The sequence below is a fragment of the Passer domesticus genome, chromosome 1 (assembly GCF_036417665.1).
Source record: "Passer domesticus isolate bPasDom1 chromosome 1, bPasDom1.hap1, whole genome shotgun sequence".
NCBI classification, from domain to species: domain Eukaryota; kingdom Metazoa; phylum Chordata; class Aves; order Passeriformes; family Passeridae; genus Passer; species Passer domesticus.
The window spans coordinates 121,730,379-121,802,467 of NC_087474.1; the positions used below are offsets into that span (position 1 = coordinate 121,730,379).

Genomic DNA, 72,089 nt, shown 5'->3' on the forward strand with positions numbered 1-72,089 from the left:
TTCTTGCAAAGGCATTGTGAACTAAATCCCTCTAGAGGGAGCAACACAGGGATGCCCATCAAGTTTGTTGTCAAAGACAGTATAGATAAACAAACTTTGCTTGTATGTGGGGTAGTTATAAAACCATATACATTGAGTTTTTGAACACACCCAAAGAAAGCTAGATAAGCCTGAAATGCCAAGGAGAGAGTGCCTAGCAAGTGCATGAAACCAAAAGAACCAAATCTACATTCCACAGCAGAAACAGTAATTTTCACAGAGTAAGCAAATGTCCTGTATGCTGTCATTAACTGTCACAAATGGTAGTGAAGACAAAAGCTTAATGAAATTCAAAATAGTCTAAGAGATACTGAAAAATATCAGAGTTACAATAGTAAGAAAGGGAGTGAAAAATACCAAAGAAGTCTGAGGGGCCCGTGCTTCTGTGCACAAGAGTGTTCTACCATCTGCCACAAGGAATGGTCCCTCTGGTTCTGAATTAATATTACTGAAGTAGTGTTGCTCTACCCTACTGTTCCTATGAAAATGTTGAGAATGCCCCAGCAGTTCCCTTCTCACAGACCAGTTTTATTTCTGAGCCTTAAAAAGGATATTTATTACTCATCTGCTTCACTCAGATGCCACCTTTAGGTAGATTGGCTGGTGGTTTACAGCGAGCATTTAGGCACAACACTTCCTGTGTTCCCTGCCAATGAGAAAGTCAGAGCCACACTTAAATACACATTTATAGACCTGAGACATTACAGCATGGCTTTAATTTTAAAATTAAGGGTCATTATATGAGGACTCTCTTAACTCACCCTTCTTTAACACCTACTGAAGTAAAAAAAAAAGTGTGAAGTTCTGGCTTATCTTCAGGTAAGTCTGATGCTTTGGACACTCCCTGTAAGCCAGTCCTGCTAAACCCTGCATTGCACTGCCTACCACATTTTTAAAGGTTTGTTACCATATGATGCACAGTATATATGGAAATAATAGCAAATACATAAATGCAACTTTTGAAGCCTGATTTAAACCTACATAGCTCAAATCACCGCTTAAGTTTTTCTTAACAGTGGCCTGAAAGAAAGAAAGAAAAAAAAGTCTCTCAATCCTGAGCAAAAAAAATCTAAGGAAAACAGAAGGAAAAAGATATTGCAGGAATTGAATTATTTAGTTTGAATTTTATTAATTTTTTTCTGTTTTGCCTAGAAAGACCCAGAAAAAGAAAGATATACTGTCACGTTTTGTATTTTTTCCTTTTTTTAGCTGTGATATCTCCGAAAACCATGTGGCACAGCATCCCATCTCCACTTCTCTGTGTTAGTCACCGATAGATCAGCTTCAGAACAGTTTTAAAAGCACTCCCACAAACACCTGAGACCTAATAATCTCAAGAAATGTTTAAAAGTATTTCATGTTATACCTCTTTTGCTGATCATTGATTCCAGAAAAGAAATATTTCTCATTTTACTTTTGGAAGTTTTGTTTTTGTCATTCCAGTTTAGTCACTTGGGGGAAAAAAAAAATCAAACCACTTCATTGAATTCTGTAGTATTTCAAGCTTTCTTAAAACTTTCTAACTACATTTTGTCAGTGATTTGGCTGTTTCTACAAAAGGCTCTTTTTCTCTTTTATTTTAATTTTCTTTGAAATATCATTCCCCACATGAAGCTAAGCCCTTGGCCACCTGTCCTACTTTTCATCATGGTAGGCAGTGTGTTCTGGATAGTGCTCTTACTGCAAGTTCACTCCACAGATCCAAGTCAAAAGGTTTGTTTTACAGATTCCTGTTTTCTGTCTGCATCACACCTCAGAGTCCTTCTCTGTTTCTGCTCCAGGTAATTTCTTGGTTTTCCCCTTGAACCACTCTTGGTCATCTTCTTATTCCATTAAAATACATTTAATGGATTTGTGTCATACTGATACAGTTTTGTGTCATACTGATCTGCAGTGCAATTTGCAGTTGAAGAGCTAATATAGTGAAGCACAAAATGAAATACCTGAGAAAAAATTACTAAAATAAAATGTATGGTTTATGTAAATTTTCACCTGTAAAGAAAAAGGAAATTAGCTAAGCAAGCAAACAACAATTACAGGTTACTGCAGTACTATAATTTTCTTTTATTTGATTTTATTTAAACACCTCATTGTATACAGCCTAGCTATTTACACTTTCACATTTTAGTGAATATTAAGTATCAATATTGGATTAAAGGTTTCATCAAAAAATCTATAAATTTAAAGAGATACTTCAGGCTCTCTTCTATTTGGAAGAGCATTTAGGTGGGGTAATTTTCCTTCTGGTGACTTTTTTGTAAATACTCAGGAGAGATTTATGGTGTATGCAGCTTTCAGGCTCCAGATTAGAACAGGTCTTTTGAGGAATTTAAAAGATTTTTAATAGGTCAATTTTGGCACAGCACAAATTTAATCCACAAAATCTATGCCCTTACACTGAAAAAAACCAAGGGAGATATGATTCAAGGTCTGTGGATATTTTGGTGGATAACAGCAAGCTTTACTAACCTCTGTTTATTTAATGGACATTCTAGATGTTACAGCAATTAGCTTGCTAAAAGTCCATGGATCAATTTGATATATCTGTAATTAATAAAATATTACACATACAGAGACAAAAAAGAAAATTTTTAAAGTTTATTCAAAGAATTTCTCAAGCAGAATGAAGTAGATGACAAATGTGGACATGGTGTTTAAATATGATCCAGTCCTATCTAGCTGACCAGAGTTTGAAGAATCTTTCTGTGTCATGAAACAAGCTACTCTGAAGACTACCTGAATCTACCAGCAATGGGCTAAAAAGACTAAGCAAAATCACTGATGTGAATTGAAAGTACAGACAGTATTTTAGAGGCTGTAGTTCTAATTTCTCCAATAGGTTAGAAATTATGGTTGATTTCTTTCTAGTTTCCAGAAATTTAATGCTTCTTGGTGAGGTATTTGATGTTTTGTTTACAAAATTTTTCCCTTCTCAAGAAATCCTGCTGTTTTGTTCTAGTATGTTCATTAAAAACCAATAGCACATAAGGCATAATACAATTAATTTAATTTTCACTAATGATAGCCTTTCATATTAACCAGTACCCATCCTTTTATGCAGTCCTGCTGTGCTCTGAAATATGTTATGTATGTGTTTAAGAAATAGACTAATAAAACAGGAAATTTAGTTTCCATAAATATCTTGTATAATCAAAATTTCCAATAAAACTTATGCTGTATTACAGTGGCACTTATTTGATTTATGTATGAGTAATTGAAAGAATCAAATTTCTAAAAAGACCTATTGTGGAAGTCTATCATTGAAATAATAACAACAGAGAAAGAAGTTTTCTGTGGTTCAGAATGCAGCATTTGAGAGCAAGAGAGGCTTGGGATCTTAACCTGTGTCTAAATAACAGCCTTTTGGCTGCTTTTGAGTAAAGTTTATTCTTGATTTTACTCTTCTTCTTGTGGAAGAAAACCAAGATTTGGAACATAGCTTTTTCATTAAACCAGAATTCTGCTTTTCTGAAAATGCTGTTTGAAAGTGGTTTTGGAAGTTGTTTTCCAAATTGAAAAATCTTTTCAAAATTCATTTTCAAATTATCAAGTTACAAATGGTATCAAATATACCTAAACCAAACCAAAATTTATCCAAAATCAATTATTTTCTTTTCCTTCCTCCCTCCTCCCAAATTGTGTTGAAACTTCTTTCCAGCTGGAATCAAAATATTTCATAAAATCGTGGCAATGAATGGTTTGGGTTGGAAGGGACTTGAATGATCATCCAGTTCCACCTCCCCTGCTATGGGCAGTGATGCCACTAGACCAGGTTGCTTAAAGCACCATCCAAACTGTCCTCGAACACTTCCAGGGCTGGGGCATCCACAACTTCCCTGAGGAACCTGTGCCAGTGTTTCACCACCTTCACAGTAAAGAATTTCTTCCTATCATCTAATCTAAATCTCTCCTCTTTGCAGTTAAAATCATTCCATCCTTGCACTATTTCCATTCTTTCTACTTGACCGTTGTTCTACAGTTTCCATTCTTTTCATCCTATAGCAGTGGCAAAGTAGAAGAAAATATATATTCCATTTATATTATCTACACTTCTACTTTGAGTAAAGAAGAATACTTGACAAGAGGAATATTTTATGTATTTTCTCCCACACACACTGAGATTTCAGGACAATCATATCAATCAGCTCACCTCTAGCCCATTGCCTGATAGGACAGTGCATAACAAAAGGCACCATTCACTGTTACTGAGCTATCACAGTCTGCACCCAGGGCTTTGAACAAATCTCACCCTGATCCTTCACTTGCTTTGACCTCAGTGTGATTGTCACCTATCACCTCGGTCTGCAGGAGTCTGCAGGTGATCACATGCTCTTCCCTAACAAAGGCTCCTAACTTTGTCTAGAAAACAGCAGGAAAGGACTCACACTTCTGAATCTTTCTGTTTCAGATCTGATACAGTAACAGGAAGACTCCATTCCTTCTTTCAGTACTTCAGTCCCTTTACTTCTAAGAGAGACAGATAAAATTTTTACTCGTTGATTCTTTTTCTTATTCTGCACACATATATGTGATTCAATATATCCTTCAGCAACTCAGAAATTACAATAATTCTCTCTGTCCTATCCCTGAGGAAATACCCTTGCAGTGAGACAAGAAGTGGGAACATATGCTTCTACCTTGCTTCTCTGTCCACGGCTCAGCAGCTTCATTTCCTTCACCTTCACCAGTGGCCAGTCTAATTGAGCAGGTGTTTAAATGGTGCAGTGAGAGGTGGGATCATGAATCACTCAGGCAACCTGCAGTTTACCCAGGGCAGCAGGGAGGTCAGCTGGGTGCTCAGCCACAAATTCCCCAGGGCCCTTAGGAAACATCAAAATATTGTCTCTGAGCAAATCATGTGCAAATCAGCTGGAGTGGCAAGCTGGACTGTGGCAATTAAAAGCTCATTTTAATTACTTATGAATTCATTTTATCTGCTATTTTCAATTTCCTTGTAAAGGACAGAAAAAACCAACTTTTCAGATAATTATGTTGCCATCTACCTGACTGTATTTCAGCAACCAGCTCAAATTAAAAATGCACTAAAAGTGAGAGGGAGTGACTTAACCCTGAATCCAAAATAACCCCAGAAACCTCCATCCAGCTGCTCTCTCACCCTGGGGAATCTCTGATTCCATAAAAATAAGCTGGAAGTGGAGGAGGGGATCTACCTCCTAAGTTCAGCAAATACGTGCAGAATTACCCACCAATAACATTGCTGAATAAATAACCACCATATTTAAACAAGTTGGAGAGCCACAAAGGGATCTTTTCTCTCTAAGAGGGGTTCTTTCTAGAATAGCCTGCCGCAAGCTGTAACATATTTGTTGGAGCACTAATCCAAAATATGTCTATTTATGTCTTCCGCTTGATTACTGCTATGCCTCCTGGATTCCCAGCACTCACACAAACCAAGTAGTTACATGATATTTTGTTTCTCTGAAAACACATCACTACTCTTTCTCCAGCTGTGAAGCTTTGAAGAAAGAAATTGAACATTCCTTATAACCTCTGGGTTTAGGGATCCATCATCCTGTAGCACTGAGCATCCTACCCTGGCTGGCCTGGATTTGAAATGGGGGCTAGACTGTTGTCTCCAGAACTGCCTTCCAACCTCAGCCATTTGAGGCTTGCAAAATAGAGAAGACCTGGATTTGTGCTTCTGGTTTGAAGATTATCTCTATGTTTTGCAGTAGGAAGATATAGTTTTAACTTCTACACCAAGACTCACCTGCCATGCCATGGTATAAGAAATCATAAGGAGGCTTGTTCATAAATATACCTCCAGATCACCAAACTTCTTATGGTCAAGGTTAAAGTGAATCAAATTTTTTTTTTTTTTTTTTTTTTTTTTTTTTTTTTTTTTTAGCAATCTCACCTGTCTTGTCTTCATAGAGTTAGCCTGAAAATAGATACCTTTCATCTAACCATTTGGTTTGGCTCTTTAAATGACCTCCTGTTATTTAGTCTACAATCAAGGTATTACATTAATTTTATTTCAGATGCATCCACTTTTTCAAGATGCCAACTGATAAGTTTAAGATTAAGATTTGCAACACCATGCAGAGGATAAATTTAGTGTGGGCTGCACTCGGCTCTATATTCATGACTCATTTTCCACCTAACTGGGTCTCAGTGTGAATAGAAGATTTTCTCCTGCGCATCCCTTTGCAAGGACACAGTGAACATTAACTTGTGCTTTTGGGTTGCCTCTCGTGTGCGAGGCAGAGAGAGAGGGGAAAAAAAGAGAGTTTTCCAACTCTTATTCTGAAGATGACAACCAAAAACAAAAGCAGTATTTCAGTATATTCATTAAAACATATATTTCTAACACAAGGGCTAACATTGTGATACTGATTAAATAAAATTCAAATATTTCCTTACTATGTCCACGAGCCTTGGCATTTTGTTACATACATTTTTCTTCTTTATTGCCATTTTCTTTCTATTTCCTCCTTTACTCCTTGCTGCTGTCTTCCAAGTGTCACATCTTCTCTTTGTGTACAGGTGTACACAGAGTGGGAAGGAAAAAAATTTTCCAAAGGATTTCAAACTTTTCCATTTTCCTTGACAGTTATTACAAGTAAAATGGAAATCTTGAGGTCAACAATTCAGTTTCCCACTTCCCTCATGTTATCTTCTAGATTGTTTCCACAAAACTTTGGGAAACTTTCCTTCTCTGTTGGTCAATTCCTTCATATCATAAAGGTTTCTTCAGAGTTAGTGATCTTGCTCCTCCACCTTCTGGTCACCTCAAGAAAGCTCCTGTGGTCCAACAAAGAAATAATTGTTGACATTTTATTAATTTAATTATATTCTTATTATTTATTCATAATCTATTTTAATCTACTAAACCTATTTTTTTTTCCTAGAATTTGGTCTCAAAGAAAAAAATACCTTTAAAAATAAAAATGGCAGTCCTCTAAAGGTTATTGAGGGGTGGCAAATTCTTACAATATATAACATATTTTCTTAAGACAAAACAAAGTTTACAGCTTTTAACTAAATTAATTACCTCTTAAGATATGTACCTCTAAATGTGGCTGACATCTAACTTGTTCTAATTTTATTATTTAACCTGGTTTAAAATTTGAGAAATGTTCATCCCTATGTCCAGTTTCATTCCTTAATGGATTTTGTTTACCAGTGTCATGGGAAGTGTATATTGTCTCAAATGATCAATATTTCCAAGTACTCCTACACCTGCCCTTTAATGAGATATGATTTATCTCCTGTTTATTTAGACTCTCAATATTTATGCATAGTCTTCTTTCTTATTGAGTCATTCATATTCATGGTGGTGCAGCGTCTTCTTTCTAGGATGTACCACCTTGATGCATTTATTGATTTCTCCTAGATTATTTGATTAGTAAATAACTTATTTCCTCACCTTATCCTTTCTTAATTTTCTGTCTCCCCTGATAAGTGTTTAATTATAGCTAATATTTCCATTTCCTTGCAATCCATTAAATTGTGGTCTTCATTTCCTCTTTCTTATTCTGTGTTCATTTGCTCCCCTAATTTAAATTTTTGACCCCTCTAAACTATGATATCTATTTTAGTCTTTGAACTTGCCACCTCTCCCCTCCAGAAAAAAACTTCACCTTCTGAATACCTGTTGTGCCTGCTAACTTTTTTCACCATGGTATTTGCTAATATGGTTGAGGGGCATAAAATTATTCTTCTCCAAATTTTGAATGTGAATTAGCTGTTAAGCATAGAAACCTTTTCCTAGAACATAAAAGTTAGTGCCAGGATCTACTAATGTAAACCATGATTGCTTTCAGTACCCAGCTTTCAGTACCTCTTCCAGGTGTCTTCAGTCTAAAGGAGCAGGAAGCTATCTACAAACGTACTGTAAACCCTTGGATACCTGGTGGCTTCTCCCATCATCACTGTAAAGTCTTTTCACATGAAAGTAGTCCCACCACAGACAAGCTGCATTACAAACACAGGATGTTTTAGCTCCTCTAAACAAGAACATGCCCCTGTTCTCCCTTAAGACCCTTAGAAGTTTTATTATGTATTTATCTACATGCTTTAGTGTTTGCAAATAACATAGGATAAGTGAATATAAGTAATTCATTTCCATGTCTAGAATTAGACAACAACGTTACAAAGGTTTAATGAATAAGTTCACAGAAATAAAACAAGCTGCAGGCTTTCATGAGTATTAGTGTCAGATCTCTCCTTTCTTGTCACCTAGCAGTTATCTCCCTTGTCATCTAACCACAAGCTCAGCTGTGTGTCTGCTTTTACATAAACCGTAGGACTGACACACTAGAAGGGTTCTGCAATCCAAGGACACAGGTAAATTCTAAACCTAAATCTCTCCTTGCATTTTTTTTCAGACATGTCCCTTTTCATAGGATCAAGAATTCTGAGAGGAGAAATCAGTCAAGACTTTGAATTTAGCTTTTTCCTCGAGAAAACTTCCTCACATACTTATAAATTAAAAAAAATTATTGTCTGAGTGAAGCCATCCATAACCAGATATAAGCAGTTCATCAGTTTTCTAAGAGAAAAATCTTTTCCTCCTGGCAGAAAGAGATTGAGGTCTCAAGACAAAAGCAGGAGATTGTCCACCAACCTATTTATACATTGTAAGTCTATGTTACATGCACACACACACACACACATATATATATATATAGAGAGAGAGAGAGAAAGAAAGAAATTATGTAATAAAGTGCATTTTTTGATTACTGAATTCCTGACCCTGGTTTTAAGCCTACTATAGGAGATGCCTCACATTTTCTTACAAGCCAGTATCTATTCTGTTTCACTTTATTTTCTATGACCAGAGAAACAACACTTATTATCCTCTCATTGTACAATGGGGTGCTGCAGAAGGAGGGTTTCTCTAACCACATTCCTTGCTAGTTAAATCACAGAATATTCAAGATGGAAGGGATCTGCAAGGATCATTATGTCCTATTCCTAAGAGATAGGCCCATACAGGGATGAAACACATGATCCTGGGGTTATTTCTGTGCTCTAACCAACTGAGTTAATCTCATGGTGTATTTATTCATGCCTGCCTGTTTCTGTACATTTCCAGGGCCTAAAACCTCTATTGTGTACTGAGAAATCTGCCTTCTTTCTGGTACCAAATACAAGTAATACATAACCAGTGAGGAAGGAAAATATTTCTCAGCCTTCTCTAAGAGAATCAGCCACTGTAAATATTGGTGGTGCCAAGAAATCCTGCCAACCAGAGATGAGTGAAATGATTTATATGTAAAGTTGGTCGCTATAGCCCATGACTACAGGAGAATTTTCTGCTACTGTAGCTGTCATCCCAAACGGGAATTTCATTTATTACTATTATTTATTATTATATTTTCTTTATTTTGTAACTTTCTAATTGCAATAAGAAAACTAAAAGTAGTTACAAGCAATTAACATTTATTTTACTTGATTCTAAAAGCTTGGTCTCACTTGCCAGTTTAATCTGCATATAAACTGATGGCCTGGCAAAATTGGCCTTTGAAAAAAAGCATATGGTACAGTTAATCACTGTGAAATCATCAGAACTTTGCAAATCATTGGAAAGGCATCCAAGCAAGCTGTTCAGTAACATTAAATTTTAGCAGCTATATGCGAGGACCAACGTCATGTTCTAATATTTTATATCACCTAAAGATAAAAATCATCTGTCACTGATATTGAAAAAAAAGTTTTTCTGTATTTATCTGTGGTTGAATTACTGTCAAGTTGTTTTATCTGTTATGAATAAAAAATCAGCTTGTACAGAATTGTTTCTGCATATTTATTCACAAATAAGTGTGAATCTTTATATATAAAATGCTTGCTATGAAATTATTGCTTACTGAATTTCTCAGGGTATTTCTGTGGCAATTAATTTTTCTCTTGATATTTATGGTAAAGATAAAGTATATATGTAAGGCCTTTTTCACACAAACATGTCTATGTATATGTAAAAACTTAAGCTGTTGCCAGGTCTATACTAATAATAGTGTCATGCAAAACCTTCTTCTAAGATTTATTTTTCTTAGGGTAGTGGCAGATTTCTTATCCCAACCTCTTGTTCTTTTTATCACCATCTAAAAGAGGAATGTTGGATGCTTCCAATTTAAGTATTAATCATCAAAACAGAAGGTGCAGGTATTACCAGTCTATTTTTTAAGGTGGAGTGAATTGTATTTTGCAGCTTCTTTAGGACTGAACAACACATGTTTGAACAATTCAGAGTCCAGGCCCACAAATTCAGCTTTTTCAGAGTCTTTCTCAATCTTCACTGCATCACCTCACAGGGGTGATATGAAATCCATGCACAATTTACATTTTCTCACTTCTGACAAATCAGATGATTAATTACAGTTTGGAAACACAGCTACAGAGTTAATTCTCTTTTTAATGACTTCTCTGCTGGAAAATAGAATTGGACTTTAATAAAGGGGGAAAAAACAGTGCGGGTAAGTTTTGGCCATTTTAGTAAACAGCATCCGAAAGCCAAAAACTTACATTGGCTATTACCGGGTAATTTGCTTTCCTAGTGGTCAGTCTAGAGGCAATGGACACAAACTGAAACTTGGGAGGTTCTTTCTGAACAACAAAAACCAATTTTTGACTGCGAGGATGACCAAGGAGAGTCACAGGTTGTTCAGGGAGATTTTGGAGAGTCCATCCCTGGAGAGAATCAAAAGCTGACTGGACACAGTCCTAGTTCTAGGTCACCCTGCTTTTGAGTCAAAGATTGGACCAGATGCTCTCTAGAGGTCCCTTCTAACCTTAATCATTCTGTGATTGTGGGAACCATTAAAGAATTAAATACAATTTTGTCTAGCCTGTGGTCATTCTCCCATTTCTCAGTTCTGCACAAAATGTTTCTCCTCAAAGTCCTGAACTCCCCTTGGTTTGTTTTCTAAAGGAAACTGGGAAATTTGTACCTGTCACACAACCATACTTATGTTTTGAAAGTTACATGTTTCCCTACACCTGCAACTCAAAATACAAAACCTTTAAGCAGAAAGGAAGCTATTGACCAAACCTACAGCCTGGCTAACAAGATTTTTAGAGAAAATAATTATTCACATATTCTGAAAAGTCACTATTCAGCTCACTATGTCAGAAAACATTCCTAGAAAACATTTCAGTTCTTTGTCCAGTTCAGTGTAATAACTGAAAATTGCTTCCATTACTCAGTGAACTTTATTATAGAGTTTGATAGACCTTACCATTAAGTGTTTTTTCTAGCATTCAGCCTAGATTTCCCTTTGCTCCATTACTTTCCATCAGTTTTAATTATAAGCATTTATAGCCACCAACTGTTTTTCTTCCTTCCTGGTGCATGCAGTCATTTAATAACTATATAATGATTTGGGCTCATTTGCATAATGCTCAGTAAGATTTTGCTCCATCAGTAATCCCACTGACTTCAACAGGCTGTAATTATTGAACCAAATCTTCCATCATAATATTCACTCTTAATACCAAAATATTCAGGAACTGCATTTAAATCATAGGAGCTAATTCAGAGTGGATCATTTTGGGATCAAGTCTGCAGGAGTTTTATCTTGTAGTTGAATGAAGGTGAACTAAGCAGGGAAGATGAGGAGAATAAGGTGGACACTGTGCAGAAGAGAGGGCTGAAGTGCCACATTTATCAGCTTCTAAGCAAACAGCATGAGGTTTGGAAGTCCCTGATGAACTGCTGCTGCTTACAGCAGTTTTCCACTTTGGAGTCCTGAAGCAGATTTAAGTTTTGTGTCAAAAGCTGCTACTGATGCTCTATTAGCCTGGTCTGGAAATAATGGTTGCTATCCAACAGTTAGGTTTTATGACTTTGACATTCACAATAGCTGGGGAAAAAATACTTTAGGCAATGTAAGTAATGTAATTTAATTGACAGTCCAAATGCTTTAAATCTAAACAATTAAAGATTCAACATCAGTTTAATCAGGCCCCAGACCTGCGTTGTGCATATCTGTAATTATATTCTGAACTTAATGGATAGTTTTTATATCAGGTGCTACCTAAAACTCACAAAATCTTTGTACTTTGGAGTTGATATGCCTAACTGAAGTGAAAAACTATAGTATGAAGTGTTATAAAAGACAACAATAACCATTTTATTTGTTGAAATATTCACATTGAGAATGATAAAGGAAATCCCTCCAACAGTGCAGAATGTTAAATCACTTAGAAAGAAAAAAAAATTTAAAAATTAATTTTTTTTAAAAGGCTCCCTTTATACCCTATAGATAACGTTATGAAAAAACTATACTAGGATTTGCCAGACACAGAGAGAAACCAGAAATTTAAGAACACATTTAAAAAGCATCACTAAAAGGCAACTCAATAAATTATTTTTTGTCTGTTTCCTGAGAAGAGCCTCACAGGGTAATAAATCTCATCTCTCCAGAAAGCAGTGAGCCTATAGGCTGAAATCACCTACAAGATGATATTAATTATTTTATGCCAGAAAAATGGCACTTCCATCTAATGAGACAGTATTGAGAAATTTATAAAATCAAAACTTCATCATTAGTCACTTTAATGAATGCTGAAATGTTTTTCTGAGCTGTCGCCAAAATCAAATTGCATTTCCAGACAAACCATTTCTAGCAAGTCAGCATCTAAGGAGCAGCCATACTACCAAGGCAGTAGAGCAAAATAGTAATTTTAGTCATAGAGGGTAATTATCCCTCACAAGAAGGGGTCCCAATAATGCTTACTCATTATTCAAGGAAGTGAAAAATTAGATGAGTATGACCTGAAATGTGTACATACGACAGAGTTTTCCACTTGAAAGACACTCCTCTGATGAAGAAATCCCATCCATCTTGTAAGTTTTAGGGAAAGAAGCTTGAGAATTCTTTACTTGCCTTTAAAATCCAGAGAAGCTGGAGGTCTTACAGACTGCTAAGAGAATTCTGTTCTATATGAAATTTTACAAAAATCCTGCAAATAAAAGAAAAAATTTCTCTAAGTTTCCTTCAAAACCCAGTCCTGAAATTCAGTTCTCACATTGACAGCAGTTGTAATAGATGTCATCTCACCACCTCCTAAAAAAAAAAGAAATCCAAGTGATCAATATTTGAAACCAAGTGAATTCAAACCTTGATCCACCTTTCAAAGTTTGTGATCAATATGGAATCACTCTAGTGTCCCACAGCTGCAATAGGCATTTGACAACTTCACAACAGTCTTAGAAGAAAAAAAAAATTAAATATGAAACTGAGAGGTCAGAAAAGAGGTGATTGAAGCAAAAAAATAGATCTATTTTTTGCCTGCAAACCGGAATTTTTATTATCACGCAGTCAGAGACAGCCTGGCACAGGCATTCCAGTCAAAACTTCAAATCATGTATATCTTTATCCTATTACATTCTTACTTTTACATCTCATTCTACTTTCAGTAAATAACCTCCTATTCTTTAATCAAGCTTCTTAATTCCTCTGGAAATCAATGTCTAGCAAAATGATTTTGCATTTTTAAACAGACACATGGAAAAATATTAAATCTTCCTTCTGGCACTTTATTCAACAAATATTAAAGGATATCACAGCTTTCTTCGTGCCTTCTCTAGTCTTCTCAGTAAAAGCAAGCTGTGCTAGACTGACAAATTAAAGATAGTGCCTTTATAAGTGATCTACTGTAGCAAGTATAAAAATACCATTAGAATAAAATATTTGAACACATTCCTTCATCTAAGAATGACAAACTGCAATATCTCTCCATCTGTCCTGTAGACATCTATATCTCCCACACAGATTTGTCTGAAAATTATTTCCTTCAAGATGAAGCTGACTACACTACGCATTGCTTAAACTCAAACCTTTTAACTTGATTCTGTGCTTCAAAGTATAAAATAAATGTCCTTCATATATTAAATGTTGTACTCAGATATTGAGAGAGAGGTTCATCTATGAGCAGATGAGTCTTCCCATTAGAATTTCTGAACATTTGTTTTCCATCAAGCAGGCCTCTTAACCACCTCTCAGTTTTCAGATTACAGAATTATGCCACTTTTCACAAGTAATTTATTTTATCAATATTTACCTGTGACACCATTCAAGCTTTCCAGTATTTATTTATTTTTTCTGGAAACAGAGACAGAATGTTTACTAGTTCAAAATCTTTGACATAGTTTACTAATCAAAATAAACATATGCTAAAAAAAAAAATGAAAGAGTAATATTTATCTTTGGGGTAAAAATGAATGTAAGACTTCTCTCATTTAAGCTTGTTTCAAAGGGTTATGCGCATTTTCAGAGTTCCCAAAAGGTATAATGACTCAATAGTAATAACAGGAGTCCATGAGAAAACCACGTCTTTCTGATGGAAAATGTTTGTTTTATTTGTTTTCTGGAGGAGAATAAATATTTTAAATGAAAGATGGATTTCCTAAAGAAAGAGAAGTAAGAAAACGTGGAAAAAATGTAAAATTTGTAGGAAACCAGCAAAAGTATGGATTGGTAATGGCTGGTAAACAAAGGTGAATTTTTTGGTGGGATGAAGGAGAACACTGGAAAGAAAAATATTTGCCCGCAGAGACTTCCCTACTAGAATTCCTGAAGGGTGGGAATTGGGAAATGGATCTGACTATTTTCATCTGTTTGTTGTTGTTTTTTTTGGGTTTTTTTTGTACGAGGCATGTGCCATGTTATTTTGATATCAGTTAAATTTGCTGATAAACCTATGCTAGGAGCACTGTCGGTAGAAATGTAAAATTCTGTAGGAAAAATTAAGGGCACTGGATACTTAATTCGATTTTTGTTACTGCTATAAATGGACACAAGTTTGAGGTAACTGAGAATGACCTGGATATAGCAGGCAATTTCCAACCACAAGTCAGTATTATGATCAAGCTGTGAAAAAAGACAGATGTTTTTCCCAGCTGCTTTCAAAGAGTCAGAAACTCATGAAGTTCAACATGTTATGTGCATTCAAATTGTTATATACAGTGAGATCACATAAATTCAAATTATTGAATTAATTGAAATTTTAAAATACAATGACACCTATTAAAAACCACAAAAACTCTCATCATTTTTGTGGCCAAATTATGAGAAATAAAAACTGTCAAATGTAGAGTGAGGAACTAATATATTGAAAATACTATTTGTAATACATACTTCCAGCAAAACTTTGGAACACTTCTGAGGAAAAAATTCCAGTTCAGGCCACCACTGAGTAGGATTAAGATGGAAAAGAAAATAGAATCACAAGCAAAGCAAAGCTAGATTTTTCTGAGGGAATTTTTTACTTATTGGCAGGGTAGTGGGGTGGCAGTCACAAAATTCTTTTATGTTGAGTGTCTTTTTTAACCAGTTCTTCTTCTCACACTCCTAGGAGAAGCTCTCAAAACCTCACTTCATACAGATTGGACAATATTTTGTGTATTCCAGATTTTTCTTTCCGTTTCTCCTTCTTCCAAACTCTGTCCCTTCAAATGTGTTTGATTAGCCTTCCAAAGTACCATTATCCCTACTTCACCTGGAAATAATCCTTCTCCTGGATATGTTCGTACTCTGAGGCTCAGACCATGACTGATTGCCTGAACAGCTGGATTACACAACAGGAAAATGAAAAGCTCACATTTTATTCTGCACTGTGTACCTCCTCTTACGTGGGGGAAGAAAAAAATAGAGGGGCAAAATCAATAATGAATAGTTTTGCAGTTTGTTCAGATGCAGAAAATTGCTCTCCCAGGAACAGAATTCAGAAACCATTTTTAATCAACATAATAAAGCTTGGCCTCATTAATCCGCCTCTATGAATTCAATGCTATTGGTATACTGGCATTGTTGCTGTGGCACCTGCAGCTTACAAGGCTGGATTATAAGGCCAGCTATTTAAAAACATGACAGGTCACAGGATCTGTACTTTTTTCCTCAATATATTCCTATATTTTTATTTTTTTAAAATTTGTTTATGCTAATTATCCCTGGGCTAAAGCATTGAAACAAATTATTTTTGCTATTCTACAGTGGTTCCCCAAATAGTAGATGAGCTGCAGTCCTGCTTGTTTTTACCATGGAGCCTTCTCTGGTTTATTGAATTTCAATCTGTAAGGAAACTGCATAAAAGTTATTACCCTCTATCAAAAAAAAAAGATTATTCAAAGCAAATTATGCTGGTTTTGCTGTCAATTATCTTAATTCAAGGCTTTCATCAATGCTTATTATAGTTTAGATACAATATTCTTCCTGTGGGCTCTCCAGTGGCCTTTTTGGAAGCTAAAGAACTTTGTAAAGACTCCAGGGATGTACTTTGCTTCAAAGTTACAGTCAAAACTAAAGAAAGCTAATTAGCAACCTCTTGCTATCTGTTAGGTCTTTACAAATTCCCACTTGAGCCACAAGAGATGGCCAAGTCTATTTGCCATTATCATTTTGTCTGAGTGTGTCTGCAGTTCTCACAGTCTTCAAATTAGCAGATTAGTGCATTGTATTTATCAAGTACTATATTTATTATTAAAAAAAAAACACACAAAACCAACCAAAAAAACTTTGTGAGAACTCGTGAGAACCCTATCTTTTCTAGCATACTTTGTACATATATAGAGTATAATATATATATGCTTTATGCATATTTTCCATTTTCAGTTGTGTTGCTGATTCTGTCTTCACACTATAATTTTTCCATAAAGAAAATGCAGTGAAGATTCTCAATTGTTACTGAAAGAAGGGTGAGTTATAGGTTTGAATAGGGTTGTGGGAGTAAGAATCAGTATTTAAGGTCTGCTTTTTAAATTCTGGGTTTGGTTTTGTGCTGCCATACATGTAAGCAAATTTTGACTGTGATTAAATCAACCCAGAGGAAAATAGAAAGCAAACCAGACTTTGTGAATTTCAGAGCAGGCAGACGTAATCATCTGATATCCCACAGAACTCTGACCCAGTTATTAGGTACAAGAATTAACTTTGTACTTGTGCACCAGAATTTTCCAGACACTGCATTAATGAAAAAGTTGAACCTTATATTGTGGTTTTTTTAAAAAAAAGATAACAGGACAATTTACCACTGTTTACTCCTCTATGTGGGAACTAGAATGCACCAAAAACTTAAAGTGTTTCTAAATATGTCATATAAATACATAAAGACACCTAAAAGGAGCATACCATTTTCTACAAAGCTTCTTAATAATTTATTTTTTTCTTCTAAACTTGCTGCAGAACTGTGAGAGAACTGCAGAGGTTGACCACCTCTTTAAAGAAAAATGAGGATTTCACTAGAACTCCCCATTTGAAACAGGGATAACAAAATCAAACCTTCAATTTGTATCAAGTTGCTCAGGGCCATGTCCAACCAAATTTGAGCATCCCAATGGATGAAGGTTGTACAGTCTGTCTGGTTACCTGCTCCAGTGATTTACCTCTCTCATTGCCAAAATATTGATCTTGCACACATCAGAAATTTTCATTGCTGAAAATGGTGACTGAAATTCCTGATGTCCCAGCTTCAAAAATCCTTCAGGACACTCTGCTCTACTGCTGCTAAACCTTTCACAACAGCTGAGAAAGGTTTTAACAAAAATTGAGAGAAGAGAGCCAGAGAGCTGGTTAGAGGGCACAGATGATAAATGCATGTTTCCTCTTCTGCTCCCTGGTGGGATCATACAAACACAAATGGGTAGCTACCAACAAGAGAGATGTGAGTTGAAACAGGCTTTTCAATTGTTCACTGCTTGACTCCAGGGAGATTATGTTATCTATTTACCATGGCATTTTGTCAACTCCAACAGATTGTGGAGACCAGAAGTAGACAACGTCCCGAGATGCCCCTCTAACCTCCCTAAGTTTTAACATGGTGAAGTAATTCTTTGACACGTAGTAAAAGAGTTTTTTGCTGTGACACTGATATCACAAATTAGTGTACAACCAATGAAGCAGCACAGATCAGTGAGGAGTAGTTCTTGGCTCCTGATATCCAGCCATAGAAATCAAGTCCCAAGAAATTTGGGATATATGCCAAGTAAATATGCAAGCTAACACACATTCAAATTTTCAAATTTTAAGGGAATGGACAATAAAGCTATTTTGTTTCTACAGCTTATATCAAAAGATCACCAGTGATATACAATCTCAAAGTATTTATTGTGTGATGTATGACTATAAGATAGACACAATAGTGTAAGAAAATGAAAATTACATTAGCGTGGGTTCTACAGATTTATTGTATTTTAATTTTGACTGAATTGGAAAAAGATATTAAATAGAAATAAAAAGAAAGTTATTCCAACATTTGTCCCCTTAGATTCCTTGTAATTCTTATTCTTTTATTTTAATATTGGCATATAATGAACAAAAGTTATTTCTCAATGTGTTTATCTAATGCCACTACACCTACACCAATGCTCCCAAAGTAGTTGAGGCTTGTGAAAATTATGAATCTACTTCTATTTCTTGTTTCAGAATAAAAAACACTCCAGAACTTTCAAAATACTGAGAAAAATATGCTGCATTATTCACAAACACTTCTCCAGCTCAATTTATGCCAATTTATATCATGCTGCCATTTCAAAACTGTGCAAGTCTCTCCCCAGTAACACTCCAGTCCCAGAAGGGAGAAAAGCTTGAAGCATAAATATTTAAAGCTGAGCTGAGTTTATACTTTACAGGGGCACAGGGCTTAGAAAACAATATCAAACTCTGGTAACAAATCTGTTTGCCTTTAAAACATGACTGAATCTTTTGAATTACTGAAGGATAACAACATGGTACATCACTGCCTGTAGGCAGTAACTTTATTGACCTATAGAGATGGTGTGGCTGTGCTGTGCATCCTTACAGTGGGCTGTGATGGATGGGGGCTCTGGTAAAATAAAACTAAATTGTGGTTTGGTGTCTGAGCTCTGAGAGCTGAGATGAGCACTTCACAATATCTTCCAGGTTAGTTGAGGGGAGTGCAATAGATCTCAGCACAGCACCCAATGTTGTTTTTCACCAGAACCTTTACATTAATTCCATTAAGTACTTTGGTTTCTAATTAGAGGATTTATGTTTTCCTCAAACAACATAGTCCAACCTGTTCCTGCAAGTCATATTGAAAAATCTGTTTATATTAATTGTTCCACAGCAAGGGCAGAATGTCTGTGAAATCTCCAGCTACAGTGAGGTGTTCTGTTTCACAGAAAGTCCCTTTAAATTTAATTTTTGATACAAAGTGTAAACATAAAGGTATATAACAATAAATAGACACACAAATGTAGTAATATACCAATATGTATCTGAGTAAATTATGATGTTATATTCTTGCCACAGCCAAAAATACTGCAGGTATTTTATTCTGAAAAGCTCTGGTGACCCCTTGAGAAAAGTAGTGTTAACATTCAGAGGAACTCTTGCTTTGGTGATGGATACTGGCTGAAAATTCAGGACACCCAGGAAGGTGTCAATGAACTATCCCAGCTTAAAACCAGCAGCACTGGTTTATTGACTGGTTCCATGTATGAGAATACATAAGTCTGGCTGCAAGTCCTACCAAGGCAGCCAGACTTACAGACTCTGCCTGGACACCCCATGAGTTAAGATAACTGCTTGTAGAAAATCCAGACTGACAGGCTCTTCTACTCCCATGTGAGTGCCTGGGTATTACTTTCACCTAGCTACAGACATGATGCTCCCCAGAAAAAAAAAAACACTCGGGTAACTAATGTGATGAAGCTGAAGGAAAAATTCAGCATCTTCCTGCTAGCAGGCACCTGCTACTGGTCACCCCACAGGGCTCAGAACAATTCCTCATTCTACAGCTCTGATATTTAGTATGGTAAACTAATATCCTTTTCTGGGTCTTAATTTTTAATTATATAACAAAGCAGTAATTAGTTTCAACAATAGAAAGGCTAGATCTGACAAGGTATTGTTCTAAAAATTAGTCACTGCTCACTGTTTTATTGTTTTGGTTCTGAGGCCCGAGGACAAAAATATGCCATTCATACACTATAGACATCCCAACACTCTTCCCTGAAGTATCAAACCAGATAAAAGACTTATTTTCTTTGTCAATATACTTTGGGAAAAAAATCTTTTAGTGATTTGATTATCACTTTTTTTTATTTCTCTCTGAGGCAATGAAGAGGGAGAGGAAGGATGAGCACACTGTTTAAATTGTTGGGCAAGCAGTCTAGAGTGGGCTCCAGCATCACTTGAATGCCTAGACATTGCATCAGTGTGCAGGTAAGGGTGTGGAAGGAAAACTTCCTCCAGCAACCCCACTCAGGGTGCTGTTGTTTGATTCAGGACATTTTGCAAGTCTGGAAAAGAGCAAACCAAACTGAGATGATGACACCTTGTATAAAGCGCTCTTGGCTTCAGTTGTATCACAGCATAATAGCCTGAAATGAAAAGGCAGCCTTTATTTTTAACCATAGAGCAGACTCCTTTTTACTTACCAGGTTTCCCTTTTAAATATTTGCTATCCAGAGTTTATTGCTGGGCAGTTGCTCTCTGTAGCTTATGGGTGAGAGAGGTTTGGTTTCCCCTGTGGCTCCACAGTGGTGTTGACAACTGTGGAACCCCTATTGGCACTACAAAGAACATTCAAGCAAAGCTTTTCTTTCCTCATTTTTCATATGCTCTGAGTAAAATCCAGCTATAAGTAATTCCAGGAAACACAACTGATGACAAATGATGTTTTGGAAAATAATTTGTAGTTGTACTGGAGAATATGACTTTGAGAGAAAAAAGTTGCAAGCCTGAAGAACCATTGTTACTCAGCTGCCTATTTGGGCATCTCCAGCATCACAACTTCTCCATAAAAAGCTTGTTTGAGAGCTATTGTAGGAATATGAGAGTATCTGCAAAATACTGTGTTGTAGAGCATATGAAAAGATTCGGAAGACCATTCATTTGCTGCACAGATAGAATGAGCAAGGAAGCAAATTACTTTTAATCAAAACCACACTAAAATATCCTATAACAAAAGGCTGGGAAAAAAATGTAATCTAAATGCAGAGAGGATGTATGCTAAAAAGCTGGTGTCTGGACTTTTACCAATCTTTCCCTTTTTATCTTTGTTTTACAGATATAAAAGCATTCATTTGATTTGAGAAACAATTTGAAAGGGCTTTATTTACCAATATGTTTTGCTAGAAACATATGTCTCTAAGTGGCAACAAATTTGTCAAGTTCCAATAGCCCCATTTATCTAAAAGCAGATGTTGAATTCAGAGTTGTAAGCCAGACAGTACAAACTTAATAGCCTTTGCTTGCCAGCAATCTACCTTTGTACTTAGGAGGCTGACTAATTTGGAGTGTTCAGACTGCAAGAGTGAAAGACTAATAGGACTCAAAACCACAGTCCTATGACTAGGCTTCCTCAAGGGGAGCAGTATTTGTTCCTCACACTTTCATTTATAGTTTACAGAAAATTTTCTTTACATTTTGGATGAATAAATCAAATAAAAGGACATTTTAATTGCTATTGAAATCTGCTCTATTTCATTTGCAACATCTTCTGCAGCTTTGGAAGAATAAAATAGCAAAAAAGTATAGCCATATCTTTATTTTCTCTACATCCACTGATATAAAACTGACACTTTCCCATTAAGTGGTATCAATACTGATCTTTTTGTAATAATAATAATATCAATAACCTGGTCTAAATTCTTTTTAGAATTCTTCAAAGTTTCATCATAAAATACTTTCTTCTATTTAAATTCTAATCTCTATCTTATTTTCTATCTAATCCCTATCCTATTTGTGGTTGTATAATAAAGAGTGAGAGAACGTAAAAGATAGAGGTTTTGCTTTCCTTGTAAATACATAAACTTCAGAACCACCATCTTTTTTAGATCTTCATGCTACTGATCCATAACTAAACATCAATCTATGATGAATGAATAAAACAATAGGGTTATATAATTTTGAAGCATGCCTCATTTCCCTTGCTTTGCTGAAGATGCATTCATTTGCATGTCTGAATATTTAAGGACAAGGAGGGGTAAGAGCGGATGGGTTTGGGTGTGGTCAGAGACCCATTCAGCCTGGTAGCCTGTGTCAGCCATGGCCACAGCCATGAGCTCTAGCTGTTGTTCCTAGCTAGAAATTAGAGGACTAACCTCTTTAGCAGGAGAGGCAGACAAGTGAACAACTCCCACAAGTCCATTCAGCACATCCTGTTGAGTTCACCCTCTCCTCACAGTTCAGGTAAACTCACCCTCCCCAATCCACCTCAATCTAACCATCTGACTCAGCAGGCTTCATTGTTTGTGCCAAGTGGCACAGTTCTTTCAGCCCTACACAATTCATCACAGCAAAAAGGGTTTTCCCTTTTCCCCCCCTTTATTTCACTAATCAAGCCTAAAGAGCTCTCTGTATGTTCTAGTACAACATGGAGGAAAGCCATCAAGGTTTTAGCTGCTGAATATCTTCTCTGTCTTTTAATACTGTGTGTGAGAGTTAAGATGATAAATAAAAGTTACAGTAAGAAATGAGATCTTGTGGTTCTCATTCAAGAAAAAACAAATGTTTAAAATAATATTTTCAGTAACATAATTCCAATAAGGCAACAACATTAATGTGGACTTGAAAGAAGGATTCAGCTCTGTCAAATTCAGAATTTGCAAACACTCTGCAGCTAAAAAGAGGAAACTGTAGATATTCATGTGGCTATTCCTTAATCCTGTGCAGATTGTGAGATTCAGTGTTGGCAGACCTCTTAATTTTTAATTTTTCATTTCTTCATTTAAAACAAACAAAAAATATCTTGCTTTCATATAGAATGAAAATATATTATTGACAGCATGATTTTATTGAAGATATATGTTTGAAAGAGATGAGTTTAGCTAATTTAGCAAGTAATTTATATCCCTGCTCCAACACTTTACATTTTATATTGTCTTATGAAAAAATTAGCCATTAGGCCAAATAGTGAGTCACTATTTTACTTTCTTTGAAGTGATAACTGAGAACAAAAGATGGTAAATCGCTGATCACCATGGATACTTGCTCCTTTCATAATACAGGTACTTTTATGATACTTACTTTGTAAAGTGTAAATTATCTGATAAAATACTGTTCTTTGGGGGAAAAATACCCCAAAATTTTTACATCTCCCTAAGCCTCAAGAAACCAAGAATAAATTATTTTTCACAACATGGTGAGTGGCAAAACTCTCAAATGCATGCGGTGGGCAGGTAGAAATTCAAGGTTTTTCAATCATTTGACTTTTTTTGAGATTAAAAATTTCCATTAACCAAAATTATCATTCCTGTTAGTTTGCAGGTGTTTGCTAAAAATACATTCTTGCAGTATGATTTGCAAAATCTCAGCATAACCCCCCAGGTGACTTCCTAGTAAAAGCCTGTGGCATTAACAGGGGATCTGATTACACTCCAGTGATACTTCTCTGTTGCAGATGCACAGTGGCTCTGCATCTGAAGCTGCTGAACCTAAAGTGAGAAAGCAAGTCTAAAACATTGCTGCCAACAGAGCATTTGACTCTGTTCAATAAATGTTTCTCTTTTTCTGATATCTGAACAACTTGACTTGTAAGGTCTTGGTGCTCATGGGAACAGGAAATTTTGCTCTCTGTTAATGCCAGCTGAAATTTCTTTTGTTGTTGTTGTTATTATTTTTGTTGGTTTTCCTTTTGGGTTTTTTTTTGGGTGGAGGTTCTTTTTGGTGTATGTTTTGGTCATGGGGTTTGTTGTTGTTGTTTGGGGTTTTTTGCCTGTTTTTCTTTTGGAGGGCTTTAACTGAAGGATCTAGACTACCAGAATGTCATTCCCTGAGTTCAAGCAGATAACTCTCAGAAAGAATTTCACCTCTAGCAAATATGTTAGTGTTACATTTGACTGCTCTTTTAGTAGCCACTCCATATGCTCACAAGGTGATCCCTGCATAAAGATTATTCTATATTTATCAAAAGCTAACTTCAAAATTTGTGAATCCATTTTTACATCCCTGTACTCATTGCTGGCTCTATCCAATTACCATGCTAAGTGTTGCTTCTTTCGGGTAAAGTCAATCTAGATATTCTAGAAATAGAAACCCTTCCTATAAAGAGCTCTAGGTTTTTCTAGACCATAATATTTTATATTTAAAAGGGTTATTTTATGTTAAACTAGTTGGACATGAAAGCAAATTTTTTAGCAGGGAAAAAAATTCTGAAAGAATAAAAGCAAACCTGGCCATGTCACATCCAACAGAAAGTAATTAACGACTACTTTTCTTCTAGCTAAAGAATAATGTTGGGTTTAGCAGCTGACAGTTCCCTTTCCAATCTTTTTGGGACAAGAGAATTATTTATTTCTAGTAAAAATTATCCAACTGGAAAAGTAGAACCTGTTATCGATGAGCAAACAGCACTGTGTTTGAGCATGATTCCCTCCTTATTTTATTTATGAAAGGGAAAAATAGAAATATATGAAAGATAAGAGGAGATAAAAATTCACTTTACAGTGTGTTGTAAATGTTGGTCTCGTGCTGCCTTTGCAATGTGCTTTCACACACACTGACTTAGCTAATTCCAGGTCTCTTACCGTTTCCAAACCTGGAAATAAGAATCCCAGCACACATGGCATTGATAACTGTGACATTCAAACAGATTTACACAGGCCACCTTATCTGCTTTACCAGCTGTATATATCACAGTGCAGTCCAAGGCAGGCAAACTTCATTTCCATCACATTTGGTGTAGAAAAGGACTGTACTTGTGCAGCATCTGTGCAAGGTGAATGAGACATAAATGGGGCAAAGTCCGAAATCCACCCAAAAAAGTGGCACTCTGATACTCTGTATTTAAGGCTCACCCTCCTCAAGACCCACTGAAATCCTTAAAGTCTTCATCACTGTTTATTTCCCTCTGAGGAAGACAAACATCAAGGAGCATGAATAAAAATATTAATTAATCAATCAGAATGGAGGACAACAAAAACCCACAGAAAATCAAATTGCAGAATATTAAAAAGTGCTTGGCAATGTGGTAAACAAATGCCACTATCAGTCACTTGACATGAGGGACATTGTATCTGACTATTCTCATCCTGGATTAATAATGTACTGGGAAGCAACTGTGGAAACACTCCCTCAGTCCACATGCAAGGTGAAAAGGATGGACAATGACAGAGTGCTTATGGTCACTGCACAAGATATTTGCAAAATCGTTTCTCCTTTGAAGATGTTAAGGTTTTTTTGTTTGATTTGGTTAAGAAATTAAAATCAATACCTTCAGAACTAGTAAGAAATCTCTAATTAGTCAACAGAAAGTCTAGCTTCAGAAGAGATACAGCTTTGTTAATGAAGCTAAAGGGGTCTGAAGCCTTCCTTCACAATTTTACTGAAGGAGCCAGAATGGTATACTGCATGTTAGTTTCCTGATGCAGAAATATTTGCCCAGCTACACAGGATTCTCATATTTCCTGAAATGTCATGGATTTCCTAGTCCAAATTAAATGTGTTCACCACCTAGTGCAGTAAGGGTTATTTTATCATTATTATTAATATTATTTCATTAATCTTAGAAACTGGTATTGTTTAAGAGAAACAAAAACTGCATCCTGAGGCTTTTCAGCACTGCAGTCCATTCCCCTGTCCCCAGGCATGAAATGGTATTGATGAAAGTGGGGGCTCAGCACATTTCTTACTCCTAATTGCCTCAATTTTTTTCCCCCTAAGCACTAAAATTTATAACTTGCAGAATGCAGAAACTGACATGCAAACAAAACTGATCTGGGATAAGCAGTTTGTAAGCATTTTATCTGCAGAATAAAAAGTAACTGTTATCTGGAATGTGATTAATTTGATATCTGAAACTGACAGTCAATGTATCGATTCACAGTTTAATATTTCTATCCATAGAACCCTCCAAGCCACAGAAATCACAGCTTTAACAGTTCCATCCCAAAAACATTATATTGTAAACAAAGAATGATATATTTGTGTGGGTTTGTTTCTTAGTCACTCTCTTGGTGCATTTGATAGCATTATTTGATCAAAATCATAAGACAACAGAATGTCAAGGTTTAACCAGCAGTCAATAATCCCACAAGTATTAAAAGCTACATCTTTTTTCCCCTTGCCTGAGGATTGTATAAGTCTATTCTAGTATTTATGGCAAACATAAGGATGGGTTCTTGAGACAGGTAAGAACAGATTCAGGGTAAGTTTTTAAACAGCTTTGACTTACAGCAGTCTATTAGGACTAAGCTCTGAAAGGCAGATTATTAATCATTTTATGTGAAGGCATGCTGGCCAGTGCTCATTAATATTTTTCCAGCTGTTTATGACTTTATCTTACCAGATATATTTTTATTATTGTTATTATTGCTGTCATTGTTATCATTATTGATAATTTATTACACAAGAAGCCCTCTAGAAGAGTCAGTGTTGGCCCTAAAGTCACTATCAATCTATGTTGGAAGCCCTGGTTTGGTTGATAGATTAAACAAATTATGAATTTTCCCGGTTGCTGAAGCTCAGAGAAAATACTTTTACCTGCTCATTTGTGGCTAATTGAAGTCATAGACATTAGTAATTTAATTTTTTTTGCTAAACTAAATGAAAGCATAATTTTTTTTCCCTACCTTCACACACTCCAAAGGAGCTAAAATTTAAGATGCAATGGACACACTCAGGCAACAAAAATGATTATTCACTGGTATTCTCATTCTGCAGCTGGCAAATGTGAACATACGAAATGTGTAGTGGCTGATAATGGTACTAATGGGACAGATGTCTTTTCATATTTAATTTTTTTTAAAATACTGGATTTTTTCATCTGCTTCTGTGTGATACATTTGATGCCCCAATGGACATGTTAAGTAGCAATACTTTTTGAAGATTCGTTGAGAACTGGCATCCTGACCATGGAAAAAAGACATAACCTTGGAATGAAGAAAACTCTTGGCATTTACTACCTTAGCCTAATTTCCCCCTTCTAAGACCTAATTTATTCTGAAAACAAATCCCCAGCTTCAGCTAAATGGAACACATCCCCCATTTTCCCTCCATGCCTTAAACCAAGTCCCCTTTCTGGCTGGGCACTGTTTCCATGTCTCCAAAGCTACACAGCAGCAAAGGGCTTCTTTATGAATTTCCACATCAAATTCCATCAGAACTGAAAGCCGAGCATGCCTGTGAAACTCTGGCTGATTGGAAATGTGGCTGAAAAGTGGCAGAAATAAAGTAGTGATTTTTTTAAATATTTATGAAGATGTACTATATCCTTTCACTTGTGCTGAGAAAAATCTCAGAAGTCTGCAAATCTCAGAAGACTGCAAGTATATCTTACTGTTCAAAAGTAGCTGCCAGAGAAAATGAGGAGTTTCTTATGGCAATGTTGAAGGCGTGGAGTAGGGGATAGCCTCCTTAGGATAACTTGGAGGGGGCTGAAGCCAGGTTTTAGAAATTATGTGAAAACTTGAGACTCAATAACACAATACATGAAAACACATGGAGGGAAAAAAAAAGGAAAAAAAAAAGGAAGTGCTAGAATGAAAATCAGAAAGGAAGATAACCAGATTTTGACGACTGTCAGAGTGAAGAGAACATTTCCAAGATTCACAGAGAAACTCACCTTAGTCTTCCCACTGATTTTTGATCTAAGTTTCATACAAGAGGTTAAGAAGGTGAGACCAAGAGCAGCCATGTAGGAGAGAAGGACCTAGAATAAATACTCCTTCCTGCTCACTCATATTCCTTCCTGGCCTGTATCCCCACCTCCCACACTGAGACACCCTAGCTCCTCTTCTGCCTCCAACTTGCTTCATTTGCAAGAAGGACAAAAAAAAAAAAAAAAGTGAGAACAGATGCTTTTGCCATGAGAAATTTTCCAGACTACCTCTTCCACAATCCCAACTGCTTCCCGCACTGTGATCAGCCAGGATCTTCAGAGTTCAAGCTTCTCCCAATTAGCTACTCCCTATACAATTTTCAAGCTGTTTTTAAGTTGTTCACACAAGCATTCTCAAGTAACCTCAAAAAAACTTCTGCTATTACAGTTGACTAAAAAATGCACCATTGGTCACCTCTAGAGTAATATAATTATTATGCTGTGCATTATAGAAGAAGGAAAGAAAAGTTGTTACCTACTTTGAAATGCTTAAATATGACATGGACACATTCCAGGCATCCAAGAATCCCAACTGGATTTCCCACTTGGGCTCATTGCTGACAGACATTGACTCCAGGCCTATTGCTCCACACACATGTACACAAATGAGATAAACAGCACGCAGGAGAACAGTAATCTCACCAAAATTAATCATTCCTTTCAGAAGGTGAAATAGTTAAATAGTTCCACCAATAACTTTTTTTTTTTCAATCTGAACTTTCCCTGATGTGTTGTCCATTTGGGCCAGCTGCTTTTCCAAAGAAATTCCCTGGCACTGCTCAGGAGAGGCCAAGGACCATTCTTAGTGGGCAGCACCCCTCAAGCTAGTGATTTGGAGACAGGATTTAGAACTAAGGATGCTCACTATTCATTCCTACCAGCCTCAGCATCTGAAAAGTAATAAATAACTCCAGCTAACACTTCATTGTCCTCATGCAGACACAAAAACTGCACACTGCATATCTCAAATTAGTTTTGCTTGCATGCCAATTACAGTATTTTGGGATTTAAAGTTTTATATTTTAGCACTTAGGGAAAAAAATTGAGTATTCAATATGAGGCAAAAATGGCTGGGTGCTGGGTTTTACTGCAAGTCAGAATCATTAATGATGTACCCATTTTTCACGGTCTTGGCCACAAGCCTGACTTTTTCGCCTCTTTATACTGACTGGCATCATTATGGGTCCTAGGAATATATTTAAATCTATTCTTTGCTTGCTAGCCCAATATATTCTTTACAGGAGAATTTCTGGCTGCCTCGTACTATCCAGATTGAGTTGAGGATGTCATGAATTTCTCCTTTTTTTTACTAAGAGAGAAAGAAAGAAACTATTTTGGGAAACTCCATCTGTGTTAGTGCTACCATGATTAGAGATAGAAGTGCTTGAACTGTCTCATTCCTCATCCTATAAAAAGAGCTATCAGCAGAATGTTCAACCTGTAGGTTGCCCTTACTCCTGTTTCTGTATCAAGAGATTGACTGGGGCATTCAGGCAGGCAGGTCCTCCTCTTCAAACCATCTGTGAGAAATGCTATTGGTCCAAATCTACTCCTCTGGCTCTCTACATTATTTTAGCTTTTGCAGCCAACTGCAAACCTCTCCACTCCACCTTGAAAATTATTAAGTTTTATTTAAACATTAAAACAAGTGACACGAGGAGAAATACAACTTAAAATTCATCACAGAATTATGGCATGGTTTATATTGGAAGGGACCTTAAAGATCATCTAGTCCCAACCTCCTTGTTATGGGCAGGGATGCCTTGCATGCCAAATGACAGGGCAGGTAATGTCCCAGCACAGAGGAGATACAAAGATTCCTAGGCTACAGCAGTCCAGCTAGCAATTTAGCTATATCAGTCCATTTTTCTCTGCATTTACACATGGTGGGAACTACAGCAAGTGGGAATAATCTATCTCATATAAACCACAGTTTACCTAAAATCACAGAACCTCTAGGTTGGAAGAGACCTTTAAGATCATCGAGTCCAACCCATGTTCTAATACCTCAACTAGATCATGGCACCAAGTACCACATCCAGTCTTTTTTTAAAGACATCCAGGGATGGTGAGTCCACCACCTCCCTGGGCAGATTATTCCAGTATTTGACCACTCTTTCTGTGGAAAACTTCCTCCTTAAGTCTAGCCTGTATCTCCCTTGGCGCAGCAAATCATTGTCATGCACACGAGGCTGCATTGGCCTGGCCCCCAGGAGCTGAGAATGCCAATGTTCCTGTGAATATACAGGAAACTGAAGAACACTCTGTGTCTAGAGACCTAGAGTATTCTAGACCTATTTTTGGCATAGGTCTAGAACTGGTGAAAGGTGAAAAGTATTGTGGGCCTAACTACAAAGTGGCCTCAGGCCACAAATACAAGTCACTTACCATAACAATCAAACTTATGACTGCCTGCTGAAGCCACAGACAGAAAACAGAAGCACTCATCACAAAAGAGGTAATAGTATTCCAAAACTTCAGTGTCTTGGAAGCATAGATAATCAGCTCATGCACAAGCAAAGCATGAAACAACAAGTACTGTACTTGCTATTTGTGTGGCACAATTTTAAAGGTAACATGAAGAGTTTAGAAATTATTTTAGTTTTCTGAGTGAAGTGCCAGTAAGTCCTTGTATTTCAGCTCACATACACAAAACATTCATTAGCCAGCATCTAAGCAATAAGCTAGGAAGGAAATGAGGACTCTGTCTGTATATAAGTCCCCCTATATATGCATTAAAACACTATAATTCTTCCTTGCTTATTTTCCTCTTTTATATTTGTGGAAGATGTAGGTGCTACTTCTTCATTTATTTCACTCTAAATTATTTTTTAGTAAGTGTCTTTTACAAGGTCCACCTTCTATATTTCCAACCCCACAAAAATGAGACTGTATGTGATAACTTATTTTCATAGAACTCTTTTCTTCCATTTTTTTTCCAGTCCTCTCTGCCTATGAATTGGGGTTTTGAGGGAGATTTTTTTGTTTGTTTTGTTTTTGGGGGCATTTTTGATGGGTTTTTAAAATTTTATTTTACTTTGAGGGGTGGTCCACAAAAGAAATCTCTGGATTGCTTTTAAGCATCTCTGAGGTTGGTTTTCTAGATAAAGGACTACAGGAGCTTTTTGTCTTCTGTCCCTACACTGTATTGCCAGGGCATTGCCTTAGAAGTACACAAATTTTTCCTTCATGCTTTGTGATGATTTGAATAGCATGGGCTTTCTGACAATGTTCCTCATTCTGGGGAAGCTTTTCGTAGCCTGAATGTGGTGACAAACACATCATGGTTAAGGGAGATGAAAGCTAAGCAGCAGCCCCAAGACCAGAGTTGGCTTTGCCCCAGCACAGATGACTGCCTCTGGAAAGGGAACGAAAGTCACAAAGTGCCAGATGTTGGTGGTTCACAGTCTAAAAAAAGCTTGGAAGCATTTTATTTGAACACTTAACTAAAGGGAGAACAGTGGGGTGGAAGAGGTAGGAAGAAAAACCTGACTCTGAGACTGATAACTTTGGCCTGATAAATATTGTAAAAAAAGGAAACAGAATATAGTTTCATCATTATGTCAATCAGTATTTGCTACTCTGCCCAGCTCCCTGATTTTTATTTCAACAAGCTTTTCTGCAGCAGGAAACTTTTATTTGCCTTCAGCCCCCAAGATCTGGTGTGCTATCAATTATTGGACAGCACTTCAGCAATTGCTGATGCATCTTTAACAATTTTATCACCTTTTTGGTGTAGTTTTACCAGATGGCTTCCACATTTCAGTCATAAAATTTTTCTTAGAATTGCAAAGTTTAAGTGGCAGTTACATATAATTTAGTCCTATAATCTGAGAGCTTTAATTGTGAGCTAAGAAAACTAGCAGCAGATGAGAAACCATTTAAGGGTGTGAGCTTGCATGCAATGTCAAATCTGACAGAAGGAAAAAACAAAATAACTTGACTGTGTTTCCATCAGGTAGGAGGAGTGATGCACCATGATAAACTAGGCATGTAAGAAGAAACCTCATTGTGCCCTACAATGTTTTTTAAATGTCAGAGAGCTTGCCCAGAAAGCCTTCACTGTAAGAGTTAGGACTGGCTGTGATGTCTCACCATGGTAAAGCTAAAAATTTGAACCAGTTTTTGGAGCTTGCCAAGAAGATCTTAAATATTTTACCATTTTGTTGTGTTTTTATTAAAGATCTGCCTAAAGATCTACCTTCTCCTTCTTGAAGAAAAAAATTGCATAAGTTAGTGATCTTAACAGGGAAGATAAAAAGCAGACATTTCTATTTCAGCACTTGTTGGCTGAATTGCACTCAAGTCTTTCAGAAGTTTTGATCATTTGGACAGCTGCATTTTGTATTGCAGTTACTTCTGTTCTGTTGCTAATTTTTTGCCTTGCAAGTGGATTACTTCCCCCTAACCATTTAAAAGTCCTTCCAATTATAGTGTTAGAATAGCAAAGTAAATAAGGAATGTATGGAACTAATTCCCAATACAACAAGCACAGAGTCTAATATAAGCCCAAAACGTTTGTAAGAACCTATTGAAATTAATGGACTCAAAATGATTTCTAAGTTCCTCAGACAGATGAGGCTGGACAGTCTCTTTCACAATTGGAAAAAAAAGACCAAGAAATGTGATGAATACATTGAAGTTCAGAAAATATTCTATTACTAAAAATCCCAAACACCAAAGACAACAAAAACATGCACATTGGGCTTCTTCTTGGATTTTTTTATTTATTTTTATTCAGCTACTCTTTTGCTTCTCTTCAATTACTTTTTTTATACTTCACTCAAAATGTAAAAACATGTTTAGAACAAGCTGTCTTTTGTTTTTAAAAAGCTCCTGGTCCCAGTCATGTTTTTAAAAAGCTTAGAATTGATTTCTAAGGCCTGTGTGGTCTGTTGTCCTTCCAGCAATGCTGAGGTCTAACACTTATTCACACTGAAGCAGTGCCAGAACTCAGCTGCTCCAAGGGAACTCAGGGCAGAGCAATAGTTTGCTCTGTGGGACACAAGCTCATTTTTCTGGGGTGATTTTGAATTGAAACCAGTAAGATGTGATAGACACAGGTTGATTTCTTGCTGAGTAATGTAGAGCAGAAGATGCTGTGCACTTTTCTTCCATAACAACTTTCCAGTGCTCCAGTCCTACCTCACAGGACTCTTTATTTCTCCAAATACTGAGTTCACAGAAGCCTGCCAACCCTGGCTAAATCAAAACAATCTAAAATTTTGCCACAGGCTCTGTTCACTGTGAAACTCTGCTTTGATGCTATCACAAACAAAGGGCAGATAATAAATACCAGAAAATCTGATAGAAGACACTACAAAAAAAACTAACAAAACACAACCAAAAAAAAAGAAAAAAAAAGGACTGATGTTGCCATCTTATTACAAAGGTTTCCTACCTTCTTAGTGATATCTCAGGGGCAGCTCTTCACAGCACTGACTCTTCCCCTGCACAGCCAACAAACTCTATCTTACATCTCCATCTCGACCAGCCAACCTGCTCTTTTATAATACCCCTCCTAATTGGATCCAGCTGTGGCCTATTAAGGGCAGGCTTGTTCTTAATGCTTGATAATTAGCACAGCTGTAACTCCTTAGGGGCCAGATTACCTTCACCACTATCTCTATTCTCCTACATTCTATCTATCCACAATTCCCCCTTTTTCTTTTAATTACAAAGTTACTTTGACTTCTATGTCACAGTGAAAGTATGTCTCTAAACTCTAATTCAGTTTTGCTTTTTCACAGTATAGACTTGATTCATTCTCTAAATTCATAGAGTACTTATCATCAAAATCTTTAGATCTATGCCTAATTGCCTAACCAAAGATTAACTCACAAGAATGAGTTAAATTAATGCTGTGTTTACTACCTTTTGCAGGGCCCTTTGCAGAAGATAGTAAACCTGGTATAATTATCTTTTGTGTCATTTTTATTTACTTTGGAATGTGTTTGTGCTGACTTTGATTCATTACCCAAACTTATATTACATATCATCAGAAACCTTCATATTTCTATCTCTAAAATATTGACAATATCCACAGCTGTACAACTTTATAAGGTAACTCACAAGAATAAGTTAAAGGCCATATATTAAGGCAGCAACAAATCAACAGCCACATAACTTCATCAACAGCTATAGAACTTTGAACAACATTAATCCAGCATCTGTCCAATGTACTTATGCTTATGGAATATAAACTTTTAAATGTATGCTTAATCAAACATTCATAGTTGCAATTCACAAACAAAATGCACATGTTTCATTAGCAAACAAATACACTATAATAAATAATAGAGTTACTCTTTCCCCAGTCCCCACTGCTGTTTTAATAATTCTCTTACTCCTTCTACAGATTTTGTTGTATTAGTTGATCACTGCAAGCCTCTCTTGTCTTGCTCTGGCTTCCATTCTTTTAAAGTCTTATAAAGTGATTTCCAGGTGGCAGCCAAATCTGCAGCTGCCATGCCCCCTTTTTTGACACTGTATTTCACAGTCTTTTTGTAACTTCTTTCTATGTATATAAAACAATCTGTTCTGCACTCAATATGTTAGTTCTCATTGTGTCCCCAGCAGCTCCCCTGTACCTCAGGTGTCAAAATCTGTCAGGTCCAGACTAGGCATCTTCCCCTGGTGCTCTCATTGCTACACTGGGCTCCATCTTCAGCTGCACCTTGCCCTACAGCCCACTACCAATCACATCAGATTATTGTGGAAATAGCCACTATACAATTTTAGAGGGCTTCTCTTACATGTTTTTTGTGTAGTTCTGACTCTGCCTCTCAGCCCTGCATTTTGCTGTTGCTCCAGTGCTCATGTTACAGTGACTTAGCAAACCTCCCCCCATACTCCTCAGGGGCCATGCTATTGCTGAGGCACCCCCTGCTGCTGTGACTATCTCAATTACCACTTCTGTCACACAGCTTGTGTCCTGCTGCACACACTGCCATTCAAGGGGAACCCAGCACCATCCTGGGTCCTTGATCACGTCAGGGTCCTCTGTTGTTGCCATCCTATTGCAAAGGTTTCCTACCTTCTTAATGATATCTCCAGAGCAGCTCTTCACAACACTGACTCCATCTCCTCCTCTGCACAGCCAACAAATTCCACTTGATCTCCCCATCCCAACCAGCCAACCGGCTCTTTTATAACATCCCTCCTAATTGGATCCAGCTGTGGCCTATTAAGGGCAGGCTTGTTCTTAATTCTTGATAATTAGCACAGCTGTAACTCCTTAGGGGTGAGATTACCTTCACCACTATCTCTATTCTCCTACATGCTATCTATCCACAGACAGAATGGAAATAACTGCTCCTCTGATCTCAAACAGATATGGCAAAAGGAAAGAGAGCAGGAACTGTGTTTGTCAGCTCTAGAGAAAAGACACTGAAGTGTTCACACATAGAAAAGATCATCACAGGGGACAGAAAATGTTGTATTACACTTAGGACAGGAGAATAACCAAAAGGTTTTTCATTATGACAAAAGGTCAGGGTTTGAAGAACGGATTTTATTGAGCAAAGTGTCTGGAAAGGGTGTGGTTCTGCCATCACTGGATGTTTTTTGAAAGAATTCATGCAAGACTGAAAAGATTGACAGAATTTGTGAAGATTAGAATAGAGAATTCCGATTTCGATGTCACCTGGCAATTTTTTTCCTTTCCACCTAATAAATAGATCTATTATTACAACATCACAGAAGGAGCCTCTCAACTCCTCCGCATCTGCACGTAGTGTTGGTAAATAAGTCAGTGCCAAAGGTAGAAAATTAGTGCATCACAGAAGCTGCAGCCTTGCTCCACTGCTGAGATATTTTCTGTAGTGATTGATGAGGCAGTCCTGCAAACAGAATTATGTGGTGCTGTTTTCTCCACTTGAGATGATGGAAGTTCTTCAAAACTGACCCAGTTCTACACTAAAATGGATATCTCTCAAATGTGTTTAGCCCACAGGAAGAAAAGATATATTCTGAAATTCAGACATGGATCAATTGAATAGAGAAGGTACAAGACTTGTAGGCTCATTATAATGAAATATCAGCTCTTAATGGCAACTCATGAAGTCATTTTCTCCTTTGTTGCTCATCTAGATCACCAGATAATGATACTGAAATATAGCAAACAATCAATTATGACTTAAACTGCTCAAAGAAAATTATATATATGACTTCTTCTAGCTTGGACAGCAGGAACTGCTTAAAGTATCCAGAAGGAAACACAGTCAGAGATATTCTGTATACACAGAGAATAATTACAAATCGGTATCTTCTCATATGCTGCGAACATGCCTAATGACCATCCAGTACAACTGTTTGTCAGCAGGTACAGTTCCACCAGAGGTAACGGGGTTGTGCTTCACTGGCCAAGAACCTCCAAGAGGAGGCTTAGAGGTGACCTTATTGCTCCTTACAGCTTCCTGAAGGGAGGTTGTAGACAGGTGGGGGTTGGTCTCTTCCACCGGGCAGCAACCAACAGAACCAGACACAGAATCAAGCTACATCAGAGAAGATGTAGGCTGGATATTAGCAAAAAACTTTTCACAGAAAGAATAATAAAGTACTGGAATGCTCTTCTCAGGGAGGTGGTAGAATCACCACCTCTGCAGGTGTTTAAGAAAAGACTGGACATGGCACTTGGTGCTATAGTCTAGTTAAGGTGTTAGGGCATAGGTTGGACTCGATGATCTTAGAGGTCTCTTCCAACCTCATTATTCTGTGAGTCTGTGATTCTGTGATTTGGCCTACAAATTTTAGTGGGTTCTAGAGAATCTGCTGTGGTTGTCAGTCTAAACTTTCCAATCCCGACAGCCTCACCTTGTAGAAGTTATCAGGTTATTCCTAACACTTCTTATTTCTGTTTGCTTTCAGCTGAAAGGAAGATGGTCTGTGCACCTGCTGAGACATTGAGATACATGCTGTGGCTTGGAACTATCCACAAAAAAACAGAATTTCTAAGTTTACAGTAGTCAGCTATAAACTTATAAAGCCATTTGACTGCCTTTCTGGGAAACTGATGTTATAAAAGGGGAAAATAATTACTTTAACTGCTGTATATGAGACCTGATGTATTTGATGCTTTCAAACACTACACCAATATCAACAATGAACACCTGATAATAGAGGCAAGTTGTTTATAGATGTGCTGTACAGACAGCCACAATTCCCTCAGTAATGGCAGCAGTTCACATAAACACATCAGAGATTTAATAGGCCCAAAATCTAATTCTTCAGCTACCAGGAGAGAGGAAAAACGCAGATTGCTCCTAGTCAGATTTCTATTGGAATCACATTTTTAACCCTGCACAGTCAAAAAACCCCAAGACATTCACTCCACACATAAAGATATTGCTAAAGTTAGGGGATCTTTTTCTTGGGAGAAGAAGGTGTCCCCTTGAACTAATGATAAACTGAAAGGAAGGGAATAGATACAAACACCATGGCGCAAGCATTGTGATAAAATTTTTGTATACATTTAGGTGCTGTCACCCCCAGAAGTGGCATGTAAGCAGTTAAGTGCCTACGAAGCACCAGTGTGGAAGAACTCCCCAAGAACCTCAGAAGTGGGGCACTTCTGTTATACCACTGCTACAGTATGGGGAATAAGCACACTGAGTTTCTAAAGCTACATTCACTTTAAGTCAACTGTGCTTAAGACTAGGTCACAAAACCTGGCTCAAATGCTAGCTTCTAATAAACTCCATAGCAAAGGTGACATTTTCATTACTTGGATTGTGAAATTCTAGGCAAAAAAAGGAAAGTACAACTCCATGATGAGCCTGCAGCATAGTATTTATGTCATTCTCATGGGACTACACAAGTGTGTGAGAACCTTTTCTTCTCAGATATTTCTGTAAAGGAAGTCAAGAATCATAGAGCACCATACCCTGTATGGTGATATATCCTTTGCTATGTAATGTAGCTAGTAATATGAAATAATGTAAGACAGAGTGCTACAAAGAATCGTAGCCATAATGAAGCAAAAGTACCTTGTTGTCCTTTTTCATGTATTTATTAATAATTTATTTGCTTGGATTTTGAAGTTTGTGATATCCTGCTGATCTAGGTAATTATGCATCATAATATGGAAGAATCAGAGCCAGGCTTTCCATGATACCAACTTACAGATAATAAACAGTAATGCCAGTTTATCAAAATATTAATTTATTATGCTATTAGTAACTTATTAGTAATTATTGATAACGTATGTGATCAGTCCTGCTTGTAGCATTTTAAAAAAAAAGTTGTTTACACTTCTGATTTTAGTGATGCAGAAGTTTTGTCAAATGTATTACAATAGTAATAGTAATTACAAATAGTAATAGTAATTACAAATGTATAGCACTGTATTACATCGAATTCTCCCATTGAAACGGCAACAAAAATGAAACTAAAGTTAGATAGATTTTATGCCACGTACTTTTTGGAAAAAAAACCCCGATAATCAAGAGCTCTGAATTACCTTCCAAAAAATATTGCCTTCCCAGGGTTATATTCCAGTATATCCCTAGTACAGAGTGAAGGAGTCAAAGTGTCAGGCAGAAGCACAGGGACTACTATGCATCCATCCTGCCTCTGAATCCCAATTCCCATGAAAAATGCGTTTTCCTGGCAAGATCCCAGGAAGGGATCTTAAAGGCCATCTAGTCCAACCCCCCGCAGCAAGCAGGGGCACCTTGCCCTCGATCGTGTTGCTCGGAGCCTGATGCACAGCATCACGCTGCCCCCGCCCCGCGCCGGGACAGTCCCGGGCCCAGGCAAGCGCTGAAGACGGAGCTCCCAGCCCCAGCACGGCCAGCAGATGGCCCAAGAACAGCTGGGAATTCTCTCCCCATCGCTGCTCTGCCGGACCGCGGGAGGGGATGTGACTTCAGGGAGCCGCACAAATCTCTTGGCGATTCTCCAGCTTCCGACTTTTAAACCATCCTCTCTGATGTTCGCGTTACCTGTTTCTTGCTGCCCAGATCGAGCCGGACACGGCTGTAACTCTCAGGATCCAGCAGAATCCCTCCTGCGCGGACCCAGCAGAGCATCCCGCCGCTCCGGGAGCCGCGCCGCCGCAGCCGGGCTGGAAGAGGTCAGTGCATCCTTGCTCCCCGTCCGCAGCGCTCTGTCCGGCCGGGAAGGGGGTGCGTTTTGCTTTTCGGGGAGCACACCGAGGGCACCGGCTCCCCCAGAGAGCAGGACCCCCGCACTCCGTGCACCCCCGACCGAAGGCACCGCCGAGCGCCGGCGAGGAAGGGGAGCGGGCAGCCCCTCTGGGCTCCCGGGCGAGCGCTGCCACCCTGGGGTGCCCGATCACTTCGGGGCAGCCGAGGCTGAGCGCTGTCCCCGCGCGGCACTCCCACGATGTGGGAGCAGGGAAGGGGCAGCTGCTGGGACCCTTGGCTTCTGGCTAAGCCCTTGGTGATCTTCCTTTGCTCCCATCAGGGTGGCAGTGGGGAGCATACGTGAGATTTTGGTGGTTAGACGTACCAGAGGAGACAGCCTCGCGAAGAGCAGAGGTCTCACATATTTTTCCCCACTTCCAGGTCATCCTCGCCACCCCTGAGCCTAGTCATCCTCTCCTGTAGCCATGGAGAACTCCTCCCTCCCTGAAATCAATTCCTCATGTGCAGACTGCACTGGAAGAGGACATGGGACTCTGAATATGTCCACTACTCCAGTAAGCCCCAGGTACTACATCACAGTGCCTGTCATCTACTCAGTCATCTGTGCCGTGGGATTGACAGGCAACACTGTTGTCATCTATGTAATCCTCAAAGCACCAAAGATGAAAACAGTAACCAACATCTTCGTCCTCAACCTGGCCATTGCTGATGAGCTCTTTACCTTGGTGCTGCCCATCAACATTGCTGACTACCTGCTCCTGCAGTGGCCCTTCGGAGAGCTCATGTGCAAGCTCATCATCTCCATAGACCAATACAACATTTTCTCCAGCATCTACTTCCTCACTGTCATGAGCATTGACCGCTACCTCGTTGTGGCAGCCACCACCAAGTCCAGAAAGGTGTCCTACCGCACCTACCGAGCAGCCAAGATTGTGAGCCTCTGCGTCTGGTCCTTTGTCACTGTCATCATCCTGCCCTTTGCCGTCTTTGCCAAGGTACACAAGGAGCAGGGGCGCTCCCACTGCGTCTTCGTGTTCCCCCACCCCGAGAGCGTGTGGTGGAAAGGCAGTCGGATCTACACCCTTATTTTAGGCTTTGTCATCCCAGTGTCCACCATCTGCACCCTGTACACCACCATGCTGTGCAGACTGAGAAATGTGCAGCTCCACTGCAACGCAAAAGCTCTGGACAAAGCCAAAAAAAAGGTGACGCTGATGGTGGTTGCTATCCTGGGTGTGTGCTTGTTCTGCTGGACACCCTTTCACCTTAGCACCGTGGTGGCCCTCATCGTGGACATCCCACAAACCCCACTCGTCATTGGGATTTCCTATTTCATCACCAGCCTAAGCTATGCCAACAGCTGCTTCAACCCTTTCCTGTATGCCTTTCTGGATGAAAGCTTCCGGAGGAGCTTTCGCAGACTGATGGATCGCAGAGCCACCTCGTAAAGCCAACCCAGCCATCTGTCCTGTGTCCCTCACATAGTCACTTGCTTTTCCTAGGTGATTCCAGCCCAGAGAGTGCTTTCTCTCCAGTCTCCTTGTGATGGCCCACTGGGCTTTAGTTTGTCGCACTACCCAAGACATGAACTGGGGTTGTGTGGATCTTTATTACCTGTCCTGCACTCATTTCCTTAGCACTGCCCTGGTTTCTTTTGTTAGTTTATTTGTTATTGTTTTGGGGTTTTTTTAATTTCTTCTCTCTAATGCTCTTTCTGACCTGGGTTTGGAGCTCACAGAGCTGCCACAGGTCCCTTTTCCCTTTTCAAAGGCATTGCTTTGTGAACTCAAGCCGCACGACTGACTCAGTTATTGGTGATTTGTAAATCTTAATAAAAGTGTGTCACTGTAAGTTTCTCTGGGTCTGGATTGAAGGCACTTGAGAAGGTAGTTCATGTTCAGACTCAGATGTTTATTATTTCTTATCAGTAAAACAGTCTTACTACTGTGAGTTCAGCAGTTTTTCATTAGCAAGGCACAAAATGGCTAACAATCTCTTGTTACAAGGTCTTTTAAGACTAAACTATCCAATTAAGAAAGGACACCTATATTTTTCCTTTTAACCCAATAACTGATCCCAAAGAGCCCACAATGCAAATTTTCTGCCCAATTCCAAACATCAGCCAAACCCATGAAGAAGAAGGAAAAAGAAGCATGAAGAAGAAACTCAGGATGACACCTTGTGCCCTCCATCTTCCTTCCATCCACAACATACTAAAAATCCCAAAACCTAAATTTCTCATCTAAGTGATATACCTACACTACTCTCTATAATCTATTTCACACTTTTGTGGATTCTAGTGTGTCTTGAAGTCTAGGAAACTTTCTCCATGACTGAGGGTCAAAGTCAGTGCTCCCCTGGGGGGTCAGGGCACCCCAGAGCAGACAGAGAAATATTCCCAGTGCCATGGGTTTCTACGCGTTACCAAGTGTCTTGCTTAATAATACCACAGCCTCATTCCTACCTACAGGACCTGCTTACCAAAGTCTTGCAAACTTAGCAACATCTCCAAATGATAAGGAATAAACAAAGGTATTGAGCTAATTTCATTTTACAGGACAGTAAGATAAGGCAGTCAAAATCCTTGAAACATGTAAGAGAGGTATCAGTCTGAACTTTAAAAAAAAGAGCAACCCCTCCCTAGTGAATAAAAGACACAGATATGGGTTTGAAGCCACTTGCTGCAGAAAATAGCTTAACAGTGCACTTGGTCATTGTCATTTGCAAAAAATGCAGCTGTTGTTTATATCAGAAGTGGTGATTACTTCATTATTTGTAATGTGTTTATGGGCTGTTTCACTTACAGATATTTATTTTGTGGTCCTAGAAAACAGAATCAGAGGCTATCTTCAGAACCAGTAAACTTTTAAGGGTTTGAAAGCATCCTTATGATACATGGGATCCTTCTTCCCTTAGAAATCACAAATAACTTGCAGTGGTTAGGCTACTCTTAAACTATCTCTCACATACTTCCAGTTTTTGGTAAGACTTATTAATATTTCTCTTAAGAAAGAGAAGTGAAATAAAAATGGCAGATGTAGGATACTCCTGTGAGACTTTGCACCAGGTCCTTTCCTACTGCTGCAGTTTAAAGTTTTGCCATAGGCATATGGAAAGTTTTTTTTCACTAAATCCTCCCACAAAAAACTCCAAATAAAAATTTTACTCACAGATTTTAGCAATTATGCATGCCTGATACTTTATAATAACATATGTCTAGGTTAATAATTAAATAATTTCTCCTTATAAGACATTAATATTCCCTGAGCCAGTCAATGCTAAGTTCAACACCCAGTCTAGCTGTTGTGGAAATAGAAGGACTCTTTGGGGAATGACAGTGTTGTTCTGTTTCACTGGGGGCTGAATGATATGACATCCATCAGACACAGAAGCTGGCATTTGAAAGAGCAAGCCCAAAAGGTGTGGAGTACCCATTTCCACATCTCACAGAAAAAAATGTGCTTCAAGAACCCACACTTTATCTTTCTGCCTGAAAGAAAAGGTAATTAGCTTTTCACACCAGCTGTCTGGTGATCAATCACTTGCCATGGAGAGAGAATTTCATTTTTATGGACAGAGAAGAAAAATCTCTCTGTTTAGGTTGCTGTTACGCATGCTACCTCTCTTGTATTCTTTAGTCATCATCCTCACAACAACTTATTTGCTTAAAGACTACATACAGCTTAAAAAGTAAACAGTTCTATTCTCAGAAAAGACATGTGCAACACCATTGTGCTCTCATTGGTTTTGATCCTTCCCTGAAAACTGATGAATGGCAGTAAAATAAAATTCCCTGTCCAACAGCCACATTAGTGGCACAGGTTTGAACATTGTTTGTGATAGTGACCACCAAACTGCTTTAGTCATGCTGCTATGCAGCTGCATTTGTCTCATCACCTGTCAGGGCTTCTTTTTACCCCAGAAATATCATTGAAACTTTGGTAGCTTTGTTGTGCTTCTGAAAAACCTACTCTGTACCTATACATCAACTTTCTAAGACTCTGGCTGGTAGTAACGATGAGTTATAAGAACAGTCTGATTTGTATTCCATTTTTATCTAGATTTGAATACCCAAATTTTAATTGTTCCTGAACAATCAAATCTGGTTCAAGTTCTTAAATTAAAAACCAACTTTCTAAGCTAGATCAATGTGGAGAGGGCTCTTCAAAATCTTTGTATTTCTCAGGATATGGGAAAGCATTTTAAAATATGCCTTTTCTCTTAGTCAATGTTTCATTTCATTGTCTTGCCTATGCTTATTTTTTGTTTTCCAAAGAGAAAGATATGAGAAGAATTGTCTATTAGCAAATTTCACTTTGAGGTGTCTTGGACTGCTTCTCTTTTTTCTATTAGAGTCATAAAAATGCAAATAGAGTATCACTCATGGTGACGTTATCCTTCACTAAATTCCTTCTCATTCTGAAGCCACCTGTTCTTCACAGTGGGGTGAACATCTGAGAAGAATTCACTGTTTCTCCAAATGCCTGGAGTTTTCCCAGGGTTGTTGGTCACAGAGCTGGCTGAGGCTTGAGCAACAGCCACCTTGCAGGGCTGTGCTGTCTGCAGGGCCTGTGACGTGTCTGGGAGCCTTTCACACTGTAGGCATTGCAGGCTGACATCCCCTTGGAAGAGGAAGTTGAGCCTGGAGAGCCTGGGGAGGGTTCTCATTGTTGAGTAATGCGTCTTGTAGGGCTTCAGTATGGAAACACAACACTTAGCTCTTCTCTCAGCATATGCCCTTTTCATTTGAGAGACAGAACATTCTAGCAGAGCCTAAATGTGACCCAAACCAGCAATCAGCAGGAGGGGGAGAGGTTCAGTTTTCAATACTGCTGGTCAGCAAGGATGACTTGGTGTTGTATAGAAACTGAACTTCAGCTCTCAGAGAAGAAATAGGTGACAATATAAAGATAAATTTGCTCCCCTTAAACATTTTTATTTTTTATTTCTGGAGGAGGAAATAAAAATGTTCCAGCTCAGTCAATGTTTAACCAGCTATAATGAACAATGGGACATTGTGACAGTAGAGTTGCTGTAAGGGTATATTTTTTACATATGGAAGTATTTTATATATATGAAAATTATTAAAATAAAAATGAATCCTTTTTCCCCTCAGCACAGCTAACTTGCAACTAATATTGCAGATATTTGATATAGACTTACAGAGGATAAGCAGAAAAACCATAAAAACTGATTATATAAATAAATAAATAGAATAGAATTAAATTTCCTGGCTGCTCATGCTTCATCCTTCCCCTCTGTTTGTACCACCCTGGATGGTGTTAAATTCAGCATTTTGAACTTTTGGCCACTGCTTAAAAGCATGCAGCAAATTTGGAGAGGGGAAGGGGGGGTTGGGATTCTTGTGGGGGAACAAAGTGGACAGGGCTGTATTCTCAGGACTGTGGTTAGTTAGAGCATGAGGAACATACACCTGTATAATGCTGGATGCCTTGCTCTGAAGAAAGCAGGGATGGGAAAAGTTCTGGGACACTGAAGGGTGTGAGCCTTGGATAAGCACAAAGGATAGCAATAAGTGTTTGCTGGTTTGATTGCAGTAAAGCCTCATAAGTCAAGGCAGGAGAGAACTGTGTTGGTTTTTTTCTGCTTAAGTCACCATTCAGCTTCTCACATGCCAAAAAAACGTGGTTAAAGAAAACACGCCTCCTGCTCGTGACAGACTGTCAGCACCAAATCTCAGTGCCTTGACTTCTGAAAGACATGCATAGCTTTTCATGGACATCTTCCTATAGTCTCTATACAGCAAGCTATAAAGAGCCAGAGGGTAACATTCTGTGCAATTGTCAAGCACCCCTTCAGCCAGGAACCCGAGCCCATGTGCCCCTTGGTCGCTGAGACATATCCTGGGAGCTGGTTAAAGACATCTGACAAAACAGATATTCCATCAGGACCCCGAGTTTTCTATAAATTTTGTTTGAAAATCGCCCTGCATGCTTTTCCAGCAATAGCATTTTTGCCTGGCTACTCCTGATCCAGCTGCCCCAAACCCAAAGATGATGTTGACCACCACTCCTGTGTTTCCAGTTCCAGAATGTTTCCAATCCCTGCTTCTTTTTATCAATGAAAAATATACTTTTTTTTCTAATTTGAGAGCAACATCCTCCACTGTTTTTTTTTTTTTGTACTTTGTGAAAATAAGTAAGCCCATTAAAAAAAAAACCTCTATTTTTAAGTCTAATATTTTTAGCAGTATTTTTGTCATAAGGACTTTATGTTAAAGGAAGAATACACTAATTTTGCCTGGTTGTATTTGAGCAGATGGATCTTTTCTCTGTGATTTCAGAAGTTGTGGAATTTTCAGAGACTGGAAATATAATAAACATTCCTTTTCCAGAGACTCTTCCCATGAGGCTCCCTTCAATGGCATGACATCCAAAATCTTAAAAATAAAACATAATTAAATTAATTAATAAAAAATATATTTAAAAAAGAGAAAAAAAGGGATCTTCTATTCACCCAGTGTAGACAGCAGATGAAACAGCAGTTTATAGGCTTGAATTTAACAGACCAACATTTAGTCTAACATCGATGCTGTTGTCAAACACACACAGCACAACTTGCAGCTGGCAAATGTCCTGTGAGTATTCATAAGTACAAAGCAGACAAGTTAGCATTAAGAGACTGTGATTCTTTTGCTCATTGTGATAAGCAGCTGCTTATATGAGTAGCCCAATCATGACAGGGAAATTATTCTTTTCTGAACCCTGTCTGAGGGCTAATTGCTCACCAGCATCAGTAAAGATCTTTCAGACAAACCCATCCCAGTTACAGTGCTCCCCGACCCCCTCAGCTTGTTTGGTCTTTTTCTGCTTCAAAATAGGTCCACTGTAGACAACAGAAAAATTTTCTTTCTCAACAGAGCAAGATTTTTACATTGTTTTGCCAATTGCATGATTGCAACACGAGGCAACCTCTTTTTCTGCTTTACAAAGTAGAAGAAAAATAAGTTTTATATATTTTGCATTTTCCCCATCCTCATTCCTAGTCGTCTTTAGCAAGCATGAAGAAGATGCACAAACCACCAACTTATTGCTATTTGAAGTTCCACAAATGCTTTCAAAATCTTTTTCTACTTACAAAACATTTGTACCACCAGAGGGAGTTCAAAGACAAATTATTCAGCAAATGTACTGAGTGGAAATGAGCTTGTGCTGTCATGCCCGACACTAAGCATGCAGTTTTCCATGTAAGGTGTCTTTTCCTCAAATTTTTATTCAAATTCTCTATGCTATGATAAACAGAATGATGATAAAATAGCTTTAATAAAGGTCAGAATTTTCGTCACTGACATAGACAAGAAGGTGTGTCAGCTTGCAGAGGCCAACTCTCCTGCACACCATTCCTCAAACCAGGGCAGCCCAGTGGAGCCCCAGCAGCCTCCAGGCAAGGATTTGTGTGTACTCTGCTTCACACTATTTTCATTAGCTGGAAATTTTTTCCCCATTTGCCTTTTTCCCGTCCCTGGTTCCTATTACACCTAGACTGTATTTAATGTTTTGGACACTTCCCCTTCTTTCAGCTTTCAGCCCCGAGATGGCACTGGTTCTTCACTGACAAGCCATCACTGTTTTCCTAAACCAGAGTTAAAGACTAAAAAAACAAGTTCCTGAGAGCTAATTTGGAAACTGTGTTGCAGGATAATACAAATTAGCAAAGGGGAAAAAATACTGTTTCTCTTTTTGTAAAAAAATATATAAAACATTAATCCTTTTACATTTTTTTAAAAATGGAGATTAGTACTTTTTAACTGGTATTGGTTGAACAAAATATGCTGAAATCATAGGAGTACTTTGGGTTAAACCTAGATTAAATTCCTTTATGCTCCCGGATTCAAGTTTTTAGTTCAGACTCTAGACAGATCAGTAAGGGAAGAGATTCCCAACTAAAAGTCTCAAGTCCTTAAACAAAAGTGGAGTTCTTTAGAGAAGATATGTCCAAAATATTTAAACTTTTTAAGGTGTATATTAAGGAAAAGAAAAACTATATTATTCTAATAAGGAGCAAGTAGCTTAATAATTTAAGTATCTGTCAGATTCTCAGGTGCTGTAAGTAGTGCAAAGGGCTTGGATAGAGTTGGTGTGATTTTCATAAATGAATAGTCAACTGTGTGAAATGTGTTTGTAGAATATTACAGGCTCAGGTGTTGCTACAATCCTCTCCAATACTGCAGTGTATATTTATGTTTGCTATTGGATGGAAGACATACAACATGCCTGTGTGGCAGTAGCTCCCTGTGGGAGGAAAGCTGGGCTACCAAGACCCCTGCTGGGTAAGCAATCCTCAGCTCTAGCTCCGAGGTGTTTTCCTTCTGCATTACATCCCTGCCTACTGAGGCCAACTCAGATCAGTGAGAAAATGTTAAAATAGCGGAGCTGCTGGTTGATTGTTTTTATTTGCTGCTGATGCTGTGGTAGCACTGAGATCCTAACTAGTCTGGGTTGCAGTGGTAGACATTCACCCACATACACAAAAGTAAGAGCTGCACAAGAGAATTTGCAAATGAAGAGATTTTACTTTTCTGGGTACACGGGTCTCCTGGAATACCAAGCGGACCATGAGCCTGCTTCCCTCCTTGTCTCCGGAGAGACATATGCTTCCCAAGATGTATTTTTCACTTTGGCCTTGTATTCACCTTAAAACTGAAGCTGAAAAATTGTGTATGGGCTTTTATGCCTCTCTTGCTGAACCTGTGTTACAAAATGGATCTTTATTTCTTAAGAAATAACAAGGCTGCTTTCTGGTTGGCATAGTGACATAGCAGCGGTATGCTATATAAAACCACCATGTGATTTTTATTAGGTACCTATAGAAGCTATTGTCTTCATGTTTGGTGAGACTGAGTTTGGCATTTGTTCCCTGTGATGAGCTAAAGTTACTCAACTCTCAGCGAGACTTAGGGTGATAGATCATTGTTGGATTGTGGTGCTGCAACCTGTGATGGGTAATTTGGACAACTAAATATGTAAACTTATTATGAAGAGAGAAAGCACTTAGCTCTCATTTTTGGACATACCTTGACTATTTCCAAAAATCAAACCCAAACCTAAAAAACCCCACCAAACCTACCTTTTAAGATCACAGAATTATTAAAAGGAAAAGATTCAAATTATTATGGTGATTTTTCCCTTCTTCCCAAGTTTTGATACTTCTCTGATATGCTTGTTTATTCACAGACACTGTATGTCATAAAGAGAATACTAAAAAATCTCAAAAACCACTATTACCATAAAACTCAGAATAAACTTCAACTCTGTTGACAAACTTTCTTGGTGTGATGAAGAGTTCTTCTGACTCTTACTTGAAATGCACTAAAATCGAAAACATGGCAAGAAATGTCCCCTAGATAAATTAGTCCTGGTAGAAATAACTTAAATACTGCTAAATAAACCAAGCCAAACCAGAATATATGACTGGAAAACCAATGCAGAAATCACTCTAACAGGCCCTACTGTAGTTGGCAAACATATTTTGAATTTTTTCCCTATATCAATTACTGGGCTCCTATTCAAAGCTGATTAAATCTGAGATGGCCAGTTTCCATCCTCTGTGACTAGGCAGTAAATGAAGTGGCTCTAAGTGGCTATACTACACATTTAATTTTTTTTCCCATGTTTTTAAGAACCACTACCACTGAGTCACAGTACTACAGTCAGAAGAATTTAAGAAAAAAAATCCATTGTAAAATGCTGGAACAAATCCACTATTTCAGACTTACCATTCTATATCAAACCAATGGTCTCTCATGTCAAGTAGTCTATTTTTAATGGATCTTAAATTATGTGTCTTGACATGGTGATGTACAGCTGTTTTCAAGGACATTATTATATAATGTGTGTGAGCAGGTGGCAAACATTGCTACCTACCAGAATTAAATCTGGCAAGGCAGAAATAGAAACTTTTACAATTCCTTCTATTATTTGTACAATGAGAGCATACAGTGGGCCAAATTGGGTTCCCATGGACTGGGCGTTCTGCAAAACACTGACTACAAGATTGTGATCATAAATATAATCAAATCTAGTCTCTTTAAGACAAGGAAATGAGTGGGCAAAGGAAGAAGTTCTAAAGCATCTTAAGGGTAGGAAAAGCAAAGAAAATACAGAAATTATGGATAAACCTGGATTTCTTTACAAAATATGGCTTGAAAATTCAGAAGAAAAATAAAAGAGAAAACAGAAGCTCTCTAGCAAGATAGAACAGGTGAGTAGATGACCCCACTTGCTGCATGTCCACAGGGCCCAATTCTATTCACCATTTATTATTGCTCATGAAAGGAATGTGTTCCATCCACTCACCAGCTGGATCAGAGAGGGAGAATAAGGAAATCCCTAAAGCAAGAATGAGTACCTATTCTAGTTTATCATAGCATTTGAAAGACAAATGGACTTACATACAATGCCATTATTCATCCAATATGTGACTTTATTATCAGCACATACATGCTACATTAGATTAACTCTTCAAAACATCTCTAGAGTTAAGACAGATCTCACATACTCCTCTGGGGGAGGCCAGGTTCTGCTGCTTTTACTGAAGTTCAGATGTTGTTCACTGAGGATGTTAAGTCAGGACCTTCTTTTCCTTCTGTGCTTACCTCTGCCCCATCAGCCATCCATCAATCTCTCCTCACAAGCCCACAGGCACTCTGCAAAAATAATTTCTTCTACTTTTTCAGGGTCTTTAACGTGTCCCTATCAGAGACCCACATTCCACTGAGCATTTCCTCTTGTTTTCTGAACTGCCTCAACCAAGTTTATGATACCACTAAAATAGAATGAAGTAACATTTTCATTATTGATGTGTCAGCTGCTCTTCTGTTCCTCTCTTGCCTACTTCTAGGAGAGTCCAGCACACTCTGCACAACCTTTCCCACTGCTCTTGCAAGAGGAATTTATCATTTATGGTTTGCTGCAAAACTTTTAGGAATTACAATCCACCTGCTAAGTACACACCTGTCAGGGGCCATGAAGAAAAGCTAAGCAGAGCAAGGCAACAGCAGCAATGTTAATTCTTAGGGGATGGAAAAAGAACATATGACTTAAGCAAATAAAACTGCTTCATTTGTTGTTAAAATGTTACTGAGAAAAACATCTTGCAGCAATTTCTTAAAAGGAAATCTGACCCAAAGTAGCTGATATTAATAGGAATGGGGAGAAGAATGGCTCTCAGATGCTCCCATGCTGGGGATACTTCACACTGTCTAAGAAACCCAATGCAATTCTCAAACAAGTTTTATGAACCTCTTCAACATGCAATAATAAAATTACCAGATGCTATACTTGCATATATGTATAAATGATTGCTAAGCACATAAATAAACGAAGGAATTTATGACACTAGATGAAGAATTTATAGACTTAATTTCTTTTTTTTTGAGATTGCAGAGAAAAAAAGAAGAATATTATGAACAAAAGATGTGGCTAAGCACTAAAAACTATAATAATAATATGCACAAGGAATCAGCCAATCTAAATAATTTACTAAACTAACAAAAATCATCTAAATCTTATGTAAAATTGCCAACCACTTTCCCAGCAATTTTATTGCAATTAATAGGTAAAAAACCTGTGTCTTCAACAGTGTTCATAGTACATTATATATATATTATAACAAAGTATGTTAATTCAATTGCTCCAAAGTTAAAAAGTTTTTTGGGTTTTTTTTTGTTTTGTTTTTTGTTTGTTTTTTTTTTTTTACTTTCTAACAACAGATTTTACTGGGAAATATTTTATTCTTATTAAACAAAAATATCTGATTGTCAAGTTTTATGTTTGTATTGCATGTAATATGTGTAGTACTGTAGCTACAATATGCTAAGTAGAAAACTACAACTAAAAATGAATTTTCTGCATATATGGAACTCTGCTTACAAAAATAAAAAGCAATTGCAAGTGCCTGAGAAATTTATGCACTGTGTAATTACAAGGTGCTAGAAGCACAATTATAGACTTGCTAATAAGCTTTTCATTTCCTTCCCCTTTATTTTAAATATTGCTTCATCTTAGATGATTTCTTTCTTTCTTTCATAACAAGAGAAGGTTTTCCAAAATGAGGATTTTTATAGAGCTTCACTATTTGTTTTGCAATGGAATAAGTTTCCAGAACCTGTTTATATTCAGCAATAAGCTCTTACATAACAACTTTATTTTAAATAGAGTAAGTTTATGAAAACCTCCTAGGGCACCTCAGTCCAATGAAAATTAAATCAGAGCTCTTCAGTATATTCCACTCCTTGGAATCAAATGTAGTTTGTATGGGAAGAAAACCACAACCAAACAAAATAAAACCCCTGGTCTTTGAAATTATACATGCAAACCTTGGCTATGTTTATCTGGAAGCAGCTACTTCACCACAGCCAGAGCAAGGATGATTGCTCTTTCCATCACTAACCTTAAGATCAGGGGGAAAAAATAAACTCTTCAGAGAAACAGGGAGCAATAGGAAAGAATTTGCTGTAGCAAGGATGAAGAGCATACACAAAAAGCAAGGACAAAACCCAAAATAGGAGTCCGTGGTGCTGTCCTTTCATGATCACTTTGTACCTTTCAGTGAATAAATGATGCATTGTTTAAAAAGTCTCAACTGCAAGGAAGGACATGCAGTTGAGGTGCTCTTTGCAGTCTCATTGAGTTACCTGCCCAAAGGCTGCCTAATTCTACCTCTGTGCCAGTTTAAAGCAGAGGGGGCCTGCAGTAGGGATGTGCTAACAAAAAACCTCCCTGAGGATCCTCAACACCAAAGGCTGTGTTTATCTACCACAAAACTAATGATTTCCTAGGTTACAAATGGGTGTTTCCCAATCTAACCAGAGTTTGATCTGTATCCAAGACCTTTCTTGTTTTCACTGCAGTTATCATATCTGAATGTAGAAACCCATTCTCAACAAATCTGCACTTTTTAGGAAGATATTTTAACAAAAGTATTTCCAACTGCCTCTGACAAGGGCTTTGTAAAAGCAATTTTATTTTTTCTGACTATTTGCCTACATGGTAACAGAGATAAAAGAGCCATGTAGCAGATCATTCCTCATGTATTGCTTGTCAATACATCTTCACTAACATGAGCACGACAGGCAGCACCTGGCCTGAGCAGCAAACTTGAACCACTAATGGATATAACCAAGACACATTGCAGGGAGAGAATAATTTCTCTGTGGAAAAATACAAGAGTGAGCACAGCATTTTCTCCACTTTGCAAATGGTCTCACAAAGTAACAGCAGAAGCCAGATCTTTTCAGAAGTCATAGGGTAATCAAGGGCAACACAGGCAAAAAGACACCTCAGTAACCTCCCTGCAACACTGTCTCAGGTCAGCTCATGCTGGGATCACACAAATATTCCTTCAAGAATATGGCTTTGCCTTACAATAAAATTATATGGTTTACTCTTTTCACAGCAGCAGTGTATATATATTTAACAACATACTGAGACATCTGTATCCAAAATAAATGAATTGTAATAAATAGGAATTTTCAGAAAAATTAGGCTTGTGTGGGTATTGTGTAGAGATTAGATAGATAGATAGATAGATAGATAGATAGATGCACACACATTTCTGCTTCTGTCTCCAAAGCAACATCTGCTCAAAAGCCCTGTCAGGATGCAATACTGTGGTACAGCTGGGAACACCTTAATAACTTTCTGCAAAGAGCAGCTGAACTCTCTATAGTAAAAAAACTTCACCGTCTCAACCTATCTCGCACACCTTTCCATTTCCCATGAAAATCCTGTCAAACAGAGAAGGATTTTTCTGAGCACGTGATCGAAGAAGTAATTTTTATTATCCCTCTCCTCTTATGAGAGATACCTACTCAAAATTCAATGATGTGAGAATGGAGACATGCATGCCAAAAATCTAATGCAGAATATGTTGTAAAATTATAAATACTGTGAAGTATATTTCAAAGCAAAAGTGTTGTTCAGGGTTGGAAAAGTGGGAATAAATAAACAGAAAAGGTCTTCTAACATGCTTTTATGGAGGTCTGTCCAAATTTTGAGGTTGCTTTCATCATCCTCTGTGAATCAGTTCCTCAGGGGGGAATTCTGCCTAACAGAAAATACAACAAACAGATTCTGGCGACATACTTTAGTTGAGCTGAAGATGGAAATGTTTTTAATTGTACTTTCTTGAAGTATAAACTGGAGAGTCATCTAGTTATCAAAAACCCTAAGAAGGAAAAATAATCTTTGCACTGCCAGAAAGGCATTTCAAGTCACCTTATGGCTGTTACAGGCAGATTAATCACAATTTATATCAAGAAGTTCACCTTCAAGAGAAAATATTTTCTCATTGAAATTTCCAAGAGACAGCATTTTATCCAAGCAGATGGGTGCTGAAAACAGTTTTTCTTTAGAAAAACACTATTTCTGCCTTATTCAAAGTAAATACTATTGACATTCTAATAATGATTTGTAGGATACAGACATTACATATATTTAGTTTCAACCAGGTATATCATCCCACAATCATGCAGGCCTATATCTTACACCAGTAATCCTATCAATAGTTCTGTAATAAGACAGTATCTCAATGAAATATGAGATTATCTAAACAAACAATAATGCTTTTATTTTAAATTGAAATAGTTTGCCTTCTGAGGGAACTTTGCCAGGACTTAAACCATGATTTTTTTGTATCTATTGCGTTGCTCTGTAACTCTTCAGCATATGAATTTCACACGTACACTGTGACATTTCACATGTGCACTCTCATATTCTTAAAAGAAAAAAAAAAATCTTCCTTTGAGCTGCTCTTCTACCTTTTACAATCTCCACCTTTTGATCCTACCTGAGTCCTTTGCAATATCTCCGATAGAAGAAGTGTAAAATAATCTCTCCATGCAGGTACATCAGCATCAGGTTCTGAGAAAAAAATTGTTCATCTGAGAATATAAACATTGAAGAGTTAACGGAGAATGCCATTTACTCAGTTCCTCAATAGTGTAGGTTCACAGCAGTTTCAAGGGACAGTAATATTTTTAAAGGATTTTGTCATATGAGATTCAAGCCAAACATTTATCTACAATCACATTTCCTCAAATCCATTTTACTGCACAACTGCTGATTCTAACTTTTTCTTGTAGCACACAAGATGAGTTTTAAGACTGAGATACAATGATTATTCTCTAGTTAAAGCTTTTAACATCAACAAGGGTGCAGGCTACTTTACACTGTGTTGCACACCCTGAAACATCAGTCTTGCAAACAAGGTAAATGGATAAAGACACAGTGATTCTCTCCACTCACATGAATATTTTCAACTTGTGCATTGCACTGTGCAGATCATGTTCTGCAAGATACAAATGTAACATTCCAAAGCTCATAATTTCTATTTTTTAAAAAGTACTAAGTAATTTGTAACCTCATGATGATCAGCAACAGTTTCTTCATGGCATAAACAAATTACCATTTTTCAAATTCCTCCAGGGAGGATTTTTTTCTTTTTTTCTGGTTTGGTTTTCCAGGTTCGAAAATCTCCCTCTTTTGAAAGCTTCAGTACTGCATTTGCTTGGCAGCTTCCACCTAAAAACTAAAACTAAAATCCATCAGATTTCAGTTCAAAATGAACAGTAGTGAAACCCAGCTAGTATGAGCAGGAGGAGAAAAAAAGCCCTCTTGAAAAGCCTGTGTATCAGAACTGCCAAGTGATCACTGTTTGGAATCCTTTCCTCAACAAGGATGTGAACTTCAGCAGGTGAATAAGTGGCAGCGTTGTCTCCTCTTCTTTAGGGGTCTGTGTTTTTTAATTCCTGCCTTTAACATGTACTTTTTTCTTCAATGACTAATCAGTATGGATAAAGTCAGATGAAAGAATTAAAATCATCCTGTTATCTGGCAAACATTTTCTGCCATCTTGTTTGTGTATGCTTGCAGTACTTCTCAAACCTTGCCCTTCTTTCACCTCCCCTCTGCTGTTCATCCACTCCTCCCGTTACCTGGCTTGTATGACAAAGGGGGTAAATACCATCAAGTACAGATAAACCCCCAAATATTGGTGCTTTGGTGTCACCAGCTGCCAATCATTCGGACATGCTGGTGGCTGGAGTTCCACCTCTTGAGACCCCTCAGAGCTTGTCCAGGAATAGGACAGGAAGTGGCACCAGGACTTCCTGGTGCCAGTAGAGTATCCACAGCCCAACCCAAGTGACAATGACACAGGGCTAAGACATTTTCATGCACTACAGTCTAGAGGGAAAAGGGAAGGATTAAAAGTCTGAGGAGAGTCAGCAGTATTTCCCGTGACAGAGATGACAAAACAGTGAAAAAATGTGGAAAAAGTACAAGCCCCATCACCTTTCTGCCTTCTCCCTCCTGCAGGCAGTGCACCTCCTTCCAAATTCTAGGCAAGTTGCTATGGAAACTATCAGCATGGCTACAAAAATAGGGAGGAATTATAGATCTCATCCATATACACATTATTTAATTTTATCAAAGAAAGAGAAATGGTATGAGGTGGTGGACCCTGTTACTAAGACAGTTTCACCCTGGGGAAGGAAGGACCTCCTGCAGAAGGCATCTTGGCTGATAAACAGCCCTTTGACCAAGGTCACCCAGAGGAAAAGAGTCATCAGCAAACTCTGCCCCTCATCATCTGAGAACAGCTAGTGCAAGTTGCCCATCAATGACTTTCATTTTTTTATTTTGTTGAGCTTGTGTAATCTGCCAATAGAAGAGTCACATCATTACTTTCTTCCTGTTTTGCACCTTGACATAGCATTAGGAATTTATACCCGTTTGTAAGCAAAGATATTTGGGGACAATTTTAAGCTCTCTGAGAAGGTACTGGGCATAGATGTCTCTGCCTCAAACTTAGCTATCTGAAAAGAAAAAGGAAATAAGAGAAGAAAGAGAGCAACATAGAGGCTTTCAAATATCAATGTACACAGTTAGATCCAGCCTTTACATTTCTCCCATCCCTCTGAGAGTTCAAAATATTCCTACATTGTTTAATACATTTGAAGAAAGGCAAAATCCTTTGTGTATATGAGGAGAGCTGTAGAAGAAGAAAAGGAGGAGGTAAGGCACTCTATTAATTCTTCCTGGGTTTTGTTTTACTTTCTTACAACTAAAATACACTTAACACCTGATGAAAAACCACTTCAGAAATCCTTTGCAACTCAAAGCTTTTTAATGGCAATTTACAGATGGATGGAATAAACTGGAAGACTCAAGACATGTTACTTTGCAGTTGTCCAAGTTGGATGAATAGTCCTATATAGGGATGTTGGGAGAACCTGACCAGAACCTGTGCCTTCTTTGTCTTCTTTTCCCCTTCAAATTGACAAAAATGTTTCCTAACCTGAAAAAAGGTTATGTATTTTTTGTAACCATTTTACCTTCCTCTTAACTCTCTCTACCATGCTGGTTTTTTACCACTCTCTCTGTCCTGCTTCAGTGAAAAGAAAAATGAAGGAATTACAAGGTAAATTACATTTCATGAAAACTTTCAGAGGTATTAAAAATAAGGAAGCATTGTAAGTTTAGGACTGGAAAAAGAAAGACTTGTCTTCTTAGGCCCCAAACCACTAAACAGTCATAAGCACATGAGTAATTTAAGTGAGTTCTTGGATTCCAGCCAATAGATAAATGTTAAATATGTGCCTGTCCCAGCCAATGCACACAATCTGCTTTTAAATGTGACATTTACATATATATATATCTTTTGAAGTTGGGGAGATCAGAAAAGCTGTTTATAAACCAGAACATAAGGCTAAAATCGTGATTAAAATTGTCCTGAAAGTCTCTCTGGTGATATTGTGAAGCATTGTATAATTTTGTTTATAAAAGCTTGGAAAAAACAAATTTTAATGCAATTTACATTTAGTCCACTTTCCACTAAATATGACATATAGACAAGCTATGAAGAGTAAAACAGATTTCAAAACAACTAAAATCCATGGGGTGTTGTTGAGTGTTCCCTATTTCAGTGGCAATGAAAGACAGCTGTGAGTTAAAATTACAGGTTCATTTGCATTAATGCATTACACAAAAATCACAGAAAGAGAAGAGCATCTTATCTTTTTTTATTCAACTGGAATTCAGGGGAGGAATAAAAGAGGATGTTTTACTCTGCAAGAAAAATAATTGTTCGAGTTTGACAGGCAAATTGAACTAACTGCATTGAAGATGAGTGAATTTAATGTTTCCAGACTCAAAGTTTTTGCAGGCTTAACTGTCAGATAATAAAATAAATTTCAGCTTTTTGTGGCTTAGATAACACATTAATATTTTCATAAGTACATTTTCTGAAATCCAGGCAAAGATAGGGGTTAATAAACAGAGATGCTTCAGTGTTGCCACATCATTCAAAGAGAAGCAACTAACCCTGCATCCTTTGCATATACCAGTAACGTGATCCTGTGATAAATTTTTCTCTGGGATTTAGTTATTCCACCACACTCATAAATTCGAAGAGGCTCCTCAATAGCGTTTTAGCTTATCTTATTGATGTTTTTGCAGAGAACTTGACCAAACCTTAAACTGGGTATTTAAGGAACTTTATTTTCCTTATTGCTGCAGTTGGCCCTTACCTATCTCATCCTACAGGAAATCTGCCAACACATTCAGCATCACATCAGGCAATAGAAAGGAGATGGGATGAGGACACTGGCATAAGCCTTTGAGAAGAAGGGAATGCTTAATCTGGCCCACTGGTGGGGAGCTGCCACACTTTACAGCACACAAATCAGCAATCTCTGCTAATGCTACCTACATGATTAATATTTTTCAAAATCAGCATGGAGACTGATGCTTTCTTCCAAAGATGACTTGGCAAAGATTACTTTCTTTCAAAGATGATTTGTCCCCAGTCCAGCAGCCTAGTGGAAAGAGTTTAAGGAGGAAGTAGATGAAGTGCAACCAGTCAAGTTCAATGATCACATGCACCAGGGTCCTCTTGTCACCACAAAAGTATTGCAAGTCTGAAGACTTCATTAAACACTCCACCAACGCATAGATGCTAAATGTTATAAGAAGGATTTTCCAGTTTATGTTCCCAGCGTGCAGTGGGATTAGCTCAATGTGCAAGCTGGGACACCATATTTCCTCATCCTTTTGTGACATTAAGATACACTCACAGGATGAGAAAAAAAGGATAATGGAGCAAGCAGAGTAAAAGTATGTACTGCGAGTGCTACTTGGGTGTTGTCCAAAATATTGCCACGCACACATGGCCTACAAAAATGGTGCGCAGGACTCGAGCTGAGGACAGGAGGATCAGACATCACAGGCTGAAGCAGAAGACCTGCTGTGTTCACATGTTGGTTGGGTGATGGTTAGTCCTTGTGGTTGGGAATTGTTGTGTGGGTTCAAGAAATATTTCACTTGTGGAGCTAAATGGAACAAGACTGGGTCATGCCATGTACTGCACAAGTGATGTGGGATCAACTTTGCCTGTGGGTTGTAGGAGTCTGCAATTTTAGCAGAGCACAAAGTAGGTGGAGATCCACTTCACCAGTGGTAAGGAGGTTGTGCAGCAGGGTGTCTGCTAGTATGTCCACTCAGTTTGGAGGCAAAACAGTCATGGTTTCTCCTAAAAGCACTAAGGTCTTGGCAAAAGACTAGAATCTGAGAGATACCTCTGGGGAAACTCCTCCAATCAAAGGATATGCCAGTCACATCACTTCCCTGAGGTGTGGCAAAAGATGGCGCTTTGCAGGAAGTTCCATGTGAAACTGCCAGCCCTAGCCAAAGGAACAACCTGTTAGTTCAGCTCAGTGAGTAGTAACCTAAGGTCCCAACAAAGGAGACACTTGGTTGTGACAAAGTAGGGCAGGCTGGGCAAAGGACAAACCTGTATGTGACTCATCAGAGGCCAGCACAGGTCCCAGCTTCACTGATTACTTTTGCAGCAGCACAGAGGGCATGGAAGATTCAGGTGAGTGAAGATCCAAGCCAAGCACCTGTACGGTACCCATTAAATACCTGTGATCCATCCTGTCATGTTTCTTCCCTGATAAAGGGACAAGAAGACAAGTAGCAGACAGCTCCTATATATCAGGTGGAAAAGGCCACAAATCAGGAAAAAATAATGTTACAGATACTCCAGCCCAGCAATTCCTACATCTGATCTGAGAGAATTATGCTCCCAGCACATACACATTCTTCAGCATGACGCCGTTCCCTGCAATATTATAGTTTCTGCTGAGGATCAATACTGAGTGTCAATTCATCAGTTTGGGAAAATTTCTCTCCTTTAATGAAAGAATGCCTTCCTGCCTGAGAGTGGAAGAGCTAATTCAAACAGCAGCAGAGTCCACAGCCCACACACCTCAGAATTCACAGTAAAATTGCAAAATCATCTTGTCAATGCCCTAGGGCTTTTTATGATGTATTTTGGCAACATACCTCAAATAAAAGTAGGAGTTTCATTGTCCTAATTTTTCACAATGACCATTTAAAATCTATATAGGTTCTACGAAGGATCATGATGAGTGGAGTATGAAAAGATGGGGTACACATGACCTCCAAATCTCTAGAAGTACTGCTGACTTTTCCTGGACACAAGAGATATTTTTCTTGGCACCTCTGTTTTACTTCCAGGCATTGGATGCATGTCATGCTTCATAGACACATATCTCAATAAACATGGACACAGAGCTGCACAAAGGCACTCCAAGCTTGATGAACTTCCAGAATCTGGATTCATGCTACTTCTGATATTTGCTGCATGAATTGCCAGGAAAGATCAGAGAGATACCTCTGAGAGAGATACCGCAATACCACACCTCACCATTGGGTGATCCTGTACAAAGTCATTCCAAAAGGATCTGCTCCCTTGTTCTTTCTCCTTTTTCTCTCCCTTGTTCTTTCTCTCTTTACCTCTTTGTTCTATGGTAAAAGAAAACCTCTCCTCCCTACAGGGGGAAAAAAAAAACCTCTCAGAAAATCACTACAAAGCCCAAACCCTTGAGATCACTCTTGCTGGAAAGCCAGTAGGTCAGTCTCAATGTAGAGAAGAGACAGACACTTGTCAGAGACAGGAGGTTGGAGAGTTTTTGATTGCTTGTTTTCAAGTCTCCCTTCCATGAAAGATGGTTTTAAAATTGTTGGATATTGCCAGTGCAACCCCTTTGTATGACAGGTATATGTAAATTCATGGCTATACATGAACACGTGTCATTCAAAGGCAAGTTTCTCTAACAGCCATTTGCGCAACTCCTTTCTGAAGGAGCAAAGAAATGAGACACATATTGTCAGATTGAAATGGGTTCTAGGAAAATGTTTCCTAGGAACTCCACACACATTGAAACCATTCTGCTGTGGAGGTAGATAACACCATGCTATCTCAAAAAAACAAAAAAAACAAAAAAAAAAAAAAACCAAAAAAAAACCCCCAAAAAAATAAAGAAGGAAAAAAAACACCTAGAATTTGCTCAGCTTAAGTTACTCTTCTGCACAAGTTACCCACAGGAGGCTTTATGCCATTCTGTAGACCACCTGTGTCCCACACTGAGTCCCCTTACACCCTGGATGTGCTCCATATATGCTGGCAACTTTCATTCCAGCTCATACAAGCTCTGAGTTCTCCAGCTGTGAGAAAAGTGAGGAAAGATGAAAATATTTACAATGATTATTGATGACCAAGCTGTTCAGCTGGAAAGGAAACATTCCACCTTTAGTAGTGTAGAAGACCACTCCTGAACTTCGTGTCCGTTAATGGGATGCACAGTATGATGTACTGTTCAGCTGTGTTTTAGATTCATCCCTTTCTGAAAGTGTAAGACTGGCAGTGACACCACTTCAGGGTGTATGCCCTGGCAGCTTGATTCCACATTTGCTCATCACCAAGGAAATCAATGGCCTCAGCTGCCTTCCGTGGCAAGCAGCAAGGACTTCTGTCACAATGTGTAATGCCAGAACTGTGAACCTGATATGAGTGCAATTAGGTCTTCTGCCTTCACAGGAGTTCCTCATAGACCAGCAAGAATCACAATCCAAAGTGTTGGAAATTTAATATTTTAAAGCTAATTTTATACTTCAAAGCTAATTTAATACTTTAAAGCTTCATATTTTAAATCTTTCTCTGCAAGCACCTCAAAGTCACCTCTGCTTTAACCCCAAATAAAATCTCACTGTGTTGATACCACAAAATATTATCAGAGAAGCAATATGACAGAGTTACAGACAGCTGGCATTTCTACTCACTGATCTGTTTTCAAGTATGGACTACCTACAGGCATCAGTAAAGGAAAAAAAAAATAAATTTAACAGAGCAAAATATGTAACTATAAGGCCTTTTTCACACCAACAAAATTTGTCAGCAACATGAGACAGCAGAAGTGATAGATTATCATATGGTGAACTGCTACATTCTTTTGGAAAATTATCCTTGACATTACTAAAAGAAAAACCAAAAAACCCACAAAACTCCCACAAATTTTCAAGTTGACATTTCACAATAAATATAATTAAGTGCTTCTATTGGTTACCTGTAGGGAAAATTCAGGCTCAAAACTCTCACCTATGACTTACAAGTTTCATTCAGCTTTAAAGAAATTTTTTGACAGCTTCAGCACTTTTTGCAAGTTTATGGCAATGAAAAACAGATTTTCTGTGACTAAAATAGCAAAGCTATCCACTACTGTATATTCAGTTTATGGCATGTCATAAAAATTTGACAGGTTTCAACACTGCCCACAGTACTCAACAAGTGAGTCTTTTGCCTGCAAATTCTGAGCATCCTTCTATGAGGTCTTCAATTTCAGCTGGCGGCTTATCCAAAGAACTGCAGAATTTGACCTATAAAGAAACATTTGGCATATGAAGGATTCTTTCCCTGCTTATAAGCTTAATTAATCATTAATGAATAATTTTTGTTCTCTCTCTTATTTTTGTTCCAAAACTATGTAACATTTATAACTTCTTAAAGAGAGAAGTAACTAGTTGGGCCCCCAAAATTTCATTTTACCTAAGTATATTTAAAATACTGTCAAACCATGTATTTACAAGTATTCCTCTATGAAAAAGATCTTTTCTCTGCATAATTAGTGGCCCAACACTTCAAAACCCATAGGCATCATGAGTGGCTTTGAGATATTTTCTCATGCCAAAGGGGGAACTACAATTACACACTTGCTTTCATGTAGGTGACATGAGAATTTTGCACCTGAAATCATGACCAGCTGGACCAAACCTCCCAATCTCAGGATTAAAAGTTGTTCCTGACAAAGCTTTTGGTTTTATTTTGATTCAGTAATGGGACTTAGCCAAACACTTCAGAAATGCCCCAAAATAGTTTAAAAATTAATTCAAATAACTTCAACTTCTTGTAGTTTGTTGTTTTTTAACCAGGAAAACATTTGTATGTCTGCTCCTTACAAGAGAAGGAAGAATTGCTCCCTTTCACAAAGAAGAATGAACATGTTAAGAAAGTACAAGTGATCTTGTCTTGAAGATGTGAAGTGAACATGATCTTGTCTCATGTTATTTTTACACATATGTTTCTTCTTTGTACAGTAGTAATAGGAAAGTGGATCCCAAATAAAGCAGATGCCATGCAGAAATCTATTCCCTCATGAGTGACTGGGAAGAGAGTTGTTTGGTAGTGAAACCAACATCTACCAGATGGTGCAGTCTAAAAGAGATTTCATCCATTTACATCTAATCCTCAAAGCACAGTGAAAAATACCTCAGGGTAAATAATTCCTCATTTGACCAATAACAAACTTAATGCAATGAATAACTATAGACAGGAGTAAAAGAAAATTTGCTAAGAAACAGGACTTTTGAGGTTCTGGTATGGGAGAGGAAGATGGGAAAAGGAAGAAGGAATAAAGTTTATTTCCCCACCACATGTATATTTCTACCTGGTTAGTCCCTATGGCCCTGATCACGCAACTGCACCTAGACCAAAAAGAAATAGTTATGCCTTCCAGCATACTAGAGAGATACTTGATAAATTTTTAAGCAAAGCTTAATAAAAACTCCCAAATCATTAATGACCTGCAAGACTAGACATAAGCCCAGGAGCAAAAGCCCTTTCTCCCATTTACTGTCTTCTAATGTAAGGTCGATTCTTGAAAGGTATAATCTAATTAAGTCTAATTTTTTATTTAAAAACTGTATAGTTACCTTAACAAAAGCACAAACTTTATTACTTGCTTCCTATTAAAAGTGTTAATATTCAGATTAATTTAATTTCAATAAATACTGATTTAATTTAAATTGAAGTTGACTGCAATTTTTCCCATATTTCAATTACATTATTGCTTTACAGTACCATAATATAAAATAATTCTGTTAATGTAGATGAAAATACAGCTTTCATCTGCTCTGGGGAACAAATATCATTAAAATTAGTCTAAATCCTTTCAGGATAACATTCTCAATAATCCACATGAGGATACCATAATCTCTCCATTCAAAATTCAGCTATACTTTACATCCTAGACAGATATTTGTCAGTAATTAACATTAACATTCAGAGTTTATAATGAGAGGTCCTGAGCAGACTGTATTTCCTGGCTCAATGCTAATAGATGGATAGGTTCCTATCTATATAAAAGCCTGTCAGTGCTTCTTTAATTCTGTTTGGTTTCTCACTCAACTTTTTGATCCCCATTTCAGTGGAAAAAAAGTTTTAGAAACTCAACTTTTTATATAATCCTTCACATATTCTGGCCTATTGCTAAAGCATCTGTTGAAAGTGTTAGCCAATGGTAAAATACACATTTTTCTTTCATCTCTGCCACAGCTTTATTTCAAAACTGACTGTATTTTGGCAGAAAAACACTATTCCCATTTCTTGGGCAAGAGCATCTCTTTTTTCCCCATGCCTAGAAACTCCTGCTACCTGTGAAATCCCCACTTTGAAGCAGTAGCTGGCTATGCCATGCGACAGCAGGGACTCAGAGAAGCATCACTGGTGACTGAAGGAAGGTGTAATGACAATTTTATCCTTCTGTGCTCTCTTCACTCTGCTTCACGTTGTTTCTTTCCAACCTTCTCAGCACTCACACACTTTCCTGCTGAGTTTTCCAATGTGCTCCTCATCTCTTCCATGCTGTGAGGGCATAGCTTGTACTTTTAGGACAGGATATGCCAAACTCCTCTTTTATCCATGGTGAGAATCTGGAGTACACTGAGGTAAATTCACATCTCAGGTTTCCTCCACTGATTTTTTTTTTGTTGTTGTTGTTGTTGTTTGACTCTATCAGGAGCACATAGACAGAGTTGTTTAGGCTTTTCCATCCTCCTTCTCCAGCTGAAAAACTACTTTTGAAAAACTACTATGTCAAACTACTTTTGCAGTGTTTTTGAGGATATTCAACACTTCTGGTAACAGACAGATTCAATTTTCCTTTAACATTTTATATAATGGGTTTTTTACTGATATAAAATTATTGCTAAGAAAAAGTAATCACCAACAGTGTTTATTCTAATGACTAGAAATTATAAAAAACTGCCTTAATCAAACAAATTCATAGAATGTTTAATGATGGAAAAGACCTCTAAGATCACCAAGTCCAACCCTTAAACCAACATCACCACCATGATCAGCACTAAACCTTTTCCTCAAGTGACATGCTATTTGAACAATTCTAATGTTCAACAACCCTTTCATGAAGAAATTTTTTTCTAATAACTTATCTAAGCCTACCCTGGTGCATGTTGAGGTTGTTTACTCTCGTCTCATCATTTGTTACCAAGGAGAAGAGACCAACTCTCACCCAGCTATACCCTCCTCTCAGGCAGCTGTAGAGAACAATAAAGTCCCCCCTGAGGCTTCTTTTCTCTTGGCTTAAACAACCCCCGCTCCCCCAGCCAATTTCCAGTCAACTGGAACCTCTTAAGTTAACCAGGACTACTGGTAAATGATGGGATGTGGTTTGGTGAGCTCTCCCACAATCTCCTTCAGAGCCCTTGGATGGATCCCATCCAACTCCATGGATGTGTGAGGGTCTAAGTGGTGTAGCAGGTCACTGAGTGTTCCCTCCTGGATTATGAGGCCTTCATTCTGCTCCCTGTCTCTGCCTCCCAGCTCAGGGTGCTGGGTACCAGTAACACAACTGCTCTTACTGTTAAAGCCTGAGGCAAAGAAGGCGCTAAATACCTCGGTCTTTTCCTCATCCTTTGTGTCCGTGTTTCCCCCTCCCTCCCACATCCAATAAAGGATGGGTATTCTCCTTAGCCCTCCTTTTCTTTCTGATATATTTTTAGAGACATTTTTAATGACTTTTTTAGACATTTTTATTTTTTATGCTCTTTCACAACAGTAGCCAGATTAATCTCCATCTGGGCTTTGACCCTTCTCATTTTCTCCCTGCAGAACCTCACAACATCCTTGTAGCCCTCCTAAGCTACCTGCCTATTTTTCTAAAGGTGAAAATCTCTCTTTTTCTCCCTGACTTCCAGACAAAGCTTTCTGTTCAGTCAGGTTGGCCTTCAACCCCACCAGCTCATCTTTTGGCACATGGCAACAGTCTGTTTTCGTGCCTTTAAGATTTCCCTTCTTAAAGGGCATCCAGCCTTCCTGGACTATTTTAGTCTTCAAGACTGCCTCACAAGGGACTTTCTCAGCCAGTATCCTAAAATTTCAGCTGATTTAGAAAAAAAAATCTCAATTCCAAATAGTGTTGACATAAATATAAATATTGTTTTTTTTAATTGGCAGCATCTATTCAATCAAAAATTGTATCATAGTATTTATTTTCAGTTAGGGCAATATATTTAGCCCATTTATTTTTCTCCTCTTCAACTATGAAACATCACAAAATTTGACATTTTTGTATAATTCCAATCAGTAAATATTTGATAAGGGAAATAAAAAAGCAGAAATCATTGGAATCATAAGATAAATCAGCTTGTTAACAACTAAACTAAACTATATTCCCCATTTTCTGTAATTTTTCAAGAAGAGGCATTGTTAGGGGTAATTATAAACTATAACTGAACTGAAATTATTGCATTTACAATTCACAGCTCATTGCAGACTGAATTCAGTTTTTGACAATATTAATCTTGAATAACACTGTTGGGTTTTGCTTGCATTAAGGAAATAATCCTTTGTTATGCTTCCCTTCCACTATTTTTTACTTTGTAGCTGATTCATCATCTCAAACTGATGGGTTTGGAAGACAAAAGCTCAACAATTATTTTAACTTATTTAGACGAGAGAAGCTCTCTCCTTTAACAAAACCCCATCTTCCTTCTCAGAGGAAAAATGCTGGTTTTACATGAGGGCAAGAAAAATGGCTTTTGGGGCTAGTGACAAGGCACTCCTGTTAACTGGCAGAGGGGCTTAAAGGCCCTAACTTAACTTCTCCCCAGGTAAATCCATCCACCCCTTCTGTTTTTCTTTTGAGGCTGGATACTGCTGAAGTCTATTAGAAAAACTGCTGGAATCATCTCTTCTTATTATTGAATCAGGAACCACTGCAAATCTGAGCCCTTGGGTATTTTTTTTTTCTATTTTAATCTACACAACAGAAACCAGCAGTCTTGCTGTGTTTTGGGACCTTCTGTTCTCTGACCTCTGCCATCATTACTACTCCTGCATAAATACAGCCTGAGTGTGTTGCTGCCCTGCCTTCTCTCTGTTTGTTGCTTGTTCACAGAGAGTTACGGAGAAACAAGGCAAGGGCTTTGGTCTTTTGGAAAGGTTTATTCATTCAGCAAATAACAGTTTCTAATTGTAAGTCACTGACTCAGCCACCCCTGCTGATGTTTCAAAGTCCCTCATCATAAACAGATGCTCATGACAGTAATCTAAAGTGCATTAAAATTCCTTACTTCTCCCACCTTGGCAGCAGAAGCTGCAAATATCCCTTACAGCACAGTTCTGTTACCTGGGTGATGTTGCCAGGGGGGAAAGCAAGACCAGCACGAGGTACCTTGCTGGCAGGAAGGGTGACACAGCTCCTGAGCCACGGCCAGGACAAGGAGTGAGACCCTGCACAAGCACAGGAACTCAGGACAGGTGCTCAGACTTCAGCTCAGTTACTGCATCAGCCACGTGCTCCAACCCAGTAACACATACAGATTGCTTGTGTCATTTTAGCTCTTAATTTTGGGGTCCTACTTTGAAATTGGCTCTACCAGATGTGTTTTTAAATCTCAGAGACTGGGCATTTCCCTGTATTCAGTATTCTATTTACCTGCAGTCAGTATGCTATTTTTTGCTCTCAGAAAATACTATCGCACATGAACTGTTGAAGTTGCTCAATATTAATCACAACAAAGTTATTCTCATTTAGAGCATACAGTTTCCCTTAATACCTACTTGACATGATTCAATTTCATATCCTCTCCTTTCTGTAAGCCGTATATCTCCCCATTTTTAAAATCTTTCCTCAGCAGAGGTAACAAAGGAAAAGGGAACAAAATCTTTAGAAACTCCAGTCATTCAGGATTACTGTGTTGTGCACAGTGATAATAATCACTTGACGTTAATAGAAGCAATATTTCCACAGCTGGGATAATTTCACATAGCTCCTAGAAGTCCTTATTTACAATTTCTTTCTAAGTGCTTATTGTAATAAAAGCTGGGTCTTTTCTTGAGCACCAGGTTGTTTTCACAAAATGAAAATAAATTCCCTGACTTTGCTACAAAGATTAAAAGGATCTGTGTTAAAAAAGAGAACAACACAAATGTTACACATCCATTTCCAAGTGAATTTAAATGAGAATTACATTCATAACACCTCCCACAGATCCAGATGTAAGTTACTGCATCCCTGTGTTACTGATCCTAACCAGTATCACCTATATGAACTTCCAACAAACTGCAGCTGCTCTTCTATGACATTTTCAAACTTCAGTGTCCATGGCCACCTTCTGTTCACTGCAATTTTTTTTTATTTTCCCTTGATCTTCTCAACAACAACAATAAAAAAGCCATAATACTTTTGTATTTGCTACATAAGGTCTATTTTTTGTCAGTATCTTTTTAACACTGTGTCTTTTCTTACACAAATAGAAAAAGCTTATTTTTACACTATCGTGCACTGGTCCTTCTTTTTTCTTAAAATAAGTATCCTGAGCAGAAAATCTTATTTGTCTTCTCTGTTCTTAGCTAGTGAGGAAGACCTTGTTACAGACAGTCTGAAACTGGATGGATATCAACCCTCCCAGAAGATATCAACACACGGTCCCAAACAGTCACCACCTTGTCTGAAAACAACTATGACCTTCAAAAGTGGCAAAAAATGAATAAGTTTGACAGATGCTTATAAAAATTGTAATTAGCGGTTTGCTAACTGTTTCTAAACATTGTGTTCTTTTATTCTTCTTCCTGCCCACAAGGTGTTACTGCAAAATTAACCAAGGTGACCAGAACATCTTTCTCTTCAGGGAGGTGAATGAATATTGAAAGATGTGCATTAAAAAGGGTTAATCTCTTTAATCTTTACTTACATTTATTTAAAAAGCTTATAAAGAAAGGAGCTTTGGTAGAATAAGTGAATTATAATAAGGGTAAGGGGTAAGAACAATGGCTTAAAGGAAGATAAAGGCATTATTATGCAACTGCAGGAAAAGAAGAATAAGAAGGAAGGAGGAGACTATCAAGCAAACTAATTTCAGTAGCTGAACTAATATGGTCAATAAGGCTCCAAAATTGATTCAGGGTGTCTCAATACAGAGCTCAAATCTTCCTCTTAATAAATAAACCCCCTAGACTCCATCTAATTTAGAAGACTGCATAGAAACTAAGCAAAATATTTATTTTAAAATATTTACTTTAAAATATTTACTTTAAAACTGTGTACAACTACATTTTTCTGCAAATGCTTTGAAATATGGAACATTATAGCCAAATGTGTTTCAGATAGTCTTTCACTGGTGTTGGAAAATTACACTGAAGATATATATGGCCTAATAATGTGATTTTAATAATTATTTCTCAACTCCTGGTAAGTGATATAATCATAAATACTTCCTCACAAAAAAAAAAAAAAAAAAAAAAAAAAAAAAAAAAAAGAATCTTCTCTCAAATAAGCAATGACTTTCCAGACTTCAACAAATTAAATATTCAACTTGTTTCTTTTGAAATGAATGGCATATTGCAGTGTGTCATCTCAGCATGCCAAAAGCTAGGTCAATAAACTGTGATCCTGAAATTTCTGAATGGATTTTTATACCAGCAATACTAGATAAATCTATCTCCTATATCATCTGTACTACCTTCAGTTTATCTCAGCTACCCTTGCAATAAAAATGTAGCGGAGAACATATTAAGGTTTTAAAAAAATGGAAGTACTATTCCAAATCAGAGGAACACAGGTTTTAAAATAGCTAGTGAGGAATGGGCATGGACGTTCTCCCTGCATTTGAGCAAAATTTTGTTTTGCTTTTTGAAGAGATCTGCAGTACACTTGTATTCCTCCACTCCCTACTCAGCAGTTTTTAGTCAGTCATAGAAAGTTTTCATTGCAGCAAATGCCTTTCTGTGTAAGAATCTGGAATTACAACATGGAAGGGGGTTAGATAATGACAAGTTTCAATTACCCAAAAGAGGAGCAACTCTTCTTCCTTACCTGAGACATGGAGAGAAATAAATATAAAAGAATACTCAAACACCCACGGGACTTGGAGGTCCTGAAGGGAAGAGAGACAGATTATGCTCAGGAGATGTTCCTTTTGGGAAAGCAACGCTTGCTATTAACGTCAACGGAACCATCTACCTGATAAGAGAGAGAGAACAGTGGAAGTCAAAATGGTTTGAGAAAAATATGAGAGCAAGGAAGAGGAACTTCTAAAAGGGAATCAAGGCAGCCAGGTTTAAAACACGGTAGGAGTTGAGTTTTTTTCTAAAGTGAGAAGTAGGACAGAATAAGAATTAATGGAACTGGATATAAGGCATATGGTTCCTCTGCCATTTGCAGTGATATAATTTTATCCTAAAAAGCTTTCAGGAACTTCAGAAAACATTATTTTCTACAACTGTAGAAGATGAACCTTTGACAGATCTTGCTGACTCCTTCCAAGAATAAAAAACTGCAGCATTTTGAGATGGAAAACCAAAAGATCTCATATTACTAAATATAAAGGATATTTCTACAGATGAATATCTGAATATTTTTGATTCAAAGTCAATAAGTTGTATAAAGCACTCTTTACAATGGAATGGAAGAAAATGAAGAATTTGTACCTAATAACAGAATACAAAGATGGAAGAAACCCAGAAGAATTTAACTGATATGAATCATGAATATTCCATTTATTAATAAATTTCCACTAATAATTTAATGGCCCATTGGGTACCCCTTCACTATCAGTAAAATTCCTTTAATAATTTGCCATGCAGAGAATTAAGGATTCTCTTCTAAGTATTTTCCTTCTGTGATTCATGCAAAAATATTTTTTCATACTTCAGTAAAAAGGTATCTCAATGTCTTGCAATACACATGTCATGTAGGCATCTCGGTGTCACAGCTGTTTGGCTTTTTTTCATTTTAGCAGCATTTAATTTGTATTTGTGGAAGATAGCAAGACATTCCTATTCTTCTTTTCTTTTTTTTTTCTCCTTGGCAATGCTATTTTTAAACTTTAGTTTGGGTTTGTTTGGATTTTTTGAGGGTTTTTTCGAGGGTTTTTTCCCCCCACAGCTTTCAGGGCAATCATTAAGTCATCTCTCCCAGTAAATTCCCACACTTTTTTGAAAAGCAGATAAATAATAAGAGAGAAATTAAAATATTTCACTGTGCCTAAGTCTAATGCAGATTTATTGGTTTGATTTCGGTATATTTGTCTTGCCTCAGAGTTTAAAAACTTGATGCTCTATTTTTTTTGTGGGTGAGATGAGTTTGTGAATGGAGATCTACTTAGAGAAAACAAAGTTGTGTTACCATTACAGAAAACAATAATACTTTACTAATATCAACAACTTAAAGGACAGAAAAAAAAATTACAAGACAGACCATATGAACAGGTATCATTTTCTCTATTACAGGCAAGCAGTTTGTTCCTGTTAAATCCAGGATTACTCAGAGAGATTCTTCTGGTTTAGTCACCTTTCAGCCAGACTAATACATAGGATACTGTGGTGTATGATCATCACAAAAAAAACCAAACCAAAACAAAACAAAAATCCAAATTAAAAAACCCTAAAAACAAACAAAAAAAACAAGCCCTAAAGCTAACACAATGTTTGTCCTCAAAGAGAAGAGAATATGACCTGTTGTGAGTACACACCATCCAGCTTTTGCAAGATTGTCCTATTCTCTTGTTCTCATTCTGTATTGCCACAGCTTTAACTTGGAAATTTGCTTTAATCTACAAGTTGAGGTCTGTTAATTGTTGGATTACATAAACTGCAGGACAATTATAATTCACAGAAAAACATGCTTTAGTGAGAGCCTCTTTAAATCATTGGAAACAGAAGGTGTGTGAAGGTAGGATCTCTCATTGCGGAATTTATATGCCAAAAGAAAATTACAACTTCTGTGGAGAAGATTTTTTTTCATTTGAGGAACTTGGTAGAATATCGAATCAACTACATCTCTTCATATTGCTAGGACAACTTACTGTGCAAATCCTGCTATTCCAGTGAATTCTGAACAGCTTTCTCTTACAGAAAATGTGCAAACATTTTTATTAAATGCCTTTTATAAAATTCACTCAGTTCATGTTTAACTCTGGATAGATTCAATTTTTTTTAATTATGTTACTGAATAAATAATAAATGAAAGAAAGTAACTTCTTATCCTTCATGTCCTTTTGATACAGATAATTTTGCAGCAGGCAGGACATTTTTTCTTGGCCAGATTTTCTGCTGCATGCTGAGATAATTTTTTCAGTCTCATTCTGGAAACAAGCGCTTAACACCTTTGAACGGGTTTTTGAAAAACACTTGCCTCTGCTTCTGCATCACTTTTGGGTTCACCTCAGACAATAAAACACAACAGCTTAGGGGCTTGAGACTAAATTATTCACTTACCTCAGAGCTCAGGTAACTGTTTGGTTTCTCTGGAGTTTTAGAACTTCTAAATATCTCACTCCAAAATAGAGAGGTTATAGAAACAAATTCAATCTGGTTTGGGATGCATTTTTTGGGGTTTTTGTTATATTCAGCATGACTTATGAAAGGATGTAGTCTAAATTTGATTTCTTAATATGAATTCAGCAAGCTGGCATTAAATGAAAAGGATGTCACTGATTTTTCTTAACAGCCTGTTTCATCCAAGTGATAAAATCCTGCAATTTCCAACCTCCTCAGCTGTTCAGCTGATACTCAACTGCATTTTGAGGCTGGCTTAATCCTGAAAACTTGGAAAATCATGGTTTTTATGAAACACGTCAGAAATTCAGTTCAATCCATGACACCTTACATGTCAGGACTCCATTTATTAGAGGTTGTGAGATTCACAGATATAAAATTTGCCCCCATCTTTATTGCTTTTCACGAGACTTTTTGTTTATTTACATCAGACTACAGCATTACATGTCTTATTGT

At 37.7% G+C, this 72,089-nt stretch overlaps 1 protein-coding gene and 2 long non-coding RNA genes across 4 annotated transcripts; 1 reads left to right on the forward strand and 2 right to left on the reverse strand.

Annotated features, from left to right (window-relative positions):
• Positions 1–2,091: 2,091 nt before the first annotated feature.
• On the reverse strand, positions 2,092–34,690 carry LOC135279133 (uncharacterized). 2 transcript variants are annotated; one of them, XR_010346464.1, is made up of 5 exons: positions 34,604–34,690; positions 12,891–12,966; positions 7,844–7,977; positions 6,424–6,804; positions 2,092–4,859 (listed from the first exon to the last, which is right to left on the reverse strand). It is a non-coding gene; the product is annotated as an uncharacterized LOC135279133 (long non-coding RNA). The 2 variants fall into 2 exon arrangements; XR_010346463.1 differs by lacking the exon at positions 2,092–4,859 and having other exon boundaries at positions 5,904–6,804.
• Positions 34,691–37,938: 3,248 nt separating this feature from the next.
• On the forward strand, positions 37,939–41,933 carry NPBWR1 (neuropeptides B and W receptor 1). The gene is made up of 2 exons (XM_064402979.1): positions 37,939–38,641; positions 39,096–41,933. Exon 2 carries the CDS (start codon positions 39,140–39,142, stop codon positions 40,121–40,123), a length of 984 nt encoding a protein of 327 aa, XP_064259049.1. The 5' UTR covers positions 37,939–38,641; positions 39,096–39,139; the 3' UTR covers positions 40,124–41,933.
• Positions 41,934–53,410: 11,477 nt separating this feature from the next.
• On the reverse strand, positions 53,411–54,925 carry LOC135289414 (uncharacterized). Its single transcript, XR_010352160.1, has 3 exons — positions 54,631–54,925; positions 54,102–54,224; positions 53,411–53,557 (listed from the first exon to the last, which is right to left on the reverse strand). It is a non-coding gene; the product is annotated as an uncharacterized LOC135289414 (long non-coding RNA).
• Positions 54,926–72,089: the final 17,164 nt, after the last annotated feature.

Coding starts and splice junctions, on each gene's coding strand:
- NPBWR1 (XM_064402979.1), top strand. CDS start 39,140: ATGGAGAACTCCTCCCTCCCTGAAATCAATTCCTCATGTGCAGACTGC.